Source organism: Papaver somniferum, chromosome 10 (assembly GCF_003573695.1).
Source record: "Papaver somniferum cultivar HN1 chromosome 10, ASM357369v1, whole genome shotgun sequence".
Taxonomy (NCBI): Eukaryota; Viridiplantae; Streptophyta; class Magnoliopsida; order Ranunculales; family Papaveraceae; genus Papaver; species Papaver somniferum.
The window spans coordinates 91,476,996-91,549,084 of NC_039367.1; the positions used below are offsets into that span (position 1 = coordinate 91,476,996).

Consider the following 72,089-nt stretch of genomic DNA (forward strand, 5'->3'; position numbering starts at 1 on the left):
TCGGCTAGATCCTAGGTGCATTTCATCATCATTCTCGCCCTACAACCCAAATGATTGCTACAATGTTACACCACCACAACAACAACAACAACAAACATCTTATATGCTTGCAGGACCGAGATCTTTCCAATCGCCTAATGTTGTTCAACCAGCTTTATCCCCTTGTGGGAATTTATATAATATGTTGGCAAGTGAGGATATCCCAGGTCTATTCCCAGGTCTTTGAGAATTATTGACTCTAAAAGATAACAATGGGAGAGCTAGCAATGAGCGACGTCAGCCAAAGATCTTGTTACCATCTCAGCATCAGTTTCACCTCTCAGCCTATATCGATTGACTTGTATGGTTAAAGCTACAAACTCACTTACTTCTTTCTTAATTGTATGAGAACGATTTTCTATGTCGCATATAGCACGATGACTCGTATTACGGGTGTCACTGCAGAACCTTTCGTGAATAACCGCCCAGAAATTCACCCATGGATAATTTGCCGAAGCAAGCTGACTAAATAAAAACATAGTTTCTGCAAATAGATTCATCTTCTTCTTTAGTATACGGAGCTCTCCGAACTAACAAGGGCCGAGATATTTTCAAGAATTGAAAAATTTGTTGAAGTTGAAGAAATTTTTTAAGCTCAGAGAAGAAGAATAAAGAAGACTAGATGTGTGAATTTGGAGTTGAAATGGAGAGTATTCATAGAACTTAAAATTCTAACCGTTGGATGACAAGGATTTACAGCCCTCCAGATGTAGCCGTTGGCGCTTTTGTGTCAAACGCTGGAGATCTTAATACAGACGATGGCGTGTGAAACACCAACGGGCGGTTTTTCCACAAGCGCCAACGGTTTTGGCTCACACGCCAGCGTTGATGCCAAGATCGCCCGGTCGTACATCACGCGCGCTACATGTTCTATCTCACTCAACAAACCAACAAATTTGTTGGTTGGTTACATCCATTTTTCATGTTTGTTGAGTCCATAGTGGAATCAAAATCAACAAACTTCAAGTTTGTTGAGTCCATAAGAACTGCCCTAAGTGATTTAGTTAGTGAGTTGACTGTTATTTTCGCTCTCCTCGAATTTCTTTTTACTCTCCCTTTTAACAAAAATCTAAAATAATTAATTTTATAATAATGGCTCAGCCTTTATTCAAGTACATATATCTTGTCACACACATTACATCACACAAACAATACAAACTAAAACGTATCACAGGAACATGAACAAATCACAACGAGAACAGTACGTGGTCCATTTATTAACGATAAATTCTAGGGCTGCACAACGGGTAGGGTGGGTAGAATATGGCATATACCCGCCACCCTACCCGTTTACTGGCGGTTAAGAAAAATTTTACCCGCCACCCTATCCGCCAAATAATGGATAGGGTAGGTTACGGTTAAAATACTGGTGGGTAGGGTAGGGTTGGCGGATATGGATAGGGTATGTGCACCCCTAGGTAGGGTGGGTAGGATATGGCCTATATCCTCCACCCTACCCGTTTACTGGTGGTTAAGAAAATCTTTATCCGCCACACTACCCGCCAAATAGTGGATAGGATATGATACGGTTAAAAACTGACGAGTAGGATAGTGTTGGCGGTTATGGGTAGGGTATGTGCACCCCTAATAAATTCACGCACAAAATGCACAAACGGGCTGGGGAAGTTCATTTAGCTAGGTCGATATACCCTAACAAGCGATGAAGATACTCCCCCACGGAAAGGAGCTACACTGGCGTCTATCTCGTGTGAACCGAGCTAGAATTGAACCAGTACACCCAGAGCGGCTGTAGAATCTAGCATGTTCGCTAGTGTAGTCAAAACTAAAGTCACCGTGGTACCTGATATTGTTACACCCACATCTATAGATATCACGATTACCGGTGCAACCAGGCCCGTTCCATGCAGTGAATTACGTGAAAAACCAATTTTTGCAGTTGTTTCGTTTTTTAAAGAGTGATACTTTCACTGCTTGCGTAATTTTTATGAATATAACAAAAAGCAAGAACCATACAAAGTTTTAGACATGCTTACGGTGAAGGAGATTTTGAACTTAATTTTGTTTTATGAAGAAATAATGTTACTTTGTGCACTATTCAGTAGACAAAGAAAGAAGTTGTGGATGAGCAACTAATTCAATCTCTTTAGGGCAATATGAATTGTAATTTTCTGGTCCAACCTTCAATGGGTTCTTCAGGAGGTATAATAATCATGTGGAAAGATGGAGTGCTTTATATGGCTGACTATCTTATAGGTGCTTTCTCCCTCACTATTCGTTTCCGCAATATTTCAGATAATTTTCAGTGGGTTTTTACTTCTGTATATGCTGCTTCTGATTCTGGTTATTATAGACAATGTTGGCAAGAGTTGTCTGATATTAGGATTCTATTTGATGGCCCTTGGGTGTTGGGAGGTGATTTTAACGCAATCTTAGCTCAATCCGAAATGAATAATCCAGGTGGGATCATTGCTAATAGAATATTTTAAAAGTTTTGTAAGCAGACATGAGCTGATTGACTTGCCAATGTCCGGAGGTAAGTTTACATGGACAAATTCTCAGCAACCACCGCTTTTAATAAGATTGGATAGATTTCTTGTTACTGGTGATTGGTATATCAGGTGCCCTGCAATTATGCAGTTGAGGCTAAAGAGACCAGTGTCGGATCATGCTCCCTTATTACTGTGTTGTAATTCTGGTCTCAAATTTAAGGCTCCATTTAGACTAGACAATTACTTATTGCATCATCCACAATTTCTTACTAATTTGCAAGTTTGGTGGCAGAATTTAACTTTTTATGGTAAGCCAAGTTTTGTTTTTGCAAAAAAATTACAAGGTTTAAAATTTTTCATAAAGGCTTGGAGGAAAACATTGGGAGATTTGCAGCTTAAGATAGACCAAATTGAGCAGGTTATTCACTCATGGGATATGCAAGAGGAGAATGGTTCAATTCTATCTAATGCTGATGTGGTGGCTAGGGAAGATGCTAAAGTGACTCATGGTTCTCTAACTCTTAATCTTGCAAGAAAGTGGGGTCAAAGGGCTAAAGAGAATTGGGCCAAAGATGCAGAAAAGAACACAAGGTATCTACATCAACTTTCTTCTTACAAATATTCTTGCAGCAACATAAACTGCCTACTTATAGGTGAGACAATGTGTTATGATAAAGATGCAATCTCAGTGGAAGCCAAGAATTTTTATTCGTCTCTGTTCTCTGAAGATCATGTTATTAGGCCTGGTTTGATGACATTATTATGCCTACAATCTCTGTAGATGATAGTATTGCCTTGGAGAAACCTATTTCGGAGGAGGAAGTTAAAAATGTCATTTGGCATTTTGGCACAAACAAAGCTCCAGGGCCTGATGGGTTCACAATGGAGTTTTTTAAGGCTTATTGGGAGATAATCAAGGAGGATTTGATGAAGGTGATTAAGGAATTTGAAGCAACATCATCCTTAGATTGGAGATTGAACTGCACTTCATTGAAGCTCATTCCTAAAACTAATGGTGTTGTTTCATTACATAATTTTAGGCCAATAAGCCTTGTTGGAGGAGTTTATAAAATCATTTCCAAGCTTTTAGCTGAGAGACTGAAAGTAGTGCTTCCATCTATTATTTCTGACTATCAAGGGGCATTCGTGCATGGCAAACAGATAAACGATGGGATTTTGATTGCTGCAGAGGTAATTGACTCTGGGATAAGGGCTAATAAATCCGGCATTGTGTGCAAGGTGGACTTTGAAAAGGCGTTTGACGATATTAATTGGAACTGTTTAGATATGTTGATGGATAGGTTTGGTTTTGGTTTGGTTTGGAGAAGCTGGATTAGATGGTGCATTTCTTATGCAAGGTTTTCAATTTTGATAAATGGCGAAGCAAAAAGTATGTTTAGAAGTCAAAAAGGAATTAGACAGGGTGACCCAATTTCACCTTTTTTATTCATCATGGTTCTGGAATAGCTATCTTTGATGATAAAAAAGGCAGCTGAAGCGGGACTAATTTCTGGATTTCAGATGGAGGAAAACGGTACAATCATCAATCATTTACAATTTGCGGATGATTTAGTGGTTTTCTTAGATGATTCAGAGGAGCAAGTAGGTAATTTGAAGAATATTTTATTTGTTTTTGATCTTGTTGCTGGTTTGAAGGTGAATTTTCGGAAGAGTGCAATAGTTGGTATTGGGGAGGCTCATAATGGTGATATCTGTGCTAATGCTTTTGAGTGTCAACTAGATGAATTTCCTATTAATTACCTGGGGATACCGCTGGGAAGCAAGTCCAAATGTAGAGAAGTTTGGGATGTGATAATACAGAAATGCCAACAACGCTTGTCCACTTGGAGACGAAGGTATCTTTCAAAAGGTCAGAGACTTATCTTAATAAATAGTGTTTTGGCAAGCTTGACAATATATTATTTATCAATGTTTCAAATTCCTGCTGCTGTTGTTAAAGAACTAGAGAAGATTATACGAAATTTCTTGTGGGGTTCTTCAAATACACAAAAGAAACGGAGTTGGGTTTCATGGTCTAAAGCTGCAGTGCCAAAATCTAGAGGGAGTACTGGTATTAAGAAACTGAAGATTGTCAACAAGGCCTTACATTGCAAGTGGATATGGAGCGGAAAAGAACGCGCTTTGGAGGCGAATAGTTCGTGAAAAGTTTGGAGGTAAACATGAGTCTTTTTATCCTAATTCTTCTAATAAATCTGTGGGTCGAAGTCTTTGGTCTTGAATCTTAAAGGCTAGGAAATTTGTCAAGGATGGGGCTAGTCTGATTGCTTAAAATGGAGGCAGAATTGCTTTCTGGAAAGATAAATGGATCGGTAATATTGTTTTGAAGGAAAGATTTCCAAGAATTTATAAGTTATCAAGATCTAAAGATGTTGTTGTGAATGAAATTATGTCCGAGAATGGACAGTGGAATCTCAATTTCAAAAGAGCTTTAAATGAACAAGAAGTTGGCGATGTGGCCGACACGTTACAGATACTAGGAGATCTTGTTGTTTCTCAAGACAATACGGTGGAGCATACAAGGAAATGGGCTTATGGAACTGATTTTTCAGTCGCTAATTGCTACGATGCACTAGATGTGGATGGATTGCTTATTTTTCCACACAAGCAGGTATGGAATCCAAAGGTACAATTGAAAGTTTCTTTTCTTATATGGACTGTTTTCCATGATGGTGCACCAACTCTTGATAAGCTTCATAGAGCTGGACGTGTACAATCTAGTCAATGCTTATTCTGTTCAACGACACAGGAAACCCAGAATCACTTGTTTTTACACTGCAGCGAAACAAAAAAATTATGGCATTACTTTCTAGACAGTTTCAAGATACAATGGGCATTCTCAGAGACAGTTAAGAGAAATGTTTGGGAGTGGTCTAGAAAGAGGAGCAGAAGTTTCATCCGACAACTTTGGAGTATCTTACCTTTTACGATTTGGTGGAATGTATGAAATGAGCGCAACAGTCGACTATACAGGGGATATGGGAGGAATGTTGATCAGCTTATCATTTCCATTAAATGTACTCTATATAACTGGTCTTTGAATTCAAAGTTATTTGAGGGCTACCTCTGAGCACCTTAATCTCAAATTGGGAGGCGGTTATTGGTAACAATTAGCTAACGACTAACCGAAAGACCAGTCATTTCCATTAAATGTACTCTATATAACTGGTCTTTGAATTCAAAGTTATTTGAGGGCTACCTCTGAGCACCTTAATCTCAAATTGGGAGGCGGTTGTTGGTCAACAATTAGCTAACCCAAAGCTTTTGTAATCTTAGTTTCATCTCTTTCTTTGATGAAGCTCTGTTTTTAATACAATTTGCCATTGCTCTCCAAAAAAAACAAAAAAGAAAACTTAACTACCCCATATTTTGATAATGCATTTTTTTTAACTTCTCGTTGCTAACGACTCGGTCTGACTTTTTAGGCTCGAAATCATAATGAAAGCAATTATAACCCCTGTTGGTCCTAATGAATATGCATGTCACTGATATATATCAGGTCCATGAGAGGATGAGAATGGGTCGATCACATATCTGTGGAAAGGGTCTGATCGACATGCATGAATAGAAACTTCTTTGACTTACTTAACTAGTAAATCACTAAATCAAATATATAACCATGTAAAGTTATGTGTAAGGGATACATGGAACTGCATCCAAAGGCATGTTGTCACATGCCTGTGCTCTTAAGGGGATATCGCGTGATGAGTCTAATATGGCCACACTTAAATATGACAGTCCAACACTGCAAGGGTAACTTAAATATGACCACAAATATTATATATATGTAGTTAGTCGAGCAATTTGGTATGAGTTGCATTGCAAGTCGCCCCCCTGACTGTGCATACAACAAGTCTATATCACTTAATTACAAGTTACAAGACCTATATATTAATTTATGAACTATGATACTAATATATACAAAAATGAAAAAGATTATGTAGAAGATTGTGATTCTGGTTTGCTGTTCAGACCGAAACATGCATAGGCTTTGACATGGTCTTTCCCTTTTCGAGAGCAGGACCTTCTTATGGGAATGCATGAAATATGACCAACTAGCAGGATTTTATTCTTTTTATTTTCATCTTTCAATGGTGTGTGTTTTAGTACGTACAACGATGAGTCTGGATCTCATGGGTCGTTTACTACGAAGTTGATGATGTAACCGGATCACGACGAGAACATACATGTTGAGTGATTTGAGTCCTCACAATTCTCCCGTTAAAGGGTCCAACTAAAATGATTTTAAGATGGTAATTTTTACTTGTTTCTTAATCTTAAATTGGCTTGAAATTTCAGGAAGTTCGTTCTTTTGATGGGACAAATATAGATGGTATGATTGAAATCTTTGTTTTTCTATGGAATAAGATCGATGAAATTTTGCTGGATTCCACCAAAGAGAAGTGATGGTTCCGGTCACTGGCCTCTGTGACGGAAAAAGATTAGACCAAAAATAAATAGAACAAACTCATAATTAAGTTACAAACTAATAATTATAACAATAACCCTGCAGCCTTTATTCAAGTTACATAAATCTTGTCGCACACATTACATCATACAAACAATACAACGTATTAAAGGAACATGAAGAAACCACAACCAGAACAGTACGTGGTCCTTTTATTAACGATAAATTCATGCACAAAATGCACAAACGGGCTGGGGCAGTTCATTTAGCTAGGTCGATATACCTAACAAAAGATGCGGATACTCCCATATGGAAAGGAGGCACACCTGCGACGATCTTGTCTGAATGTAGCTAGAACTCTACCACCACACCCAGAACGGCTGTAGAATCTAGCAGGTTGACCAGTGTAGTCAAAACTAAAGCCACCGTGGTATCTAATGTTATTACACCCACATCCATAAACATCACGAGCACGGGTGCAACCAGGCCCCCTCCACGCAGTGAATGTGCTAGCATTAGCAAAGTCAGTCACGAAGGCCCCAAACACAAGAAATAGAACAAGGAGTGCATACTTGTGTTGAGCTGCCATGGCAAGAAAAAGGAGTGATCGAAAGTTGTTCTTACTAAGAAAGGAGTACTATTGGGGTTGATAGAGATAATATGTAAGCTGTAGTAGATGAAATTTCTCATCCAAGTATGCTCTATATTTATAGGTAAGAAACTTGTACTGTTGGTGAATATTTAATCACCGAGATAGTGACGAGGAAGAAAAAATGTGCACTGAGAAATAGTCGTATGAAGAAAATGGGTACCGAGAATTAGTCGTTTGATTAAACATCAAGAAAAGAGACGAAGTTTGGAGGGAAACAAACAAAATCTACTGCTTGATCATCACATTGTTTACTCTTTGGTCTAGTCTAACAACAAATGAGAGATTATCTCGCATTGTTTTCTCCTCAGTCTAGTCTAACAACAAAACTAACATATCATTTTGTTTATGTGAAAGATAGAAGATTACTTTTTTTTTTCCAGAGGACGAAGAAAATATTGTTGGATATTTTCAACAAACCCGTGAATTGTAGGCATTTAGGCTGTTCCCGGGGTTCGACCTGCCCGATTAGGTCGCTGGGGTCTAGGGGGCAAGGGCCCCCTGCAGAGTGCGAGACAGCGTCTCGTTGAAAATTTTTTGTTCTAGGGTTTCTATTGTCAGTTAGAAAAACTGAACAGAAATCTCGTTTCACCAATGGGCGCATTGAAGGAAGAGACGCGCATGTTCACTCTGAAAAGATGCCTGTAGAGATGAAGAGTCATCTCCAAAGGGTGTGATTTCCTATTTAAATAGGAGACTTATTTTCCATTCAAAAACATCTCAACTCTTTCTGTTTTCTTTCTTACAAGCATCATCAGAAACAAAACCAGTATGTTCTTGGTTGGATCAAGGTCGTACAAGCTTTGAATCCAACACTGTTGTGGGGCTTCAAGTATCCTGACGGCGATATTCATTGACCTGTTTGTACTCGCCAATTCAATTGGGAAAGGGTCGAATAATTGTCGAAAAGAATCTTTCATTAGAGCCTTGAACCCTAATACAACATTCTTTTCTTCGCAGAGCCGGTCCTGAGGGGGTTCAGAGGGTGCGACGCAAAAAAGGAGCTGGAGAGGTTCGAACAAGTAGCCTCCGATATATAAGGTAGTTCAGCAAACCACTAAGCCAAATTGACAAGGTGCATCTACGTTTTGAATCTTTATGATATTATTACCACAAGCACCCGCCCATTGCTAGATCATATATAATTATTTGTATATAACCCATAGTAATATATTTAGAGTTTTCTTCGGGTATTCTTCTTGTAGGTGGACATTAAAAAAAAAAGGTTATCATTCGTATCGGTAAAAAAGAAGTTGACCTTATAAAAGATCCTGCGAAGTTTTTTCGCACATGGCCCTTATAGATTCAGGACCAATTTTGTTTCTTCGCCTCGTTTTAGTGTCAATTTTCCAACTGAACTAGTGCATGCTATTCCAAATTTTTGCCATCATGGTACGATAGGGGAATATCCCTTTCGGTTTCTTTTTTGCAAATTCCACCATGTTAACCAATCCCTTGAAAGTGCGTGTTTATTTTATCTTTTTATCAGTTAGATTTATAGCGCTAACTTCTCATCTTGATTTACTTCTTTATAAGGTGAAGGAGATTTGACCTTAAATCTGTTTTTACTGCCGACCATATCAAAGCCCCAAACGACATATATGTTTTGATAATGGCCCAATTCATTGGTTACGACCTGCTCTTTACTTTTCAAGATGAAAGTCATATTTAGAGCAATAAATTAGAGCAATAAAATAATAGTCCTAATTTGATCATTTAGGTGGGAGCTGATCCTGAGTCAAGAAAAAAATCGTGTACTAATTTGATCATATGCCTTTTTTATATAATCGAATCTTTTCTCCTTTAATAATATAATCCAATGATAAATAAATAAAATTATTTGCTGTCGACCGAAAACGCAAAAATATAATGAGAAAGACTTAAAAAAGTCGTTTTTTATTTTCAAAAATCGAATTGGGCATTTTTCCTTAATGCATCTTCAACCAGAACCCTTTCCCTATATATATTTTGTTGACATTTCTATAATAGAAAAAGGGGGAAAGGATAGTCATGTACCAAGTCCAGTAGTCCACCTGCTTTGGCTATCATCTCACTAGCGTGATGCTACATGATAATGCAATTTATGTTCTGGGCTAATTAATATGCCCTGAATGCCCAACATAAGCTTGAGATGAAGTTTCATCTCATTCAGTATCGTACCTTTGAGCATGTGTCAAATGTAGGTGTTACATTGAAGTCTCAACCAAATCTTGTGTATGATCAATAATTCTTGAACTTCCTTATATCATATAAGAGAATGACCTATTGACAAGAATCATACAACAGATATATCAAGATACATGTTCTGAAACTATCAAGATAATAGTTCTATGACTTGTGCTTCACAAATCCCAAATGAAATCTTCAAAGTCTCACCTTTGTTCATGCGGGACCTTCGGTGTTGGAGGGCAACCTAAACAACCAAATACATATCGTGTGGGGGATTGAGATTCTTTGTTGCATGATGCCTCCAATATATAGTAACCAATCAAGACTATGTTTCTTTAGATGTAAGAAATAAGTTTCCATCGATCAATTGATTTGTACACTGTGAACCTATGTGTACAGATCCATTCAGATTCAACTAGTTTTGCAATAAAGCTGTACAAACCTACTAAAGTACTATATATAAAATCTCAATCCCCTACCAAATACACATCGTGTAGGGGATTGAGATTTTATATATAGTACTTTAGTAGGTTTGTACAACTTTTATTGCAAAACTAGTTGAATCTAAATGGATCTGTACATATAGGTTCACAATGTATGCAGGATGGCTAACTTTCAGTTGTCTTCAATGCATAATTCAAGTAGAATGGATTGGTTTTTTCTCAAAAATGCTAACTGCTGAACACCTCAATCCTCATACTATTACTTTCAAGTATATTGTATGCATCATGTATGTACATCTTACTACACAGTAAGGTTTTGTTAAGTTGTTTTTCCTGTGTTGCAGGGGTTTCTGAGCTTGAATATGCAATTTTGCGTTACCAACAAAGCAGTAAGTTGTTATTTTTAATTTAACATTTGGGACGTCAGTTGGTTTCAAACCTAATTCCTTTTTATAGCTCAATAGTTGTTATATAAGTTACCAATTGCAGCAGACATATGGAGTGTCTTCTTTTATATAAGTTGTTGCAGTATGCTCTCATTATATCGCCTACTGAATGGTTCATCAAATCCTTGGCTTGTAGTCTTTAAGTTATCCCTTTTATTTGTTATCTGATCTCTCTTGTGGTTGCAGGAACATGAAAAAGAATGGAAAACTATTGTCTTCACCCAAACAAAACCTGATGTTACTGCTTGTGGACTTGATGTTTGTTAAGTCGATCTGGTTTGTATTCACAATTTCAAATCTCATTTATGGGTCTTTATGGGTTACATTCTTTCCCACAGCTTTCTTATGCATAGTTGCATAATATCATTGCATGCTTTACTGTCGGCTTCAGTATATAATCCTGAGCCCCTTGCAAATCACCAATCATTTATATTCTTTATCTTGTTTAGTAATATCATCTCTTTATATACATGTTATACATTGCGAGCTTCCTAGCACTTCGGAGATCTTTCTCATAGGTCTGGTAGAACAAGATGTGCTGGAAAGATGGTGATAATGCAGCCATCTTAAATAAATACTCTTATGATGCAGAACCAATAATGCAGTGAAGGAGTGATTTTATTCATACTCACTGCTGACAGGTATCTATTATACTGAAAACATAAAATTAGAACCTGTATATACTAGCTTATATCATCTCTGTAATTCTCTAGAATTTGAACTCATATGTGAACTCATAACTGAACTTGAGAAATATGTTGAAATTTTCTATCTTTTGGTTGTTCATATCATTCTTTAAAAACTTAAGAAATGTCTCCTGAAAGTTATCATCTTCTCATTATTTAGAAGCTGAACTTCATTGGGTATTGGTTGTATGTTATTGGCCTGAATATATTGTTCAAATGGAAGACTTTGTTGTTCATTGTGGCATTCAATGTTCTGTCAGTGGTATTTGGCCTGAATTTAGAAATTGAACTTCATTGGGTATTGATTGTATGTTATAATTGGCCCTAATATATTGTTCAAATGGAAGACTTTGTTGTTCAGTGCGCATTCAATGTGTCTCTCAGTAGTATTTGGCCTGGGTTTGGCCTGAATTTGGCCTGAAAATGTTGCAGGGAACTCTTGAATAGGTCAACAACAAATTGACTTGACTTTTTTTATGTTGCAAAAATTTAGCATCGGCCATCAACTGTTGCTAAATCTAGAAACACAATAATAAAACCGGGTCCGCCTAAGACTAGCCGTTCTAAGTTTTTTTGGTTCTAAATTTCACAACCGTTGTAGAGCAGTTGCGAATTTTCCATTTCGCAACTACTTGAAGTTGTTGCGACAAGAATATAGCAACAAGAGCCAGCTGTTGCTAAACCTGTTCACAATGGTCGAAACCGCTGCAAACTCAAGGAAAAAACAGTTGGCTGAACCGAAAATCGTTGCGAATTTTTTTTGCAACGGCTTAAGAGATGTTGCAAAAAATGCAACGCCACGATTCATAATGGCTAGTTGTTGTTGCAAGTCTCTTTTGCAACTGCGGGTAGTCGTTGCTAATCCTGAAAAATGGTGTAGTGAATGCTGTTAAATTTAAGTTCTTTCCTCAGAGACAACGAGTCTCTTTCTTTAGTTAAAAATTGACTTCCATTGAGGTTCTTTCCATATTTTGAAATATTGAAAAACAAATTAAGCATCAAGTAATTACCATATGTGAAATAGTTCTAAAGATAACTTCAAATGGTTAAAGCTAGGCGTGTTCATACAAAGTTACAAATACCTAAATCAAGATCCCAAAACTTGATTATTATTATTTTTTGAAGCGGCCCAAAACTTGATATACAAATGTTAGCAGAATATGGAAAGAAATAATTATGTTTACCGTGCGGGAAAAATATCAAGCATGGAAACCATAAGCTTGCAAAATGTTTTCCTTGAAACAACTAAGGGAATTTTTTTGGCCCAGCTCCATCTTAGGTTTGCAAGCTCAGAAGGTTAACTTCGCGAACCTAATCAAGAAGAAAACTTTTTCTATTAGGTGCGCGATTATAAATTCTTAAGTTCGGTAACCTAGTGAAGAGAATTATCTAAACTTCTTGAGTTCGCAAACTCAACATTTAGGTTTGCGAACCTACTGAACCAAAACTCCAGGAGATTAGAATCGTCTTAGGTTCGTGAACCTAGTTAGAAAAAAACATTCACGAGAATTTCTCTTACACTAGGTTCGCGAACTCAAATTCTTTTCAACACTCGAAACTTTTCTTAATAGTTTGTAGTTTCAAATTGTGACAAACAAAAGTTGGATATCAAAACTTTACTAGACTTAAGCCAATGACTGCCAGTCCATGACGAGTTCCTTCTTTGTATCATACATTACTAAAATATTTGACTTTCTTATGATAGATAGATATATAGATAGATACAAGGGTATAGATTCTTTATTATAAACCTTTGAAGAAGTTCCTCAAATGATGTCTTCGTGTTATCTTCAATCTCTAGTCTTGAAGGATAACTTGGAAGAACCTCAAAACTCTACTAACTAATCTGATCTAGTCCCAATATGACTTTACTATGAATCAAAAAATAATTTTGGAAATTAGAAAACGTCAACGGACTTGACATACCAACGTGTGCGGGTTCAACGAGCATCCGTTCCAACAATTTTTTCTTTATTTTTAACTTAATTTTAGTATTCAAAAAGTGATTTTAGGATAATTTTTTATAAAGACCTAGCATCCTAATTGAATCAATATGCATATAATAATTAAATAAAATCAAGGACCCTTTTTTTGTTTTGGTACCGAACAAATGTCCAACATATTGCTTTGATACCCAACATTCAAAAAATTAGGTACCTAGACCTGAAGTTGACCGTCAAAGTCTGACTGGTTTTTATTTTTATTTTTCCTAATTCTTAGTAAAATATTAATTCATTTTACGATTTTAATCCAAACAGCTGACGTGTAAGTTGTCTTAGAAAATCTTGCCCTTGCTTTAGTTTAACAAAATCCCATCCAGAAGCCTCTCTCAAGTATTTTCCCGAACACTTTGCAGGAAACATTATTTTTTGAAATATAATTTGACGACCGGTTATTTAATACCACAACATATAAATCAAAGAATTAGTTCTGGATTCACATTGGAAAATTTGCCAAACCCAACTTCTATATTTCAACACAAATAAACACAACCGTCAACAAATTTGCATCGTTAAATACATCGTCTTGTCACTTACAAATCAAACCCATCACTGACATTTGAAACCAAACAATCACTAACATTCAACCACAACAAATTAGGAGAGAATTTTTTTTTTCAAATTACATTGAAGTGGTAAAGTTACTAAAATTGTTTGATAAAAAATACCTAAATTTCAAATGAAATTAAATTTAAAATTGAAAACATGGTAATACACAATCATAGATGGAGAATGAACGAAGAAGTATATCATAATCCTAACAATCCGTTTCATACATAGAAATCTAACGCCAAACCGTCTTAAACAACTTTACCTCCACCATCACCACTGAAATCTACTATATAACCTTATATGCATTGTACATGTGATTTAGGATTTTGACTAGTTAGAAACTTAGAATTGCAGGTACATGTGCTATATTTCTAATTTTTGATGGTGGTTATGGTTTATTGTTGTAATGAGGTGAGGTGAGTGGCTAGTGATGGTGGGAATGGGTTTCCATTTATTGTGAGTGAAGGTTATGAATCCGCAGGAATAGTTGGACTTTCCTTCTGATGTTGACGAAAAAATCAAATGATATTTATTCTTTTTGTTTTGATTTTTTTGGTATTTCCGTTTGATTGCAAATGGACTAGGTTAAGCGTCATGAATTTGATATTCTATCTTTACCTAATACTAAAAGGAAGAAACACAGATAATGTTCAGGGATATTATTGTAAAATTATATATTTTAATTAAAATTTAATAACTGCTAAGTCAAAGTTTGACTCTGACGGTCAACGGCTGGTCCATGTACCAACCTTTAATATTTTAAATGTTGGGTACCAAAGCAATATATTGGACATTAGCTGGAAACCAACCATTAAATATCACTGAGATCAAATATCCAAATCAAAACAAGATAACACAAAAAACAAAAACTGGTAAGAAAAAAATTGAAGAAAAAGATAGATTAGGATTCTTGAGCTTTAGAGAAGTATAACACATGCACTCCATACACCTACTTGAGATGCTAAGATTCACAACCACCCATATGTGAAATGTTAACATTTTCATACATCCCATAAATACCTCAACAAACATTCAATCTATTTTTGCTTATTTGGAGATATTCAAAAGATCATACCTCCTCTAAGGACTAAACCATATTCATTTATAAGACTAATGACTCACTAAATAATATTCAAACTTCTTATATTCAATTCACCTTAAGAAACACTTAAAACGAAAGTCGTTAAAAAATCACAGAGAAACTTACGTTTTTTTTCAAGGTAACTCATTAATGAGGGACAATCTAATTCAACCGTATGATTTTGATTTATGTTCAGATAACTCAATGTTTCGGTTTTACCTATCGAACGATAAATTAATTTATCAGTTCAAAAGAAAATTGATGGTAGAGAAAATTGATGGGTTGGGTAGATTGATTCATTTTTCTCTCTCTATTTTGACCGCTTAAAAATCCAGTCGAAAAAATAAGCAGGGTTGTAAAACGCGAATTCAAGGTTGCAAAAAAGAAAACCCAAAAGCTCTATGAAAGTAAATCATCTTATTTACCAACCTCACATCTTGATGAAATCATACACATCGCCAATTTAATTATACTAGTGTAACCAACTTTATCAACAGAAAAAGGTATACAAATTATACCTTATTTGACATCATGAAAACATCAACAACTTGAAAATCAGCAACCTGTTCCACTTGGTTTTCTCAACAAACAATATATTATGCAAAGAAAGCGGTTTTGCCAAAGATGGTTCACCAACACTTTTTGTTCATAGACGCATTAGTTATCTTGCCAAAAATACTGTAAATTTTATACCAATGACAACAGCGGAAAGATAAGAATCGAACTTTTAGTTTTTTTTCTATTCTCTTTTGAACTCTGGTACCCTCAGCATATCCTAGATTTGATACCAAATGTAGGATGAATATATATAAAGAACGGGGACTGAGGGAGTCTATATACTTTCGATACTATTTACATTCTTAAATAGAGATTGATAAGTTACTTTTTTCTTTCTAACTGAATGGATTCCTTGCTCAAAAACTATTATTAAATTATGGATATTTTGACTTTGGTGCCTATAAAATGGTATATTTTTGCGTTTGGTGCCTAACTTTGTCCAACTTTGAGTTTGGTGTCCAGTCTACCGATTGACTTTGTTTGATCATGTTGACCATCCACTTTACAGTTAAAATTGTAAAATGCAAGGTCCTTCAACTAGTTTTTGTATTCATCTATGTTCAACCATTCTTGACCAACAAATAACCTTTCTGCATTCATCTAGTCGTTTCACATTTTTAACTTTAAAGTGGATGGTCAACACGGTCAAACAAAGTCAACAAGTTGACGGGGCACCAAACTCAAAGTTGGACAAAATTAGGCACCAAACACAAAGGTATACCATTTTATGGGAACCAAAGTTAAAATATCCCTTAAATTATTAGTGTTAGTGTTACAAACTTTTGAACCCACTCAGATATGTGTATGACGAATCAGATCTAGCCGATTAAATGAAAAAAAAATCAGATCAGATCTTGTGTGAGGCATTGAAAAATTTGACACCTAAGAGCAATTCCCATGACAATCAACAAACTTATTGTTTTGTTGAGCCACGTGGATGAACAAAATGTATTTTTCACTATGGGAAACAAGGCAAAATGAACAAATCTGATATTTTAGGGTTCCACTAGTGATATTAATATAAACTAATAAGAGTTGGGTCCCACTAATGATTTTATTTATATAAACTAATAACAATTGGGTCCCACAGAATATTTAACTAATAAAATAAATAATAAAAAATAAAACCTAAATATAATAACCGGGTTTTGGAGAGAGAAAAGTAGGGGGCGTTTTTTCTTCAATCGTCGGCGATCTTCCTTCCAACTCCAGCGATCTTCCTCCCAATGCCAGTGTTTTTCCCACCATCTCTCGACCTTCCCTCAAGCGCGCGCTGGTTTGTTCGACTCAATGTTCAAATCAACAAATATACTGATTTGAACATCCATTTTTCATGTTTGTTCATTCGATAGTGGGAGCAAAATAAACAAACTCTAAATTTGTTCATTCCATAGGAAATGCTCTAACTTTGGCTCAAATCAAAAACCAAATTAGACTCAGATCCTTGGCCAGAATTAGAACAAACAAGTGTTAGAGATAAAAGGGCATTATTAGTCCACTCTTAACCGCACTCATAACAAATAAATGGGCATTATATCCACGTAAAACAGCTGAAACACCCTGGATATGACTAGGAAACATGACTTGTAACTGACCGAATATAGATAAGCACGTCTTGGACTTGGACTTGCCCTTCTTGGTTTTGTAGTCAAACACTCCACTCTCTCTCTTTCTCTCGAGAACCAGGTCCCCGATTCATCAAACAATCCTGTGAAAAACCTTAAATTCTTGTAATTGAAGATGATGATGATAATGCTGATGATTTAAACTCAATCTATTTCATCTAGGTATACTTTTCTGCTATTTCATAGTTAGTTCAGTTCAGTTATATGTGAATGAGGGTTTTCTTAATTGGGGCAAATTTTTTAGGGTTTTTTTCTTCTGAATTTTATCCTGATGTAGATTCAGTTAGTTTAGATTGATTTTAGGACTGGGTTTTGGTTGTTGAAGGGTTATACTCTTGACTTCCAAAATGTGAAGTGACTTCCAAAATGTTATACTCTTGAGTTTCAATTATAGAAAGTTTTTTTTTTTGTTTTGTTTTTTCATATCTGAAATATCTCAAAATGCCCATCCTGGATGGATTGATGTAGTTGATTTTTTGTTTTCTTTTGATAAACCGCTCTAATTCTTTTTCATTGCTAAACAGATTGCTGAGGAAGACCCTTAACATTGGTCCGTATCTAACAACCATTCTCTCTAAACCTCACTGGAAAAAAGTTATACATTCAAAGATTGAAGGGTTTCTATTTGTCATTTTCTCACTCTGGTTGATTTGTTAAGGTACTTTCTTTCTCCCTTTATGTATGGTGCATATGAAATTGTGGGTTCATTTCTGTATTTCATAACTTTGCTTCTTTTATTTGGTTTGCCCGATATTCATGAATGTTTCACATTTTGTAAGTTCGAGGTTAGATTTGGGTTGGGTTTTGTTTTATTTGATTAGGGTTTTGAGTTTGGTGTTATTATGTGGCGAATGGGTTTGTTTTTAAAAATGAGCAAGTACTGTAAATGTTTGACTAGTAGATGTGTATAACGTTGTAATGGTAACAATCTGTTGGTTTATGTCAAGATTAATGATGAATTGTTATTTTTATTTTTTTGACACTGATTGACTTATTTCTCAAACAAGCACAATTGGTGTTTGGGAAGAATGTCTGTGTTAGGTTGATCGACATTGAATCAATGGCTTGACGGTTCACAAATGTGATACATGATTTTGTCTTTGGTTGTCCTTGTTATCCTGATTCTTAGCGAACCTTTTTTCTTTTCTTCCATACTTCTGCTTGATAATAATCTTTCTGGTCTAGGTGTGCTCGGATGGGGATATAGGGTGTGGGTGAAGGACTAGTTTTTTTGGGGTTTTCCTGCTTGTGGTTGCTGTTGAGGAGGGAAAGAGATTTTATTTGTGGTTACAGATTCAATCATGTTCAAGCAGTCGCCTAGTAGGAATCAAAGGTCCAAAGGGGGATTTAAGGTAAAACATGCTCTACAAATAGGTGTGCTGCTTGCTGTTTGTATCTGGTTGCTTTACCAGGTAAAGCACTCTCATGATAAGAAAAAAGCATTTGATGAGAGCAACGCACAAGTTTCAGAAAAGTTGGAGAGTGATCATGAATTGATAAGACTTGGGAGGAAGGATCTCATTCCTCGAGTAGAAGAGGCAGTTATCCTGAATGGGCAGCAGAACGAGGATGAAGGAACTGAAGAGGAGGAAGACGAAACCAAGCATGAGGATGTAGAAGATGATGAAACTAAACATGAAGAGGTTGAAGAAGAAGAAGATACCAAACATGAAGATGTAGAAGAAGATGGGGAAGAAAAAAAACATGACGAAGTTGAAGAAGAAGCTAAAGGAGATAGTGACGATGCAGCAGAAGAACAGGATAGAGAGGTATCCGAAGAGGACACTAAGATTGATGAGGATGAAGAAGAGAAAGAGATAGCTGAGAGAGAAGAGAGAGAGAAGGAAGACCAAATTGCAGATGTGGATCACAGCAGGAATACACAAGAGGCACGAGAACAGGAGACCGCAAACGAGGATCAGATTGACCATCAAGATCATGAAATGAATACCCAAGAAGCACGTGAAGAGCAATATAAGGGGGATGATGCTTCCAGTGCTGTTCGCCGGGACACCCAACTTTTGAACTCGGATACTGAGAATGGAGTTTCAGAGAAATCAAATGAGGAAGAGAATGTAGAAAAGACAGATTCAGGTGAATTAGGATTGCAAAACCAATCTAATAGCACGGAGGTTGTCGATGCAGGTCAAAAAGATAACAACCTAAAGACAGAAGATCTAGAAAACGTGGAAGATAACCGAAGTTTAAATGTAACAAATGGGGAGGAAAAATATTCTGGGATCATGTTATCTGAATCAGTAGAGGATTTGAAATCTAACTCGACTGCAGATGTAGAGTTTATTGATCAACAACAAGTCAACAGTTCAGTACCAATACATGGACGAAACTCGAGCTCATCAACGCAGAATGAAACAGATGTTACCCAGGGTCAAATAGTGGCAGCGATTCCTTCTAGCTCTGGAGACCTCCAGACGACTGTATCAGATCAGACTGAGAATTCTAGCATGGCTAGTGACAAGGTGGAATTGGTTTCAAATTCGACTGACAAGGTGGAATCAGTTTCAAATTCGACTGACAAGGTGGAATCAGATTCAAATTCCACATTCTTAACTACAACTGAGAATGCAAATGCAACTAACCTGGAATCTGCAGATGGACAAACTATGAAGTCCGAAATAACTAGAGAGGATGCTGGTAATTCTGTAACTTCAGTTACAGATGAGAAGAATATCGATGGAGATCAGAAGGACAAGCCTGAGACCACCGCAGGAACCGGGGAGAAAGATATCAATGGGACTCAGAAGGATGGGCCTGGAACCCCTGCAGGAACAGAGGGAACTAGTAATTCTGTGACTTCAGTCACAGATGAGAAGACTATCAATGGAGATCAGAAGGACAAGGCGGAGACCACCACAGGAACAGAGGAGAAGGATATCAATGTAGCTCAGAAGGTCGAGCCTCGGACAACCGCTGGGACAGAGGGAACTAGTAATTCTGCGACTTCAGTAACAGATGAGAAAAGTATCAATGGAGACAATAAGGACGAGCCTGAGACGACCACAGGTACAGAGGGCACTGAGGAGAACTCAACCACGTATGATGATCCCGACTCAGTTGAGATCAAGTCCGCTGATTCAAATGACAATCTGATTCCCGAAGTAAGAGAAGCAGTAACGGACCTGGGTACATTACCAGAGATTGCAACAGAAGGAACAAACAGCGAAGATGCATCAGAGAAATGACAAGTTTCTGGATAAATTTTTTTTACTGTCCTGGCTCATGTTCCACGTACAAGGATGGATACAGCGACTTATATATAGGTTCGGGTTATTTTCTTCTTTAAAGTTTATATAGATTAGTTAGTTTTTTCTTTATTTGGCTGCCTTTGTGTAGGCTAAAACAAAGCAAATCTGTAAGTGTTTTCCTGCTTTGAAATAGTCGTTTTTAAGAGAACATGCTGCCAATTGTAGATGCTTTTGACTACGCTTGTTATGGTAGGGTGAAGAAAGAAATCTTAGCCACCTATTTGTTTGATAAGTCTTGTTGATTTTCTATAAATAAATCGTAGTTACCTTCTGAAATGATTTTCCACCTTAATTTCTTACTCCAAATACAAGCTTTCTATTTTTTTAAACTGTTGGACTGCAATGATCATTACAGTTTTGTACTGCCTGGTCATAGCCATGATATTCTTTCTAGATAATAAACTTCGTGGTTCTAATGTTAACCGAACTAATGAAACATTCAAACAAAATTAAGCCGAAATCCATTTCAGATAATATATATGCCCGGCTTGCTGAGAGCTTGAAATTGTTCATAACTTTTGGTGATAAGACTTGATAAGTTGTATCCAAAGGTTGTTGATAGCTCTTGTAGTGCTAATTTGAACTCAAAGGTGCTAATGGAGATCTTAATGGAGGTAAATGCAAAATTTCCATCAAATTGTTCGCGGGGTGGAGCCAAGGCTTACTTACATCACAGATCCTGTAGAAGGCTCTCACTTATTGGGGCTGCCCTGCCTCCAGTCAACCTCGGCGTCCCAATCCCTATGACGTGGCGGGACGGCTAACATGTCAAAACATTGTCTGGATTACTACTCACTGGTTCGAATCTCGGGTCTACGAGGAGTTCCAAATTATTTCTGAATCAAACCCCGGCCAGACTCGATTGAAACTCCTTGCTCATCTGATCTTTCTCAGGAAACCCAAATTACAGACGGAGGAATTCAAAGAGTTTGGTTATTCACTTGGATGATATCATTTCTTGATTCTCATGTTGTGTGAAGCATTTGTTTGCTGTGGCTGCTCATCCATATTGTATTAACTTCAAGTCTGCAACATATATAATATATCCCGGGTATGATGGGGTTTTTTATTACTGAAGATTCTGATAAGAAGACTGTTTGAGACATTATTTGAGCCAGGTGATTGCCAGTCACTTTATTTTCATTTCAATCAAGTTTGGAACAGAATCAGTTAGTATTCTAACTGTTTGATAAAATGCCTGACAGATACTAAAGAGATTATTATCATTTCGAATATGAATCTTCTTTTGAAAATGTGCTGTCAATATTTCTTGCAATCACTACTGTTTCATTAGTTTTCAACTGCGTCTTATTGTGTTTCCTTTCTCTGGATATACTGTCTTATTTTAAACCATCTCTCATACACATGTTCTAAGGGATAAATGTTAATGTCAAGAGTAATATCTCTCTGCTCTTTTTTGTTGGAAACAAAGAGGAGTATATGTAGCGTGTACACGTGGATCGTCCAATTTCTTTTGATTGTTTAGCAAAGTGAATTCAGTGTTCACTTATATCCCCAAATTTTATTTAGAAACCCTGATAGGGTAACACCTGCGCAACCTTCTTCGATGTCTACCTATTAACTTATTTATTGCTTGCCTTGGTGTACTTTTCCAGTTGATTTCCTACACAAACTTCATCCCTGCTTCTTTCTTCAAACTCAGTCTTTTTGACATGCTTTGGGTTGCTCGCACGCTTTAATATTGTGACTTGCTCCTTTCAGACAACATATCGAGTGTGCTTAATTATGTTATGTCTGGCCTGTTTGCTATATCGAGTTAGGCTTTCTTCCCCGCATTTTCATGTACTCTTCTGACCGGAGTTTCTCCTTTTCCAGGTGTTTTTGTAAAGATGCATAACCTCCAAACATGTGATTTTTTGATTGTTTATAGAGAAGAGAATTCTGGAAAAGATGCAAGTTGTCTCTCTCCAAACCTCTTGCTTTATATAAGATATCCTAGATGAAAAGTAAGTTCTTTGAGAAAGATCCACTTGGTGAATCAAAACAATCTCATATGCACGTTATTTAGTGGTTTTTAGAATTAAAGTACCCATGTTGAACCAAACAACTGCAAACTTAACCACTAACTATGTATATGCTTGGTTCAAGGATAGTAAAGGTTTTTCGTTGGTCAACAATTGTGTACAAGTAACACAAAACCCTTTCTTTCCAGCTCCTGAACAAAACAAGGTCAAAACATTCAGTCATGTTAATAATAGTCAAAACATTTTAGCAACAACTATTCTGTGATCAAAGAAATTCAGTCATGTTAATAATGTAGCTGATGTGGATATTGTTTGGTTTTATGATTTATATCCAATCACACTTTTTAGTTGTGAATTTGTTGTTGTCTTATACAGGGGAGGATCTGATTGAAACAAGGGAAGAGAAAAGAAGAAATAACGAGCGATGGTTTCCTAGCTCACCGTAGCGTGTTGGTTATGGAACCTATGAAGCTAAAACGCTACAAGGTATGTCTTCCATGTGCAATATTTAGAAGTCTATGTGTGTATTGATTTTGTGTCGCCCAGCTATAGTATTACTTTTGAACTCATCTCTTGCGGTCTTAGCTCAGTTGGTAGAGCATATGGCTTTTTGCCATAAGGTCGTGGGTTCGATTTCCACAGACGGAATACAAATTACTTAAGGTTGCATATATTGCTTAGACTTACATCTTACTAACCCCGGTAACATCTAACAATTGCTTAGACTGCACATCTTATTGTTAAGTCAGAACTCTGGACACTTTTGGAGCAGTATCAAGCTTAGTAATGTCAGATGCCAAATATGAAATGCCAGTAACGATAGAATTTGGAATCCATGCAGGAGGGGAAGTTGTAGCTAACTTGTTTAGTCCAGGCACCTGGAAGGTGGAAACACATTACTTGTCCCGTGTTTAGCAAGACTAACCAGTCAAAAAATTTCCATTTCATTACAATAGAGGTGTTTTAATGTCTGTTTCTTCGTTACGAGGAGTGTATGTTCTAGGGAATAATTTGTGTTTACTGATAATTCTGCTACTATTTCATGGTATTAGATCTCAACCAATCTCTGCAGGGCAGCAAAATGTATGAACCTTAGAGTAAGATGTCTAAATTATCATGGCATGAACTATCTGACAGAAATGCTCAAATTAAAATGGTATAGAATGAAACTTAGAGCAAAATGTATGAACAGTTTCTTAAATAAAACCCATAATCCAATAAAAGAGAACCCACTACAGGGGCAATAAAAAAAAAAAACTAAAAGAAACATAAAAGATTGAAAATAAGCACTGACAGTAGAGAATGAGGTCACTAACAGTGCAGCAACGACTCAACTGAAGTAAACAATTCTGCTGCCCATCTTGATGAGACCTGGTGGATATGTTGTTGCTCCTTCATCAACACTCAAAGCTTCAGCAAACCAGGTATGTAATTCTTTAAATGTTTCAAGAGACATGAACTACACAGTCAACTGAGCCTCTTGGAAATAATGCTATCTCATTCAAAACTTTCTTTTTATAATTCGACTTCTTTGAGAAATAAGATGACTGACCCGAAATTGTAATTCTTACCGTCTGTAAGACATTTGCATTCTTCAGAAACAATCTTACCAAATCCTTCTCGGCTTGGTTCCAGAAACACCCGCGAAACTCAATGGACTTGAGATGCCGCAGCAAACAGTGAGGAACCAAATCTAGCGACCACTCGTCAGATGGGTAAGCTTCATAGTCACAAAATCCATCAACAAAGATGAGTGACTCCAGATTTGGTGAGACATGGAGAAACTTGTATAGTGTTTCAACAGTCCAACACGGTAGAATAACCTCATCATGAAATCCACCTCCAAAATGTGAAGCTGCAGTCGTTACTTCCAAATGAATCAAGTTATAAAACGGAGACAAACTCTTTAGGAAGTGATCTTGATATGTAAGAAACTTTAGACCATACTCGGATATTTTTATATATTTCACATGAGAAACACTATGGAACAGCTTGGTTACAGAACAACGAAGTTGATCACCTGTTTCCCCATTACCTGCTGAGCGTTGAATGATAATTTCTGCATCAAGCAATGTTGAGAATCTTTGCGAAACAAAATCCCTTGCAAGCATTGAAGAGTATTTGAATGACTGTAAATTTGGTGCATTGATCTGGATATCGAAATACTTATGCATTGCATTTTGAATGAACAACCGCTTCATATTAGAACCAAAAATACTTAGTTGCTGTATCTTCCAAAAAGACACTCTCAAACTCAACTCTTCAAGAATGGGGGAGCTAGAAAGCAACATATGAATGAATTGCTCATTCTCCAACAAGACGCCGAGTCGAAGGATCTTAAGTTTTGGAAAACTTACTGATTCTGGAAGGTGGAGATTGCAGTCCATATGTAGCTGCAGCAATGTGAGCGACTCACAAGTAAATATGAATGGGTGAAACGTGATGGGAATCGGAGCAATAAGAACAAGCTCTTCGACTTTATGTCTAATTAACACATTAGATATCCATCCTTGAACCCGAGATGCATCAAAGAGACCATCAAAATTGAGGGAGAATTTCTTTATACTGTTGTTGTCTTGATGAAAAGAAAGCACTCGATCCACAAAATCCATGTATGCGTTGATCCTTTTGGGACGACGAGCTTCAGAAACATAACGAGACCCCAAACTGTGAAAGTCGATGACGGGAACAGATGTCCATCGGTACCTCCACTGTTTAGCCAGAACACTTGTAGAAACCATACGTTTGATCGGAAGAGATGATAAAATGTGAGTAATAATTTCTTCAGGTAACTCACTGATCCTATCCGGATTATCATTTTCCCATTCTATTTGCCTTGTTCTTTTTGTTTGGCTTCTCAAGGTCACCATCTTCACGTACAAAATGATAACAACAACCTCCTAAAATAAACATAAACATGAACATAAGATATGCTTATGACTGCAAAGACAAATCATGGAATTTCTAGAATTTGATTTGAACGAATAAAACAAAACAAAAAAATCAATTAAAAGATTACCTCACAATTGATCAGAGACTTGCGTACTGTACTGGAAACTTTTAACTGCTTAGGTTAATCTGTTACCACCATTTATACCATTTCCTCCCACTACTTACCGTTAGGAAAAATCTTAGTGCTCCCGTAATTTTCTCTTTGAATATTTGTGAGTCACAAGAATTTGAAATTCATCGAAGCGCAGCAAATCAATAATAATGTCATATATATTCCATATCGCGTATAATATCTTGCACAAACTTATTTTTGGACGCGACATTATTCTTACCATCTATTCATCTGTTGTCCCATTACTCCACAATCTCTTCAAGTGGGTTGCAATTGTTAGCCAGATAACGCAAAGTGCTAACAACCCAAGGGTCCAAAGAATGGTTCAGCTAAATTTAGCAGCCGATACTGCACCTAAGCCAATGTTTGGTCTTACAGTCTCATTCAGAAAATATATTATCTTCCGCAACAGCTGAAGGAATTCAAAGAGTTTGATTATTTGGTCTCCTTCAGTTAGATGATATCATCATAAATTTGTTTCTGTATTCTCATGTTGTTTGCTCAGCCATTTTGTATTCTCTTTTAAGTCTGCAACATATATACTATATCCATTATTGACTGGGTATGATGGGGTTTTGTATTACTAAAGATTCTGATTACAAGACTGTTTGAATGATTATTTGAGGTGATTTCCAGTTATTAATTTTCATTTTAAATCAAGTTTGTAGCAGATTCAGTTAGTATCCTAAATGTTTGATTAAATGCGTGACAGAGATTAAATGCTTATTAACACCAAAAGCTAATGTCACTCTGAAGGCTGCTGTGCTGCTGACATCTTCAAGAAGTAAGCTTTCGTTTATTTATGCAATCCCATCTTTAGAGGGTTCTTATCAGTTATCGTGATGGGTTAATGTAAAAATTGAATTTGTTAGAAAGCATTGAACTTGGATTATTATGTGTTGTTATAGCTTTAGGAAATGAGATTGCAAACAGTTAAACAACCTTAGGTGAACTATTAAATGAACCCAGCTATTCAGTTAGCCACTTACATGTAAGCGTGTTGGTCATTCTGCAGTCAAGTGTTTCTTTAGATTCTACTTTGCATACTACTTTTTCTGATTTCCAACTTAAGGATGTGTTATTTGTTCCTAAGGTATCACACCATTTACTATCAATTGGTAAGTTCACTAAAGATAATCTGTGTTATCTCCTTAGGGTTATGAAATCAAGGATCTCAAGACTGACAGGGTTCTTGATAGAGATAAGATGCAGAACAATCTGTATCCAATTCATTTGCCTAGCTCTGTGATACACTATACTTTTCATGCTTCTTTTTCATCAGTTGTTGCTTCCTCTTCTTTGTGGCAGAAAAGAAAAGATTAGGGCATCTTTTCTTCTTCCCAAGCTTCGATCCATAGGATAAATTCAATTGTCATCTCCTCCTCCTCGCGATGGATAGTGCCAATCATGTCAGTTAGTTAAGCACAAAAGTTTACCTTTCTCAACTTCAAATAGAACTACTTCTGCACCTGTGCAATTGGTTCTCTGTGATGAATGTGGACATACTTCTACTTTGTCTTCATCTGGCTATAGGTACTACATTCTTTTTACTGATGATCTTAGTAGGTATTATTGGTTGTATCCTATGAAGCTTAAAGCAAACATTTTAAAGCAACATCTAAGAATTTGTTTAGCGGCACAATTAAGATGTTTCAGTCAGATGGTGCTTTTGAGCTAGTTTAAGTGAAATGTAGAGATTCATAGATGAGTGTGGTATAGTCATTCAAGCTCTTGCCCAAATACTCGGCAACAAAATGGCCTAGCTGAGAAGATTCATAGGCATGTGACTGAAGTAGGTAGGTAATACAATTTTTTCTTTTCAAGCATCTTTACCTAAATCCTTCTGGATACAGCATATCTCATTAATAGAACTTCTTCTAAATTACTTGGTTATGAATCAATTTTTGAGATTTGTTTAACAAGCAACCAGATTTTTCCTTTTAAAGCATACGTATGTGCTTGTCACCCAAACTTAGTTCCTTGCAGAAAAGATAAGTTGAGTCCCTAACCAATTTGTGTGTGTTGTTAGGATATAGTCTGTGGCATAAAGGATACAGGTGTCTTGATTTGGCCACCAAGAAGGTCTAGGTCTCTAGAGATGTGGCAGTTGATGAGAATCTTTTTCCTTTTGCAACTACAGTCTTAATTCCTTCATCTACATTACCAATTGATTCAGCTATCATTTCTGTTCCAGAATTCTTTTTACCTACTACTTTAGAATTTCTATTCTAATATGCCAGAAATACCTATTCCTATTCCTCAAGTAGCCAATTTACCTTCGGCTCCAGCCATCTTTCAGCCACTCAATGTACCAATAGCTCCATCTTCTTACTGGTAGTGGCACCACCATTGTCACTAGGTCTAGATATGGTACTAGAAAAGCTAAGATCCTACCTGCAGTTTGTGTTCCTCATTTTACTTCTAGATATCCTATTTCCACTGCCTTCACTTATATTTTTCCCACCTCTGTTGAGCTAAAAACAGATAAAACTGTTTCTAAGGATCCTAAATGGGTAGAGGCTATGTCACGAGAATTTCAGGATGTACAGACCAGTCAGAAATGGATGTTGGTTCCATATTCTTCTTCTGTAAATGTACTTGGATGTAAGTGGGTGTATAAGGAAAAACTTAAAGCTGATAGTTGATAGTTTTAAGGCCAGGTTAGTGGCTAAAGGATTCAATCAGGAGGAAGGTATAGATTTTAGCGAAATGTTCTCCTGTTGTTAAAACTTTGTCTTTTGCTGTGAGTTAACCAAGTCAATTGAATTTGTGCATTCTCCATGACAAGTCATATGGTTTTAGTTTAGAAAAGACCGGGGTTTCTTTAAGGTTCAATTGGTTGTGGTATCAAACTGGCTGCTGTTAATTTTGCTTTATCTGGATTTTCTAATTCAGACTGAGCTGGATGCCTTGACACCAGAAAATTCACTGCTGGGTGTTGTGTATTTTTGGACATTCCTTAGTAGCTTGGAGCTCCAAAAGGTTGCCTAATGTTGCTAAATATTCTTCAGAAGCGTAGTATAAGGCCTTAGCTTTGCTTGCTTCAGAACTTCTATGGATGTCCTACTTATTAGATGAGTTGAACATCAGTTATTCAATTCCTTTTCAGCTGTTCCGTGATAAAATCAGTGCAAAATGTCTGGCTTAAATTCCATTTTTTCATGCAGGTTCCAAACATACTGAGTTGGATTTAGTGACTGCTGGTTATGTTACATCAGCATTGTTCCTTCTCATTTGCAGGTGGTAGATATCTTTACTAAAGGGCTTGCTTCACCGGTTTTCTGTGGTCTTCAGTCCAAGCTTATGCATCCTACTTCCGCTTAGCTTGAGGGGGAGTATTATTAACTGAAGATTTCTCTTCTTTTCTGTTGTTTTAAATCTGTACATTCAATTGTGTGTTTGCTCAGTTTGTTAAGAGTCTGTTGAAGTTTGTTGTAATGGTCATCTGTTCTCTTGTCCTTTCTTTTGGTGACTCCCGTCTCTTATAAAAGCTAAATCGAGTCCAGTATTTTGATATCCAATTTCATGTTGATAAAACTCTCTCAGCAACTTTTCTCACAACTGACCAAGGCAGATCATGAGTAATTATTGTCCTTGTAAGCTTGTGTAGGACTTAATACTAGTATGTCATGCTTTTTGTTATGGTTATCTAGTGGAATGCAAATGCCTACCTTGAACCTGTCACACTTATGGATTTGGGAACAGTTTTTTTGCCGGAAAATCTCAATATTGCGTTATCTTTCTGAGATAGCTAAACGCAGGAATTGATATCAAAGGAGAGATCAGACTACTAAGAAATGCTAGAATCAAAAAAAATTACACTGCACATATAATGAAATTATGGACGCAAAAGACTGCACTGCAAATTCAACATTCAGTGCATCTACATTACACTACATAGATAACAATAATCAAAAGAATAGAACTTCGCAGTCGGCACTAGTCTTCTTCAGCACTTCATCATATCAGTAAATCAAACCTGCATAATAATAATGCAACGGCTTGATCACGGCAGGAAAAGGCGCCAACGCTGTAGTTTCAGTAGTAGTAGTAGTAGTAGTAGTTAGCGCAGGAAGATTAAGCCAGTCCTCTTGATCAAACTTGTTATAATTGAAAAAATCCGTAGACGATAAAAGTGGAAGAGAGGGGAATTCATTCATCATAACCATATCATCTTCATTACAATCCTTTGCCATAAATTTATTCTCCTCCATCAACTCATCTAATTTCTCTGAAATCATACCAAACTTGGGCTCCAAATTCCTTTCAATCTCTTCAACAGATAAATCACTTACTTTTTGATTATCTTCTTTAACATCAACATTGCACAATCTCCTCGTCTTGTTATCATTCACACATTGATCAGAAACAACAACTTCTTCATCAGTATCCCTCTTTCTTTTCCCTGCTTTTGAATCAGGCGATTCTACCTTTTCCTGATTTAATAAATCCATATTTTCTTTCATCAATCTTTAATTTCTACTTCTGAAAAAAGAAAAAAAACTTTCACAGAGTGTTGAAGAAGAACAGGAAAGAATGCGTCGGCTTTAGCTGAGACTTAGCAAGTAGTAACAGAGAACACTTGAGATGACTATTTATAGGCAATAGAAACTTGATTCGCAAGTTTTTACAGCTTCTAAAAATTGCTCCAGTTGCATTGCGTTTTCTGGCCGTTGTAATTTGTCGTCCGATGAACTTGTTTCCAAACAAAGGCAAGCTCTTAACAGGTCGGGGACCATGGTCAACAACGCGTTTGACTTTTGTTTCGGGTTTGCCGTGTCTTGATAAAATACGTGGTTCTCTCGAGACGATTCCGGCTGAATTTGGAAACTGGTATAACATCCGCAATGTTTATTACCGTCGGATAAGTTATTCCACCAAAATGTTTATTACCATCGATTAGCTGAAAAAATTAATTTGCAAATATGGTAGGAACACCAATTATTTTCATGTTGCAGATGTAAATATGCATCAAATGAGTCCAATCAGCGTAATATTATACTCTTAAAAAATCATTTCCAAAGCATGAACGCCCCTTTTCAAGCAGGACTCAATGTACCTCACATTTACGGGTTCACCGGGTCACATTTACCAGGACTCAATGTACGGGTTCACCGGGTCAATAGAAAAGAAATTATTTAGCAAGATATGAACTAAAATAAGTGTATTCGGGGGATCAGGACTCAATGTACCTCACATTTCTCACTCGTTATTTGCCCCTACTATTCTAACTTTTTACATTTTTCGCGACTCAAGCCCTAACCTTTTAAAGCTTCGCGTCTTCTTTCCTACTACATCTCCCTCCGTGTTCCAACCTAACCATTTCTTATTGATCAAATCGAGATTTGCTTAGAGTGCCGCAACAATAATAGAAATCAAAGATTTATTGAGAGTGCAGGCAACAACAATAAAGTGATCAATCAATGTATTATTAGTTAAGATTCTTGGTGCTTTTCGTTACCGAACAGTTAACCAACACAGGCTTATTGGAGCTCTTGAAGTTGAAAAGAGTACTCTCCTAAAAACAAACAGATCACTAATAAATCATTCAAGAAATCAAAGTGTGATTTGATAGTTATTTTCTGATTCAAGACTGGATGTTTGTTTCTATAACTCAAAAAATCAATTTGCACTTTTTTTCCTTTACTGATTCGACCCATTGAAACAGTGTTGGCACGGCTGGATCATGAGCCAACCCGTCCGGGTCACCTGGTTCATACAAAAGAAAACGGTTTTTGGCAAATTTATTGGGCCAGTGATGGACCAGCCGGAAAAGTGACTGGGTCACCGGTTTACTGGGATGATCGGACGGGCCGGGCTGGTTTCTAAACATTGTTTTCAAGTGACTCATAGTCATATCCCATTCAAAGACCTTATCACTCCTTGCATCGATCATTCGTAAAATACTAAAATAGGTAGTTTTAAAATAATTTCATCTTTTCTTTCTGGAATGAAGCCATTGGATTCACCATGTCAGATGGTTTTCCGTCGTATTTTGTTAAAGATGATTGGGCCACTTTGGAAATGATATCATACACATGGTCTAGGGTTTCTTAACCTTTAAATACCTTTGTAAGGACGATGTCAGAGATTAGGTATATAATATCTAGGCATTTATCCGTTAAAATCGGATTACAAAATCTCTAACTTTTGTTTTCTCATAGACAAGTTCATTTGCAAGTTACCTGGATAGAGACTTTTTGCAATTGCTATATACTTCATGGGTTTTTGTTTGTTACCTAAAGGGGTTACACAAGAAATTGAAAAGATTCAAAGATGTCTCTGATGGGGTCACACTACAGATGAAAGGAAACTTTACTTCATCAACCGGAAAAAAGTAGAGGTTAGAAAGGATTGTGGATGTCTTAGTATAAGAAACATGGAGTTGACGAACATTGCTCTTATCTGCAAATTCTGGAAAATAAAGATGCAATGTGGGTTAGACTGCTAAGTGCTAAATATATTCAGGATAACTCATTATAGATCGTGGAAAACCCTCTAAGATGGACGGCTGTATGGAGTATCCTATTAGAGGTTAGACATATTTTAGAAAATAAAGTTTTTTGGCAAGTCTCTAATAGCGATAATATTCATATCTGGGATGATTCATGTTTATATAAAAGTATGGAACATCTCATTAGCAAACCATCGTCTCTTCCCATGAGTATACAAAAGGTGTCTGATTTGATGATACCAAATTCAAGATCTTGGAATCTAACTCAACTAAATCAATTGTTCCCTCCAGAGACAGTTCAATGCATAACTTCCATCTATTGAAGTTTATAAGAAGACTAAAAAGACACCTTGACTTGGTCATGAACCTCTTTAGGTAAAATCTCAACTAAGTTTTGCTATCAACTTTTGATGAAGTCTTCTTCATAATTAAGTGCATTTTCGTGGAAGAAATTCAGGTTTATTTTTAATCTCCTACGGAAGATTCAAATTTTAATATGGAAAGTTATTCACGACCGGATTGCAGTGAAATGAAATATCTAATGTTTCATTCACAATATTGAAATTGCATGCAATTTTTGTTGTCGGGAGGAAGAAACTATTTCCCGTTTACTATTTGATTTTCCTGGAACAAGATTGGATTATTTTTAATAGAGCTCACATGAACTTAATTCATCACTCTCCTGTGGAAAACTTAAATCATATCTTAATAGACTGGATGAAAGATAATTTAGATCACAAGTTTATAATTAGGATATACATTATTTGGATTCTCTGGAAAATGAGAAATGATATGATATTTTTTAGAAAGTTTGGTCCTTAATTAAGTATTCATATCAAGATTATAACATGTGTATGGATGAGGTTTCGGAAGAAAGGAGCATCAATGCTCAAGCTTCTCAAAATCACATTTGGACTCCTCCAGAACCTTATTACATCAAGATCAATGTGGATGTTGCATTTATCCCTAACATTGGAGCAGCAGGAGCAGTCACACAAGATCATAATGTAAGATTTCTGGGATGCGGCTCAATCACATTCGATATTACTTCTTCGTTATTGGAAGACTTCATTGCTTGTAAATTAGGTATGGAATTGGGCAAGAAGTTTCTTAGTGATAAACCATCATTGAAGATGATGCAACTAGCGTCAATGTGACTGTTTTAGGAGATGTAACAGTTATCCCTTGGAGTATCAAATCTGTAATTCTATAAATAAGTGACGCTGCTAGCACTTTTGTTGATGTAAAATTTCAGTTTGTGTCTAGGAGTGCAAACAATTTGGCACATTCTTTGTGTCGATATGCAGTGCATGAAAATGTAAGTAGTTGGCGGAATGCTAATTCTCCATCCCTTTGTATATGTTCAAACCTCATCCTAAATGAGGTAGTTTAATAAATGGGCCTTGTTGAGCCCTTTTCTCCTTCAAAAAAAAATAAATAAATTCACATATATTACCCTGATCTGGAAGACTCATATTTTATAGATCCCAATAAATTTTCGGCATATTTATCTAAGCAATATAATTTTACAAAAGTTATTGCTAACGACTCAACCCCTTCTTAGTAAGCTCATGTTTCTCAATAAATTGTCTTTACCGTTAGGCAACAAATCAGTGGCTATATTATTTTTTTTGAAAACCTCCAAAGTAAAGAAGACTTTATGGGACTAAAGTAATATGTCTTCCTCATTACTTGGAATTTCTTTCATGGCTTTTCATTTTGACACGATCTTGCAATATTATTTTTGGTATAACCATTGCGAAGGGTGATCCAATCATGTTGTACCTATTTTTTCGTTGATAATTATTTTTTTAAGACGAAAGTGGACATTGGTCAGGCTAGTCACTAACTCTCGATTCTCTCTAAGCTCAATAATTTAACCATACCTAATTCGTCAATATCCAGAAATCGCGAGTTTAATCCACCATAAAATTCAAAGAATGTGTTACAGATTTTTATCATATCATACCTTGTTCTTTTTTATTTTATTTGAACAAAAACCGCACAACCAGTTTTGAGACACAAGAGTATTATTGTGAATTGAAGGCCTAAAATACACCTGGTATAATTCAAACTTTTTTTGTTGGTTTCCAATATGTGCTAGATTTTTCTTTATAAGTTATTGTATTAACAATGATGCTAACGTGGGGTACAGGTTTGCTTGGGAGTGTGTCATACCTTTTTAATGAATATTTTGCCTTATATATAATTTGGTATACCTTTAAACAAATTGGTACCCCGATTAGCAGCCATGTAAGTTAGGGTGCTTATACTAAGCCAAGAAATATTATACTAAATATGACATCACCACGATCCACAGTCATTTCAATTACTACGCTAGGTAATTGCAAGTTTTTACGGAAAATACCGGGACATAATAATAATCAATAACGAAAGTAATTACTCAGAAACACTTCACCCATCTAATAGGTTTACATTCAACTTTATTTTACTACTACAAAACTAACAGAATCTTGTTCTAGAGCTAACACTATTGTGACCCTTTGTTTGGCTATGATTAGGGTATTTAGCAAAGTCAATGCATGGTAACAGAAAAAGCAAGCACTATAGTATTTGACTATATAGTCTTAAAAAATTTACATGTGCAACAAATCAGAAATATAAAGGCTGATAGTGCCTAAAAATTTACTTTTTAGATATTGAATATCCTCCCAATATAAATATTGAGTTTTCACTAGCCAATAGTAGCAATCAGAAGTACAAGTATTTTTCTTCACAAAATGTTGACCTTTTTTCTTTTAGAAGTCGTTTTAAAATTTTACACCCAAACTAATTTCTTGCTTTTTGACTTCTAGAAGTAGAAAAACTATTTTTGGATGCTATCTATTACATTTGAGGAGAAATAAGAGACCATAATAATTTTCCTTAGGCCTTGGCTATAATGTGGCCAAAGTCAAAATAAATAGTTCTCCATAGTGCCACTACACCAAATATGGATTTTAGCAACAAAAATGTGCATCGTCTAAGCTGCCATTGGAATTTGCAAAAAAAAAAAAAAAAGGTTGTTGCAAAAAAGAAAAAAAAAAAGTGCAACAACTAGTGGTCATTGAAACTGTAATAACGATGTAAGCTTTTATGGATTGCAACTACACATAATATCACATGTGGGAAAACCCCATGCGGGTTGCAACACCAAAATATTATAAGTTTACATGTGTACTACAAGTGTGAGGTGGAAATAGTAGAGAAACATACATCTTATAAAAATCTTCAGGAACCCTAGAACCTGCCTTTCTAAGTCTGTCTTTTTTTTCGTATTAAGAAAACCGATTATATTAACAAACTAGAACTAACAAAAATGAAAGAGTTTCCTTAAAATGATATCAGGAGGCTGAACAACATATTTACGAGCTACGTCAGATTTCCTAGATAGCTTTGCTAAGGCATCTGCCACCCTATTGAGGTTTTTACATACATATATACTTACAAAATATTTTTTCGAAAGCAAAAAATCCGATTTTACAAGTATTTACACAAGAAAATTTTATCCAGTTTATAATAAAAGCTTCTCTCCATTAACAACTTGCAGTAAAGAGAAATGTTTTGAAGCAAAGATCATATTTTCCAGTTGTCGTTGAGTACCTCGGTCAATATTATTAAAAGGGACTTTGCCTCTGCTTTTATCACTGAAGATACGTTTGTGGTCCAACAAATGGTTGCTGCGAAGTCTCCAGTGGACCTATATGAGACGGTTTGACAACCTGCAAGAGAAGAAATTTTCCAAAATAAGCATCCATAAACATTAGCATACTCTATATTAATAACTAAAAGTGAATGAGTAAAAATATGCATTGTAGAACAGATTGCATATGAAAAAAGGTTTTGGTTCAGATGCTTATGTAGTTGTTGAATTTCGGTTAAAGTGTCTACTTGAAACTTGTTATGATAAATAAATAAATAAATATCATAAATAGAACATTTCTTTAAGTTACCAATAATAGTTTGACATCCATATTTTGAAACCTACCAAAGTATAACAAGTACAGTTTTTGAGTATCAATTTTATTTTGTGTTGGTTTCACTTAGATTTAGTGTATAATCCAGTTTCTAAGGCTTTAAAAACAAGAGACAGTAGAAAAATCCTAACGACATACACCAAACCAAATTGTTATGGAAAATGAGCAGTGATAATACAAAAGATCAAAATATTCATATGTTAAACCACATGGAGGACATATATCATCAGGAATAATGCCTATTCCAAAGAGATAAGATTTTAAAGGCAAGATGTTAGAATGCATTTCCAAATAAATATTTTATACTCGAGAGGATATTCATGTACCAAATTTCGAGTCATTGCTTTTGTTCTTAAGGGTATACAGTACACTGATCAATCAAGAGACTCTTGTAAGGGGACTTGGTGGAAAAATTGCCTGAATTTCTCAGTCACCATCTAATTATATCTTTAACATAGAAGTCAAATCAGGAAAAAAAAATCTATTTGGAGTTGATTGAATAGCTCTGCCGAGGATGATTCTTCCCGTCCATAAGAGTAGGGATTGATCAATTGAGATACTCTAGGGTAACCCAGTAAGTGAACCTTTATTGGTCTTTGTAAATTCTGAGAGTCCATATCCTCCCATCTGTCTTTCCATATGCTTATATCTCACTTGTAGACACCTCCCATATATGATGTTTCCTGACTATTTCGAGTCCTTAACCGAACCCCCTCTCCATATCCAAGTACCATGATTTCTTGGTAATTAATGCAATGGTCGATGTTTAGGGAAGTACTTCGATTTTAGAACCCAAACCTATAAGTCAATAGGATTAGACACAAGTCTTCATGGCATTTTTTCCAACAATCCAAGTTAAACTTTGTGAGATTTTTAAAACCTAGGCCCCATACACATTTGGGAAACATAAACTTTTATATGCTTTAGGATTTAATTATTTCTTATTTGGATGATGTACCCATTAATTTTTTTTTTTTTGGATAATGCCTAATTGCTTGATAGTTGAAACTGTCAAGACAAAACATGTCGTCTGATACATATCAACAAAATTCACAGCAACTTGAATCTTAATTGCTCTTCCCTACTTGGGTAATTGATTTCTCCTTCCATCATCTAGCTTATGCTACATTTAGGTGATTAACAGTTGAAAACTTATAGATTTAGATCTATTAAGAAATAATGGTACTTTTGTATACTTACCAGCAATCTTCATTGGTTTCATTTGCAACTGAAAAAGTGGGGGTACAACAACCTCACCCAATATTTCGCTTAGCAATCTGTATGGACTAACTCTGATATACTTTTAAGAGAATCAACTAGACAGTCAGAATCAATCTTAACAAAAAGTATATTAAAGATTTATATCTCAATTTCTCGATTCAATACTTAAGCAAATAACAATCTGCGAGTCTAATTGAATACAAGAGAAATTACCTTGAACGGTACCAAAGACTAATGCTCAAGGATCAATCAATTTCAATCAACAACCAATGGTTGGATTTACCAATTGATCGATTCAACGCACAACCTGTGATATTTCAATTATATAACAAAATATAATGCGGAAAAGAAATAACACATACACCAGAAGTGTTGTTAACGAGGAAACCTCAAATGCAAAAAAACCCGGGACCTAGTCCAGATTGAACTCACACTGTATTAAGATGCTACAGACACTAGCCTACTACAACTAACTTCGGTCTGGATTGTAGTTGAACCCCAATCAATCTCACACTGATCCAAGGTACAGTTGCACTCCTTACGTCTCTGATCCCAGCAGGATACTACGCACTTGATTCCCTTAGCTGATCTCACTCAAAACTAAGTGTTGCTACGACCCAAAGTCGAAGACTTTAATAAACAAATCTGTATCACACAGAAAAGTCAACAGGAATAGATAAATCTGTCTCCCATATAATACCTACGAGTTTTATTCCGTCCTTTGATAAATCAAGGTGAACAGGAACCAATTGATATACCAGACTTATATTCCCGAAGAACAGCCTAGAAATATCAATCACCTCATAATAATCTTAATCGAGTAGCGAAACAAGATATTGCGGAATCACAAACGATGAGACGAAGATGTTTGTGACTACTTTATCTTGCCTATCAGAGATATAATCTCGAGCCAATTATTCCAATTGCACTCAACACGATAGAAACATCAAGATCAGATCACACAACTACAGAGAAAATAGTTGGGTCTGGCTTCATAATCCCAATGAAGTCTTCAAGTCGTTAACCTACGGGGTCTCAATAGAAACCTAAGGTTAAAGGAGAATCAACTCTAGCTTATACAACTATTATCACACATGAGGTGTGGGGATTAGGTTTCCCAGTTGCTAGAGTTCTCCTTTATATAGTCTCCAAATCAGGGTTTGCAATCTAAGTTACCTTGGTAACAAAGCATTCAATATTCACCGTTAGATGAAAACCTGATTAGATTCAAGCTAATATCTTCCAACCGTTAGATCGAACTTAGCTTGTTACACACAAATGAAATGCACTTTCATTTAGGTTTGTGTAACCGTACCTAAATGTGTACACCTAGTTTTTTCAACAGTAGTTAACCAAATGGTTAGCCATATGAGCACTTTCATATCAACCGTATTCATCTTCACCATAACTAGTTCAAATGACTCAAAAGAACTAGTTAGAGAGTTGTTTAATTGTTTAGATCTCACAGAAGTATATAAGACACAATCGAAGCAAAAACGATTTTGATTCACTCGAATCGATTCATGAACATTATAGCCACGGTTTGCAAATATGCATTCCTTAGTTTATATATGTCTTAGTGCACGAATAAACTGTTTTTAAAAAATAACCCACTCAAGTATGCATACCGGTACGCATACTTAAGTACCCGGTTTGAGTTTGTTTTCAGTTCAAAAACTCCAGCAAAAATTCACGGGATGTGAACTTCCGGCAGTACACGTACGGGTACGTGGAGTTAGCTTCCGGACTTCCTGAACCAGTAAAGTACGCATACTTTAGTTCAAGGAATTTTGGACTTACACAAGTATGAGTTCACATACAATGTTTATATCCATTTAAGGTTATATATTCTAAACTCTCATTTTAATCATTGAAACATTCTTAGAGGATGTTAAATAGAGGTTATTCACACACTATTTTTCATCAAAGCGATTTTCAAGATATTGAAATAATCAACATGACTTACGTCATTTGTAAAGATAAATGGCCAAAGCGAAAGCTTACCAACACATATTTCGAGAAATAGATAAGCGAGACTCGGCTCGAAATAGCAAATGTGTATAATCGAAGTCTATATAGCAATACGAATTTTGTCTCAAGATATGAGATAGAGTAGATATACTTTTGAGTGATAGATAAGTTCAAGTCTCCACATACCTTTTAGTCGATGAAGTTCCACAAGTTTCTTGAGTAGTTCTTCGTCTTTGTACGATGAACGTCGTGGAGTCTAAAGCTCAACTACACTTTCTATCCTAGTTCGAGACTTATCTATAAGTAGACTAGAAATCAAGACTTATAGTTTTGGAAAATAAACTTGACAAACAAGCTTGAGATAGCAACGCTTGCGAGTTCGACCGAGCAGTGCTCTAACAACAACATTTTAGCTATCTCAATTTGCCTTGCCTTTGGCCTTTTTTTAACTAAAAAGTGATACCATTTTTAATATAATTAACAGTTGACTTAAAGCACTGCTAAATCTCGGCAATAATGCTTGAAGAATCTTAATTTCAATATTTTTAGTTTTTAGAATTAGCATCACATCATCTACAAAAAGAAAATGTCTGATAGACGGTCCAGATCTTGTGGTCTTAACCACATGAATTGATTTATGAGACTCAGCTTGTATAAGATGACAAGAAAGAACATACATGCAAACTATAAAAAGACAAGGAGACAAAATATGTCCTTGTATGAGCCCTCTAGTAGGAGTAAGAGAGAGAGACAAGGTGTATCATTTAAGAGAAGATATATAACTAATGGGAGCAGTATTAATCAATGATATATCATGTTATACATCTTCTCAACAAAACCTAGTTAATTGCTAAAATATGTCCTTAACAAAAAACCATACTGAAATGACGAGGGTACCAAGTACACCATAATCTTTTCGATATCAACTTGTGCAAGACACACCTAGTGTAATCTGGTATATAACATAAGTTCGAACCTAGGGAGCTAGGGGGTTTTGGCTTCAGAAATATGGATTTCTTTAACAGTGCTATGATCACCAAGATAGCCTAGAGACTAATATCTGAACCAGACTCATTGTGGTCCTCAACCATGAAAGCAATCATTTCAAAAAAAAACAATTGTGATCAGAATGGACATCAAACCCAGGTATCACTATCAACATAAGTTCCATGAGTTATTCTAACATGAAAAAACATGATAATTCCTCTTCTTGTACTAACTATTCTTTCATTGCCATGTCTTAAAAGAATCAAGGAATGCATCTCTAGAGATGACATAGCTAGAAGAGGAGTTGAACTAGCAGTGAGATGGGCCAAAAAGTTGCATAGAGCAAACATCGATTTCCAAGCAGAAGACGATGCAACACTGAAGGATTTAGAGGATGAATACAAGTCAGAAGTTCAAGGAAGATTCAATCTGGGATACCATCAGTTGAAAGATAGAAATTTTGAAGCAATCTCTTTTTTTATGTGAACTTTAATCGGAAAGGTCCAAACTTAAACCTTTTACTTAATTATCTTTATTCTGTAAGTGGTAATATAATGGTAATAACAATCTACCGACATAGATGGCTCACAAAGATTTATGCATAATTTTGAAGGTAGCTCTGCAGATCTTAATTGTAACCGATGAGTTTCTGACTTTCGGGCAGACTACTCATTTTCTTATTTAAGAAAAAACTAAAATTGTCTTCCAACTTAAAAAAAATAAAAATAAAATAAAATTGTCTTTTAACTTTAAAAAAAAGAAAAGAAAACTAAAATTGCCTTCATCAGATGTTGAAAATAATTTCAATTCCACGCAAAAGGAGCTTACAATACACAATTAGATGACCGGTTGCACGTCCTGAGTTAAGACGCGTAAGAATATTTACCGTGGGACTCTTTACTGTATTAACTCCCAACCGCTCCGCTTCACTATTAACTCTCCAGTCTCCAGTCAACTCCTTGGTCCTTACGCGCTTCTTCTTCTTCTTCTTCTTCTTCTTCTTCTTCTTCTCTCTCAGTCTCACACTCTCACTTCCTCTCCTCGTTCTTTCCAAAGCAAAACCCTCTCTCTTTTATTCTCTCACCACTATTACCATTGGCTTTTGTTTCCCACTTATTTCTCTTCATTTAGACTAAATCCATCTGATTGTTTGAGAATCAGGAAGGTTTCTTTCAACAACAATGGTGATTCTAGGTAATCACGACAAGCCCCTTTCATCATTTTAGTAGGTGATACATTGATCTTCTGATTCAAATACTGTTGCGATTAAACTTTTTTTTTTCTTACTTTTATATTCTTGTTTGTTTTTGGTGATGGCTGCAGCATCTGTTTCTGGAAACCTAATTCTTGATAAACCAGAAAGTATTATCTGAATCCTTCTGGTAAAGTTCAAGGGCCGTTCTCATTGAGTTCGCTCAGAGCGTGGAAGATCAGTGGATATTTTGAACCTGATTTCAGGGTTTGGAAAACACAAGGCATACAAAAGAAGCGGCAATCCCTAGGTAAGAAGAGAAGTGTTCAATCCTTTCAGAATCATATTTGCGCATCTAGTCTATTACTATATATATATATATTGAAGTTCCTTTCTGTTTGTCTCCGGAATCCTTTCAGAATTATTTTGCACATCTAGTTACAAGCATTTTTTTTTTAGTAATGCCGTGAAATGAAACACATCCTAAATCCTTTAAAGGTTCAGTTATCTTTTCAGAAGTATTTCTTGCAATTATTAGAATTGTGGGAATGTGGGGTTTGTAGAGAAACTTGGGTTTTTACAACACATCACTATTATGATACAATGCATTGCAGCAGGAGGTGTGCTTTGATCAGAAAATACTAGCAAACTCAAGCGTACATACATGACTTAGCTAGGGTTTAACTTTGATTTAAAAAAAATCAGGACAGTAATTCCCTGGGATGTTGTTTTGTGTTATCATCATCATCGCCTGTTTTAGATGCATTGCAAGCACGCAATTATTCTGGTTCGTTCAACTTCTGTTCATGTTAAGCGATAAGTTGTTTCAAATTCTCCAACTCTTTGTTCATGCCACTGCGTTGTTCAAGTAATATAGGAATAAGTATGCGGTAAAGTAAATAGCCCCTGCATCAATTCTCATACTGACTTGGTACAAGCTGATTTTTGCCCTCAACAGCCCTTGCATCAACTCTTTGTTTCTGTGCACATTTAGCTATAGATGCTCCGATACAAGCTGATTTTTGCCCTCAGCAGAACCTCTATATTTGCTGTTATTTTCTTGTCCTGAAGTTGAATAAGAAAATGCGCCACTGGTTACCTGATGAATCATGTCGTGCATCTAGCGTTTCTGTTTCGAGTTTTACACCCACACCAGACTCATGTTTTTGTTTTGCCATGGCCACGGGGATTTGGAGTCCAAAGACATTTCCTTAAAATAAATAGATCTTCGCTTAGTCATGTCTTCCTTTAAATACTCTACAAGTATAGTAGAGTACTCACTGTGGGACACTTTACATACCCCCATACCCTATTAGTAAGACGTGTAGAGTATTTACCGCAATACGTGACTGACCTAAGACATATTCAGTTGACCCGCATCCAACCATTCCGTTTTACCGTATTAACTCTCAAATCCTACGCGCGTCTTTTTTTTAAAACACCTTTCTCCTCCTCCTCCCCTCTCTTCTTCCTCCTCATTTCCCAAAGTAAAACCCTCTTCTTCTTTTTCTTCTCTCACCATGGATCATATTACAGCTGCAAGTCCGTAGAAGAAAAAGAAGAAAATAGTTTTGCTTTGGGAAATGTGGAGGAAGAAGAGAGAGGATGAGAAAAGTGTTTGTCTTTGTTTGCGGCTGCTATTTTTCTCAATGCTGCTTATGTTGGCAAACTCAAACAATAACCTGAGTTTTTTTTTTGTTTTTTTTCTCTAGGATTTTTTTGAAAGATTTCTTGTGTTTTTGATGATCTTCTGTTTACTATTTGATGATCTTTGTTTTGGATCAGAATGTGCAGCAGAAATAGATCAATTACTTAGAGATGGAATACCAGCGATAGTTGAGAATGCTAAAGATGATGATACAATTTGACTAAATATTAAAATTCTAAATGTTAATATTGAGTAGCTTTATTACTTAGAGATGGAAAAGCCATTGCCGTTGCTTAATTTGATTTTGGGATCGACCTATTTGCAGACATCATGGCTTTTTCCAAATAGTTTCCTTATTGCTTGTTTCCTTATTTCCTTATTGCTTGTATGTAATGTACATTTTGGCTATTCCCCATTGTTTGTTTCCTTAAATTATTAGCTTTGGTTAGCTCAATTGAATTTGCTGCTAGTGGGGATGTCTCTGCATCTGTTTTATGTTATACTTATTCCTCGTCCTGTTTGTTTTGGGTTTATTAGTTGTGCTGTTTGTACTTAGTGTAGTTTCTTGTTGGTGATTGTCAGGGATGCTTCTAAGTTCTAAGGCTGTTGTTGTTGATGGAGGTAGCTTTGCCTGTCATTTTCTACTGGTATGTTGTGTTGCTATATTTAAATATATAGGAGTTTTTATTTAGAAAACTTGCTAGACTCTTCTGTCGTTCGTCATTGCGTAAGATGATCAAGCTGATCATCCTCAAGTGCAGCAGCTATGTTCTTGAAAGTATAAGTAATCAAAATCTTTTGGAATAATAAAGCTTTTGCAATCATGTTGCACACAGCAAATAGCGGGACATAAATGCGTCATTTGACTATGTTGACAAGGCCTTCAAAAGTGTTAAATTTTTATGCAATCTTATTTTATTTTGGCAGGATAGGAACGGAAAATGAAAAGTTTGCCTTCGAGCTTGTAAGCCTACACCCCATGAAATATGAGCAAATTGCAGACTTGCTTAATGGTATGCAAGATATTCAATTGGGAGACACTAATGGAAGAGGAATATATTACTGGACTCAAACAGGTGAAAATACTATAATTTTTAATTTCAGCATCAACGTTATACAAGCTCTTTTCAATATTAAATGCATAGATTGCATATGCGTGAATTCATTGTTAGCTTTTCGCACTGCTTCCAAGAACCATACAAACTAGCTGCACCTTACTTAATTTCACCCAGGTCGAGTTGCATTTACTTGTTCTTCGTGGCTGTCAAACACCCTGGTTTTACTTTTCATTGTATACCTATCCATATTGCATCGCTTTCATGGTTTCTAAGTAACCACTTCAATTCCTAGTTTTCATGGCTGTCATTCCACTTTCATCATTTTCATCGATCTTTGTGGCAACACACCTGGCTTTCTCAGTAATGATATTATTATTGTCTTGTGAAACGTAGGAAATGCTTATATACTTGTCATTCTTTTGATATCACACACAACTTTTGTATAAGATGTGCGCCAAATTAATTCTAGGAATGCAAAGAGTTTCCTCAAATTTGCTTGATTTCCATGAGCAGGGTTCTCAGATTTATTTGATTTTCTGGTCATGGAAATCCATGGCTAGGCATGAAGCCATATCATCTCTTGTAACAAAAAAATTCGCAAGGGCTGAATAAGTTAGATCAGCATAATCGCTCTTATAATCAAAGCTTAAATACTGGCAAGTTTAAGAGCTATATCGATACATCTATACCTTTTACATGTTTCCACCCGGTATTGTATCCATTCATGAATAGGTGTTAGACAGAAATGGCAGGAAACACGAATTGGCGTACAAACCCAAGATACTCCATGTTCCTCCGGTTGAATATGATGTTTGTAATTTAGTTCTTGTATTATCAAATTCTTCTTTGCTCTTAGATTACTTTATCATGGTTTTCTGTCCGAAATTGAAATCCATATCTGTTTTCACTTGCAGTCAGTATTCAACTCAAACGCCGTCCAATAATCTATAACGTACTGAAAAGGAGTAGGAGATTTCAGAAGTCACTACTCAAATCGTCATGGTGCCTGTCAAGAAGCATGAAATGTCGGGTCGGGGTTCACGTTGCTGAATGAGATTTTATTTTTATTTTTTTGATGGAATGCTGCACTTGGTGTCCCCGAACCGAATTCTTAGGATGTTATTGTCCATTGTACATTTTCTATCTGTGCCTTTTGTGTTGGGAAATGTGAGTGTGGATTTGAACAAAAAAATAAATGATGTTGTATCTTTTGAAAGCAATTGAAACTTGGTAGACAAAATGACATTCAAGGTTGAGCTTTCAAGCTTCCCCTAGAATGCATTTCTCTCACAAGTCAGGATAAGCATTTATACATGATACAAACCAAACAAAAGGAAAATCAGAAACTTTTTTTTTTTTTTTTTTTTTGAAGCAAAGAAAATCAGGAACTGTGTGGTTGTGTAGCTTCTCTATGGCAAGGAGACGAAGATTTCAGAAGTCACTTGCTCATATCATCACGGTGCTTGTCAAGAAGCACGGAATATCTGGGTTCATGTTGGTGACTGAGATTTTATTATCTGATGGAATGCTGAGTGATATTGTTCCCAATACTGTTCATTGTACATATGCCTTCTGAGCGTGGATTTTAACAGATAAATGATGTGAAGCTGTTGGCAGCAATTGAAAAGATACATAAGCAGTTATTATGAATGACAAATTCATTAACTTCAGGTAAATGCTAGCAAAAATGAGACTATGAATACCTAATGAACCCCCTAATCTGCCGTAACAGTACCTCTTAGGCTCTTTATGCTAGACCATCATCCACCTACCGATGTCATAAAACTTGGTAACTTCTAAGAACAGTAATTACAAATCCTCATTATCACCAAACCAACAATCCTATTATGATGAATACCAATGCAACTCTATCCAGCAGGCAGCAACACAAGAGTTGCCTTCCAGTCAGACAGAAAAAGTTGATACAATCATTTGGATGAACCATGAATTCTAGAATCAAAAGAATTACACAGCACATCTGAAATTATCACTGCAAGAGACTTGCATTACAAATTCAACATTAGGAAACTAGCTAGTGCATATGAATAATTACATAGAAGATAGATTACAAAAATGTACTCAGCAGTCAGCAGCACTAAGTACTAGTCTTTTCTTCAGTAGCAGTTGATCATCATATCAGTAAAGCTACTACCTGCGTAATTATTCAACGCCTGGAACTCCAAGTCGATCAAGTCAGGAAAAGGCTCAAACACATTGCCACCATCAGTACCATAATTATCAGTTAGCACAGGAAGATTAACCCAATCCTCTTGATTAATACCATAATCAGTGTCGTTCTCAAAACCAGAATTATAATTGAAAACTTCCATAGATGACGAAGATGGATAATCAATTTTGGGTTCAAGTGGAAGAGAGGGAGATCCATTCCTCATAACCATACCATCTTCATCTTCATTACAACCATTCGCCATAGATTTATTCTCCTCCATCACCTTATCTAATTTCTCTGTAGTAGTATTAGTTAGACCAGGAAGATTAAGCCATTGATTAGTATCATAATCTAAGTCGTTCTCCGAAGCAGAACCATAATTAGAAAAACCCGTAGATGATGAGGGTTCATAATCAAATTTAGGTTCATTCATTAAAACCATATCATCTTCATTACAACTCTTTGCTAATGGAACCCCAGATTTGTTCTTCTCCATCAACTGATTTATTCTCTCTGAAATCATACCAAACATGGGCTCCAAGTTCCTTTCAATCCTTTGAATCTCTTCAATAGATAAATTACTTAACTTCTGATTTACAAAATTAACTTGTTGATTCTCTTCTTTAACATCCATTTTTCTTTTCCCTGCTGTTTTTGGATCATAATTAATGTAATCATTCACAATCTCTTGACATTCATTAGGGTTTTCTGGTAGTATCCTAACCAATCCATCCTTGTTGAACTCAGATTTAAGATACATTAAAGCCCTAACACCACACAAAGTTTTGAATTCATGCAATTTCTTCTCAATACCCTTCGATCTGCTCTTGAAAATCTTCCTTTTCTTACCAATATTGTTGCGAGAAGATGATGATTCTACCTTTTTCTGATTACCCATCCTTTCTTTTCCTTCAGATCAATGTTGAATTAATTTCTATTTCACAGAGTGATGAAGAAGAAGATGAATGAACAAATTAGGTTTTTTTGTTAACTAAGATTCAGCAAGTAGTAGTAGTGAAGCACTAGAGATGACTACTACTTATAGATATAAAAACTTCTCTCCCAAGTATCTACAGCTTCTAAAAATAAATCGAGTCCAGTTGTAATTATTTTCCGAGACGTTGCCGATAACCCCTGTTTCCCAACGCGTCGAGTCTAATGCTGTCAGCAGACATACAAGGTTGGAGATGAAAAGGAGGCTTTATTAGAACCTTTGTTATCTCCCACCAGAAAAATTCTATTCTGACACCGTGGGATTGGCTTACCCGGGTCCAGGCCTGCTCCAATGCGAAGAAAGTTTCTTGCTGGCCCTAAAATTATCTTTCTTCCTCGGTCCCGGGCATTTTCGTCGTTTGCAAGAAATTCATTTCGCATTTTTCAAACGAGGCACAGTCTTATAATCTCATTTTAGATATTACCCTCGTGGAATAGCTTAGTAGTTTAATAAATTGCATGTTTCAAAAAAAAATAAAAATATATTACCATTCTAATTAGTAAAAAGGATAAAATAGTCATTTCACAAGCAAATGCTGTTAAGGCAGCCAGGTTTTTCTTTTCAGGGAATCTCTATTCTGTAACGCCCATATCCAATGGAGCGGGTGCTTCATCAATTTCCTTTGGTTTTACCCAAACCAACTCGAAGAAATGATCATTATTTTTTTTTTCTTTTTCCTTTCTCTGTTTTTTCTTTTTGTTCTTTTCTGTTCTTCACCTGTTAGTGATTTGAAAGATGAAATAGAGTTTTTAAGATCGTGAGGGTTAGGGAAAGATCAAGGAGTGACTGATGGTGGTGGTATTGAGTCGAGTAACGGATTCAAACAAAACACAAAAGGTAAATTAAGGATTAAAATTAGGGTTTCTAATTTATTGAATTTTTTTATGAAATTGTTATGATTTGATAGATTATAGGTTGTGGGCTCGATCTTAATTGTGTTGGAGACGATAATATAGTGCTTAAATTTAGTTTCTTTAGAAAGAAAGTAAATCTCAAGTTAGGGTTTGGTGTTGTTGATTAAATGAAGGAGATGAATCTAGTGGTGGGGATTCGAAAAAGAGTTGAGGATTGCTACCTCGAGATGGTGACTGAGTTGGAGTTACTGATTGGATTTCTCAAGAAGAAAAATAAAGGTTAGAGAAATTGAAAGAGAATTCTGGAATTGGGTGACGGATACGAAGAAACTGTTGATTGAAGTCGAACTGGACTAGCAGGAGAAGGTTGAGTTATTGAGGGTGTTAGAGCATTGCTAGGTCGAACTCACAAGCGTTGATATCTCAAGCTTGTTGTCAAGTTTAGTTTCCAAAACTATATGTCTTGATTTCTAGTCTACTTATAGCTAAGTCTCGGATTATGATAGAAAGTGTAGTTGAGCATTAGACTTCACGACGTTCATCGATTGAAGACGATGAACTACTAAGGGGATCTTGTAGAACTTCATCAACAAAAGGTATCTGAAGACTTGAACTCCCCTATCACTCAAAAGTCTATCTATTTTATCTCCTACTTGAGACAAAAGTCGTATAACTATATAAACTTCGATTATACACATTTGATATTTCGAGATGAGTTTAACTCGCTTACATATTTCTCGAAATATGTATTGGTAAGCTTTCGCTTTAACCAAGTTCATATTATATTCTTGAAGAAAGTCAAAAGATCATGTGAAAATGTCCTTGTAACATCTTACATGATTTGTGTGAGACAGTCATTTGATGTACACTCAGAATGTTTCGTATTGATCATTCGATCACTTAACAACTATTCTCGACTTCTAAGAATGTTTCAATGATTGAAATGGGAGTTTAGAACAAATAACCATGATTGGATATAGCACAGTATGCGTATTTGTATGCTAACTGTTGCAAGTTATTCAAACACATTACCATCATCAGTAGTAGTATCAGTTAGCACAGGAAGATTAACCCAATCCTTTTGATTAATAATACCATAATCAAACTCGTTCTCAAAACCAGAATTATAATTGAAAATTTCCGTAGATGACGAAGACTGATAATCAAAGTTAGGTTCAAGTGGAAGAGGGGGATTCATTCCTCATAACCATATCATCTTCATTACAACCCTTTGACATATATTTATTCTCCTCCATCAACTTACTAAATTTCTCTGTAGTAGTATTTGTTAGACCAGGAAGATTAATCCATTGATTAGTATCATAATCATATTCATTCTCCAAAGCATGACTATAATTAGAAAAATCCGCAGATGATGAGGGTTCATAATCAAATTTAGGTTCATTCATATCATCTTCAGTACAACTCTTTGCTAATGGAACCCCAGATTTGTTCTTTTCCATCAACTGATTTATTCTCTCTGAAATCAAACGAAACATGGGCTCCAAATTCTTTTCAATCCTTTGAATCTATTCGTTATATAAATTACTTAACTTCTGATTTACAAAATTAACTTTTTGACTCTCTTCTTTAACATCCATTTTTCTTTTTCTTGCTGTTTTTGGATAATAATTAAGGTAATCATTCACAATCTCTTGACATTCGTTAGGGTTTTCTGGTAGTATCCTAACCAATCCATCCTTATTGAACTCAGATTTAAGATACATTAAATCCCTAACACCACACAAAGTTTTGAATTCATGTAATTTTTTCTCAATACCCTTCGACCTGCTCTTGAAAATCTTCTTTTTCTTACATTTATCCTTACAATAAGATGATGATGATTCTACATTTTTCCGATTCGAAAAACCCATCTTTTATCTTCATTTTTTACTTCTGAATTTTTTATCTTCTTCACAGAGTGTTGTTGAAGATGAACAGAAGAAAAAAAAAATTTATTTAGCAAGTAGTAGTAGTGAAACACTTGAGATGACTACTTATAAGATATAGAAACTTCACTCCCAAGTTTTTACAGCTTGTAATTAAAATAGTCGTTGTCATTTTTCCAGTACCCCTGTTTCTAAAAACAGACAAATTCTTAAGAGGTCGGAGGAGACCATTGTCAAAACGCATTGATTTTAATTTAGAGCTAACGCGTTGATAGACAGAAGAATTTGATTTGGTTAACTGATCTTAGAGTTTATGGTTCTTTATAACAGTCACCAGCAGAAGTATAAGGTTGAAGACAAAGGAGGCTTTAGAGGAAGCTTTGTTATCAACCGCTGGATAAATTATATTCTACGCCTTCACATTCGCCCACATGGGCCACATATAGGCTCCCCCAAGGCCAACGTTGGAAAATCTTCTAACAAAACTTGACATTGTTATAAACGTGTAATTATGTTAAGAGTATCTTGGATAAATCTCGTTTATTATTGGGTACCGTGTGTCTAGCCCTATAAATAGAGGATTTAATATTTGTCTATCGTACTAATGAATAAGATTTTTCTCTGCTTCTTCTCCTTATTTTATGTCCCCTTCTCTTTTTACAAGACGTTATCATGCATTTTGCTCTACTAACTGATCCACGGGAATATGCATTGCTAAATTGTCTATTCTGAGTTTACCAACACAAGTTTACATCTCGGAAAAATTGTAACACAGTAACCTAACTGGTATTCTACAGGAGGTGGAATGATAATACTTTTGTCTTATTCTTTTACTAGTAATTTTTCTTTTATATTTATCAGTGATGGATTCGTGTAATTATAACTCTACACAGTATACAATGCTTTGTGGATAGATCTTACTTACCTCCATAACACCTTTAACATTATCTTCTATTAATTTTGGGTGTAATTACTATCCACGAATGGATAATAGACATGATCTATATTTATTGGATTTGGGTGATCAATTCTGCAAAATAAAATTGATTTTCCTTTGTTCTCTAATTTTTTTTATTATAGAGAAAGAAAAAGGAAATCCATAGAAAGATGGTTTACAGTCTCTATTCCTTTAATGAAACTGTAATCACCAAAAAAAGTTGTTAGAGCACCGCTCTGTCGAAATCGCAAGCGTTGCTATCTCAAGCTTGTTTGTCAAGTTTAGTTGTCAAAACTATAAGTCTTGATTTCTAGTCTACTTATATCTATGTCTCGGATTAGGATAAAATGTGTAGTTGAGATTTAGACTTCACGGAGTCCATCGGTTGAAGACGAAGAACTACTAAGGGGAGCTTGTGGAACTTCATCAACAAAAGGTATGTGGATACTTGAACTCATATATCACTCAGAAGTCTATTCTATCTCTTATTGAGACAAATTCGTATAGCTATATATACTTTACATTATATACATTTGATATTTCGAGCTGAGTTTAACTCGCTTATATCTTTCTCAAAATATGTGTTGGAAAACTTTTTGCTTTAACCACGTTCATCATTATTCTTGACGAAAGTCAAAATATGATCATGTGAAAATCACCTGGTAACATCTTATATGATTTGTGTGAGACAGTCATTTGATGTAGGCTCAGAATGTTTCGTATTGATCATTCGATCACTTGAAAATTTCTTATAAGCTAATAGTTTGTGTGAGACATCTGCTGTCGTCTTTTAAAAATGTTTCAATGATTGAAATGGGAGTTAAGTGCTAAAACCCATGTCTGGATACATTACGGTTTGTGTACTTAGTGTACGAACTGTTTTGACGGAATTCAGGACCGGAAGTTTGCATACCCGTTCGCAAACTTATTCAACTGTTTAAGTCAGGGTACTTAAATTTGCATACCCGTTCACAAAATGATTTAACTGTTGAAGTTCGGGAACCAAGTTTGCGTACCCGTTCAAAAACGATTTCAACTGAGTTTGGTCCGGAGCTAAAGTTTGCGTACCCATTTGCAAACTGTCGGCTTGTGACCAATGTCCAGAACTTAAGTTTGTGTACCGTTTGCGAACTTAACTGGTTCAAGTTCTTAAATCGGTTAAGTATGATTTCATACTCATGAAAAAAATACATTTATAATTAAGGAATGCAATCTTTGCAAATCGTGGCTAAAATGTTCATGAACTGATTCTTCTGAATCAATTTGATTTTGCTTCAATTGTGTCTTGTATACTTCTATGAGAATATAAACAATTGAACAACTTTATAGGTAACAAAATTAGGTTCATTTTATTATCAATTGATCTAGAAGTGTGAAGATGAACAAGGTTAAGAGAAAAGTGTTCATATGGCTAATTTTTGTTAATTGTTATTGAGCCAACTCAATATACACGTTTAGGTACGGTTACCCATATCTAAATGAAGGTATATTTCATTTGTGTGTAACAAGCTAAGACCATCTAACGGTGGAAAGATATTAGCTTGAATCTTAACACTGTACCTTAATCAGTATATAAGGGAGAACTCTAACAACTAGGAAACCTAATCCCTACACCTCCTGTATAATACTAGTTGCGACTAGAGTCGATTCCCCTTTAACCTAGGTTTTTCCTAAAACCATTATAGGTTAACGAACTAAAGACTTCGTTGGGATTCTGAAGCCAGACCCAACTATTTTCTATGTAGTTGCGTGTTCTGATCTTACTTTGTTTCTATCATATTGAGTACTATCTTCTCTAAGATTTGCTCGAGATTTATCTCTGATAGGTAAGATATAAAAAGTAATCACAAATCTCTTCGTCTCATTCTTTGTGATTCCACAATAACTTGTTCTACTACCACATATTTAAGTTAATGTGAGGTGATTGATTTTTATAGGTTTTTCTTCGAGAATATAAGACCGGATATCAATTAGTTCCCGTTCACCTTGATTTATCAAAAGACGGAACAAAACTTCGTAGGTATTTTCGTGGGAGACAGATTTATCTATTAAAATAGACTTTTTTGTGGGAGACAGATTTGTTTATCAAGTCTTCGACTTTGGATCGTAGCAACTCTTAGTTGTGGGTGAGATCAGCTAAGGGAATCAAGTACATAGCATCCTGCTGGGATCAGAGACGTAGAAGCATAATTGTACCTTGGATCATTGTGAGATTGGTTGGGGTTCAACTACAGTCCAGATCGAAGTTAATTTGGAGTAGACTAGTGTCTGTAGCGGCTTAATACAGTGTTTGTTCAATCTGGACTAGGTCCCGGGGTTTTTCTACATTTGCGGTTTCCTCGTTAACAAAATTCTGGTGTCTGTGTTATTTCTTTTCCGCATTATATTTTGTTATATAATTGAATATCACAGCTTGTGCGTTTTTCAATCAATTAGAATATCCGACCTTTTGGTTGTTGATTTAAATTGATTGACACTTGGATATTGGTCTTTGGTACCATCCAAGTTATCTCTCTAGTATTTGATAAAGACTCGCAGATTTCTATTTGCTTGAGTATATATCAAATCGAGAGATTGAGATATAAACTCTTTGATATACTTTTTATCTAGATTGAGTCTGACTGTCTAGTTGATTCTCTAGAAAGTATATTGGAGTTTGTCCATACAGATTGCTAAGAGAAATATTAGGTGTGGTTGTTGTACCCCCACTTTTTCAGCTATCTAAAGCTTGTTTGTCAAGTTTAGTTGATCAAAACTATAATCTTAATTTATAGTCTACTTATAGCTATGTCTCGGATTAGGATAAAATGTGTAGTTTAGCTTTAGACTTCACGACGTTCATCGATTGAAGACGAAGAACTACTAAGGGGAGCTTGTGGAACTTCATCAACAAAAGGTATGTGGATACTTGAACTCATATATCACTCAGAAGTCTATTCTATCTCTTATTGAGACAAATTCGTATAGCTATATATACTTTACATTATATACATTTGATATTTCGAGCTGAGTTTAACTCGCTTATATCTTTCTCAAAATATGTGTTGGAAAACTTTTTGCTTTAACCACGTTCATCATTATTCTTGACGAAAGTCAAAATATGATCATGTGAAAATCACCTGGTAACATCTTATATGATTTGTGTGAGACAGTCATTTGATGTAGGCTCAGAATGTTTCGTATTGATCATTCGATCACTTGAAAATTTCTTATAAGCTAATAGTTTGTGTGAGACATCTGCTGTCGTCTTTTAAAAATGTTTCAATGATTGAAATGGGAGTTAAGTGCTAAAACCCATGTCTGGATACATTACGGTTTGTGTACTTAGTGTACGAACTGTTTTGACGGAATTCAGGACCGGAAGTTTGCATACCCGTTCGCAAACTTATTCAACTGTTTAAGTCAGGGTACTTAAATTTGCATACCCGTTCACAAAATGATTTAACTGTTGAAGTTCGGGAACCAAGTTTGCGTACCCGTTCGAAAACGATTTCAACTGAGTTTGGTCCGGAGCTAAAGTTTGCGTACCCATTTGCAAACTGTCGGCTTGTGACCAATGTCCAGAACTTAAGTTTGTGTACCGTTTGCGAACTTAACTGGTTCAAGTTCTTAAATCGGTTAAGTATGATTTCATACTCATGAAAAAAATACATTTATAATTAAGGAATGCAATCTTTGCAAATCGTGGCTAAAATGTTCATGAACTGATTCTTCTGAATCAATTTGATTTTGCTTCAATTGTGTCTTGTATACTTCTATGAGAATATAAACAATTGAACAACTTTATAGGTAACAAAATTAGGTTCATTTTATTATCAATTGATCTAGAAGTGTGAAGATGAACAAGGTTAAGAGAAAAGTGTTCATATGGCTAATTTTTGTTAATTGTTATTGAGCCAACTCAATATACACGTTTAGGTACGGTTACCCATATCTAAATGAAGGTATATTTCATTTGTGTGTAACAAGCTAAGACCATCTAACGGTGGAAAGATATTAGCTTGAATCTTAACACTGTACCTTAATCAGTATATAAGGGAGAACTCTAACAACTAGGAAACCTAATCCCTACACCTCCTGTATAATACTAGTTGCGACTAGAGTCGATTCCCCTTTAACCTAGGTTTTTCCTAAAACCATTATAGGTTAACGAACTAAAGACTTCGTTGGGATTCTGAAGCCAGACCCAACTATTTTCTATGTAGTTGCGTGTTCTGATCTTACTTTGTTTCTATCATATTGAGTACTATCTTCTCTAAGATTTGCTCGAGATTTATCTCTGATAGGTAAGATATAAAAAGTAATCACAAATCTCTTCGTCTCATTCTTTGTGATTCCACAATAACTTGTTCTACTACCACATATTTAAGTTAATGTGAGGTGATTGATTTTTATAGGTTTTTCTTCGAGAATATAAGACCGGATATCAATTAGTTCCCGTTCACCTTGATTTATCAAAAGACGGAACAAAACTTCGTAGGTATTTTCGTGGGAGACAGATTTATCTATTAAAATAGACTTTTTTGTGGGAGACAGATTTGTTTATCAAGTCTTCGACTTTGGATCGTAGCAACTCTTAGTTGTGGGTGAGATCAGCTAAGGGAATCAAGTACATAGCATCCTGCTGGGATCAGAGACGTAGAAGCATAATTGTACCTTGGATCATTGTGAGATTGGTTGGGGTTCAACTACAGTCCAGATCGAAGTTAATTTGGAGTAGACTAGTGTCTGTAGCGGCTTAATACAGTGTTTGTTCAATCTGGACTAGGTCCCGGGGTTTTTCTACATTTGCGGTTTCCTCGTTAACAAAATTCTGGTGTCTGTGTTATTTCTTTTCCGCATTATATTTTGTTATATAATTGAATATCACAGCTTGTGCGTTTTTCAATCAATTAGAATATCCGACCTTTTGGTTGTTGATTTAAATTGATTGACACTTGGATATTGGTCTTTGGTACCATCCAAGTTATCTCTCTAGTATTTGATAAAGACTCGCAGATTTCTATTTGCTTGAGTATATATCAAATCGAGAGATTGAGATATAAACTCTTTGATATACTTTTTATCTAGATTGAGTCTGACTGTCTAGTTGATTCTCTAGAAAGTATATTGGAGTTTGTCCATACAGATTGCTAAGAGAAATATTAGGTGTGGTTGTTGTACCCCCACTTTTTCAGCTATCTAAAGCTTGTTTGTCAAGTTTAGTTGATCAAAACTATAATCTTAATTTATAGTCTACTTATAGCTATGTCTCGGATTAGGATAAAATGTGTAGTTTAGCTTTAGACTTCACGACGTTCATCGATTGAAGACGAAGATCTACTAAGGAGAGCTTGGAGGAACTTCATCAACAAAAGGTATGTGGAGACTAAAACTTATCTATCACTCAGAAGTCTATTCTATTTTATCTCCTAATGAGACTAAGTCGAATATCTATATAGACTTTTATATTATACACATTTGATATTTCGAGTTGAGTTTATCTCGCTTATATATTTCTCGAAATATGTGTTGAAAGCTTTTTTTTAACTATGTTCATCATTATTCTTGACGAGTTTAGTTGGAAACAATTTATTTGTTGAAAACTAAATATCGAGTCAAAAGATGATCATGTGAAAATTTCCTTGAAATATCTTATATGATTTGTGTGAGACAATCATTTGATATCGACTAGGAAAAGTTTCGTATTGATCATTCAATCATTTGAAAATTACTTGAAGATAATAGTTTGTGTGAGACAGCTATTGTCGTCTTCTAATGATGTTTCAATGATTAAAATGGAAGTTTAGAACAATTAACCATGTCTGGAACAACACGGTATGCATACCTAGTATGTGAACTGTATTGTTATGATTCAGGTCCGAGAACCTTGTTTGCGTACCTAGTATGCGAACGGTTTTACCTGTAAAGGTATGGGAACCTTGTTTGCTTACCTAGTATGTGAACGGTTCTATCTGAGTTAGGTCCGGGACAGCTGTTTGCATACCTGGTTTGCGAATGGCTGCACAAGGCCAAGGTCCAGAGTTGTTGTTTGCATACCTGGTTTGCGAACACGGTGGTTAAATTCTAAAATCGGTTAAGTATGATTATTGAAAAAAAGGGGGTCTAACAACCACACCCAATATTTTGTTCGGAAATCTGTATGACAAATCCAATACAATTCCAAGAGAATCAACTAGACAGTCAGACTCAATCAGGGAAAAGTATCCAAGAGTTATATCTCAATTTCTCAAATCAATCTGCAATCGAACAAATAGAAATCTGTGAGCCGGATCAATATGAGAAATAACTTGGATGGTACCAAACACCAATATCCAAGCGTCAATCAATTACAATCAACAATCAAAGGTTGGATTTACCAATTGATTGAGTTATGCACAACCTGTGATATTTCAATTATATCGAAAATAGAATGCAGAAAAGAAATAACACATACACCAGAAATTTTGTTAACGAGGAAACCGCAAATGCAGAAAACCCCCGGGACCTAGTCCAGTTTTGAACACCACACTGTGTTAAGCCGCTACAGACTCTAGCCTACTACAAGTTAACTTCGGACTGGAATGTAGTTGAGCCCTAACCAATATCACACTGATTAAGGTACAATGGCGTTCCTTACGCCTATGAATCTCAGCAGAACTCTACGCACTTGATTTCCTTAGCTGATCTCACCCACAACTAAGAGTTTCTACGACCCAAAGTCGAAGACTTTAATAAACAAATATGTATCACACAGAAAAGTCTACGGTAATAGATAAATCCGTCTCCCACGAATATACCTACGAGTTTTGTTCCGTATTTTGATAAATCAAGGTGAACAGGAACCAATTGATAAACCGGACTTATATTCCCGAAGAACAGCCTAGTATTATCAATCACCTCACAATAATCCTAATCGACGCAGCGAAAAAAGATATCGTGGAATCACAAACGATGAGACGAAGTGTTTGTGATTTCTTTTATATCTTGCCTATCGGAAATATCAATCTCAAGCCAATTATTACAATTGTACTCGTACGATAGAAACAACAAAATCAGATCACACAACTACAAGAAAGTAGTATCGATATGGCTTCACAATCCCAATGAAGTCTTTAAGTCGTTAACCTGGTTTAGAAGAAGAAACCAAAGGTTAAAGGAGAATCGACTCTATCTTAGCACAACTAGTATCACACACAAGGTGTGGGAATTAGGTTTCCCAGTTGCTAGAGTTATCCCTTATATAGTCTTTCAAATCGGGGTTTGCAATCAATGTTAGCTTGGTAACAAGGCATTCAATATTCACCGTTAGATGAAAACCTGATTTAGATTCAAGCTAATATCTTTCAACCGTTAGATCGAAAACTAGCTTGTTACACACAAATGAAATGCACGTTTCTAGGCTTGTGTAACCGTACCCAAACTTGTACATTTGTTGGTTCAATAATAGTCAACCAAATGGTTATCCATATGATCACTTTCATATCAACCATATTCTTCTTCACCATAACTAGTTCAAGTGACTCAAATGAACTAGTTAGAGAGTTGTTCAATTGCAAGGAAATCTTATGTAACTACACAAGACACAATCGAAGCAAAAACGATATGATTCACTCGAATCGGTTCATGAACTATATAGCCACGGTTTTCAATTTGCATTCCTTAGTTTATATAAGAATAAGTTCACAAACATCGTTTTTAGATATAACCTACTCAAGTTCGCGGACTGGGTTCGCGGACTTAAGTTCCCTGACGGAGTTCACAAACTCCAGCAGAAATTCTCGGGACAAGAACTTCCGCCAGTTCGCGGACTGAGTTCGCGTACTTGGATCACGCCACCATGCCGGTTCTCTTGATCAACAAAGTTCGCAAACTTCAGTTCAAGGAATAAGGACTTATACATATATGTGTTTCCACAACAATGCTTATATCCTCCAATGGTTATATAATCTAAACTCATTTCAATCATTGGAACATTCTTAGAGGACGTTGATATTCTATAGTTGTTATTCATAAACTATTTTTCGTCAAAGTAAGCAATTTCCAAAGTGATTGAAACTTGTCATGACTTTCGTCACTAGGTAAAGATGAACTTGGTTAAAGCGAAAGCTTACCAACACATATTTCGAGAAATAGATAGGTGAGATAAACTCGGCTCGAAATAGAAAATGTGTATAATCTAAGTATATATAGCAAAAAGACTTTTGTCTCAAGATAGGAGATAAATAGACTTTTGAGTGATAAATAAGTTCAAGTATTCACATAACTTTTATTCGATGAAGATCCACCGGTTCCTTGAGTAGTCCTTCGTCTTGTATGATGATTGCCATGGAGTTCTTGAGCTCAACTACAGTTTTTATCCTAGTCCGAGACCTTAGCTATAGTAGACTAGAAATCAAGACTTATAGTTTTGATCACTAACATTGACAAACATGCTTGAGATAGAAACGCATGCGAGTTCGACCGAGCAATGCTCTAACAATCTCCCTCTTTGTCAATTTTAGTGACAAAACTATCAATACATATGGAATACAAAAAATAAATAAATTAACATTTGTAGCTCCTATTCCATACGCCTAATCTTCAACATTACTTGAAATCTTCGTCACTTCCAAGTACTCTAATGATCCCAAAGGTTTTAAGTTCAGCATCATCGTTATTGAAAATCCATAGCTATAACAACGTGAAAACAAGAGTTCTCAATCATTGTTATACAGTGTCATAGTATCATTACACGATTTCAAAGTTCAATTGTATCACAACTTCAACAACAATACTATGGTGATATGTATCACTCCCCCTTAGTCAATACTCCATCTCACACGGAAACCACTCCCCCTTACATAATGATCCGAAAACCATATGTATTTGTAGTGTGAACTACATATTAATTCTCCCCCTTTTTGTCAATAAAATTGGCAAAGGTACAAGAACGGGATCCTAGTGAAATTTCCGAAAGAAACATTTCTTGACTAAAAGAAAGCAAAAAAATATATCATCTTATTTAGATGAAATCATAAAGACGAAACTAAATGCATTCATCAAGGAGTTTGTAAAGATACAAGATAGCCCATAATATTCCACATCCGCACTCCCCACAAATATTTGGCAATTAAGCACAAGTTCAATTAAGAACTCTCCCGCATTAAATGTCATTCCCGAAAGAACAACAAGAGCGACCTTAATTTCGAAACAAAAGAAGGATTTTATTGGACATAACAAATTACAAGTATGAATTTGAATCCAAAAAATTCAATTAAACTAACCACAAGAGGACCCATGATTAATTTAATCGAAAAATGCTCAAACATAAGTGAACTTATGGAGACTCAAAAATATACAATTAGATTAATCACAAGAGAACCCATAATTAGTCTAATCGAAATACACAATCAAACTAATCACAAAAGTAATCAATTTAATTAGTCATGCTCGACATAAGAAACTTTACTGAGGAACAACTAAATAACCAAACAAGATGATTAATTTAGTTGAATATGCTCGACATAAAGTACCTCACGGAACAACAACATAGATAATCATAAAAATAATCAACTTGGTCGTTCAATGCTCAACATAAGACACTTTACGGAGCCTCGCAGTAATACATAAAATATGGATCAGGGAAGATCAATACTGCGGAATACACAAGGATTCATTCTATTTTCCATCACTATTCGTATAACGACATTCAATAGACATAATCCTTGCAAACAAAAGATTTTAACCTATCTTCCATCAATAAATGACATAATAGGATTAACTTTTGTATTTGTCAAAAGTCTATTCATTCTTTTATCAATACATGCATATCGACATACGAAAGACTTTACTTTTGACAAGGTATGGGACAATCATAGTTCACGGTCGTAAACACACATATCCCATAACAAATTTGCAATATATAAAACCCATAAAGATTAATACTGCAAAAATCATCTTCCAAAAAAATTTAGAGTTTAAACCAATAAATCTAAAAACATGAAGATGAAAACGTTGGACATAGCTATGTGTAATCACAATAATGGCTATTCCAAACTCTAGTTATTATTCTAACAAAAATAAGAAAATAGAAGATTTACTAGGCAAATAAAGAAGAAAATCAAAGTTCGTTGAGAACCTCATATCTTTCAATGAATCCATCAAAGAAGGTATCACTGATTTCCTTTATTCTCTTGACTGTAGACACACCATGTTCATGAGTTAGAACACTAACTTTGCGATCAACAACCCAAGCAAGCTGTCTAGCCTTGGTGCAGTCCATGATGAGCTTCTTTTGATTCTGTATCAGAATATTCTGATTAGCAAGGATTCTGGCCTGTCCATCCAAGAGTTGGTTTATTTGCAGTTGAAGATTTGCAAACTCGACCTTTGAATCGTTCTGAACACGAATCAAATCCTTGACAGAATCATCAATCCAGGAGTTGTGATCCTTTCTTTCAAGCATCTTCTTTAGAACCATCTCTTGAATTGACTCACGTCCTTGGGAGTCTTCCTCCATATCAAGATGCACAATCTTTTGAGATTTTGTAGAGTTCTCCATATAATTTTTGTTAGGGATGAAGAGACACAATATAGAGTAATATATATGTGTATGTAAATAGGAGAAGGAAACTCTTGTTTTTGGAAACCCTAAGAACTCTCAAGAGGAGGACGCGGACGTTTGTGGACCATCAGCACACAAAAACAAAAGAAAAACTCAAACTGAAATAGTATACAACATATTTGAGTGTTTCTCAATTAATGTCCTTGCACCTCTCAAGTTAGAAACAAGGAAAAGAATACCCGGAGTCAGGTGGTAGAGTGGAAATTAATCCCACTATGATCATCGAGAAAGGAGTTGTATATATCATCTGACAGTTTGAACTTCGTGTTCTTCGCCTTTCTTCGGTTGTCTTTCATCCCAGAAGAGCAAGACACTGTGTGTTTATCATATCCGTCAGAAGGCTTTCTCTGAGGACTAAATCTAGGACCTCTTGCAACTGGTTCAAGAGGATCAGAATAGATAGGAATCCATTTTCTAGACTTTGATTTACTACCAACAGCCTTATAAACACAGGGAATGCTTTTATCAGCAACACTGGAATGCATTTGAGCCCTCTGATGATTTCTAGGAAAGAGATCATATTTATAAGGCTTTTGGTTTTCTGTGGATATGAGATTCACTGCAGTAGTCGACGGACTACGTATTCCATTGACAGTGGAAAGAACCAAATTATGAAGTTTAGAAATTTGTTTCCTCCTGGCAAAACAATGGATAATATAGTGATTCTTTTTCCCACAGAATGTACAGGTTCGTGGAGATGAAGCAACAACTGGCACTTGTGACTTCATATCCATATGAGAAGATTGTAAGTTATGTAAACTTTTCTTGACACAATATTTTTTAGGAGAACATTTCGTTCTGTACTGTAACTCACGAGAATTAGTTTATACAGAATAATTTCTCCTTAAGACAGAGCTTTCCTTTTCCAAGGATCTGCACTATTCATGGGCTAGAATAAAAGATTCTTCTAGTTTGTCTTTATCAACTCGAAGTCTGTTTAGATCTGATGAATGAGTCTCGATCAACCGTTTCTCTCTAATTGAGTCTTCCTTAACAATATCTTCAAGAACACTAATCTTTTCACGCTGTTGAGTAGTTTCTTGGAGAAGTTTTTCAATATTCTTAGAGAATGACTCAATGATGTTGTAGAGATCATGCTCTCGATCAAGAGACTTTTCAAATTCATCAATAAGCTGATCATGATCCTGGAAATCAATAATCTCAGCATAGTTTTTTGAGATTCTGGTGAGCTTCATTTCAGCTTTTGCCATAGTTCCTAATGTCTCATCGGAAAGAGATATGTTAACACAATATGGAACAATCTTCTTACCTCGGGATTCAGAAGAATCATCGAAGGAGTAATCCTTTGAGGTATTCCAAAGACATTTGGCATAATTAAAAACTTTAGAAGACATCTTGGTAGGCGTAGAAGAGATTCTGTCCTCAGACTCAGATTGCCACAAACACAGACTTGTAAGGTCTTAAACGTGTTTGCCTGCTCTAATACCAATTTAAAAAGTGGGGGTACAACAACCACACCCAATATTTCGCTTAGAAATATGTATGGACAAACTCCGATATACTTTCTAGAGAATCAACTAGACAGTCAGGCTCCATCTAGATAAAAAAAAATATATCAAAGAGTTTATATCTCAATCTCTCGATTTGATATATACTCAAGCAAATAGAAATCTGCTAGTCTTTATCAAATACTAGAGATCTTACTTGAACGATACCAAAGACCAATGTTCAAGTGTCAATCAATGTAAATCAACAACCAAAAGGTTGGATATTCTAATTGATTGATCTTAACGCACAACCTGTGATATTTCAATTATATAACAAAATATAATGCGGAAAAGAAATAACACAGACACCATAATTTTTTTAACGAGGAAACCGCAAATGCAGAAAAACCTCGGGACCTAGTCCAGATTGAACACACACTGTATTAAGCCGCTAAAGACACTAGCCTACTCCAAATTAACTTCGGTTTGGACTGTAGTTGAACCCCAATCAATCTCACAATGATCAAGGTACAGTTATGCTCCTTACGTCTCTGATCCCAGCAGTATGCTACGTACTTGATTCCCTTAGCTGATCTCACCCACAACTAAGAGTTGCTAAGACCCAAAGTCGAAGACTTTAATAAACAAATATGTCTCAAGCAGAAAAGTCTATAGGATTGAATAAATCTGTCTCCCACAGAAATACCCAAGAGTTTTTTTTCCGTATTTTGATAAATCAAGGTGAACAAGAACCAATTCATAAACCAGACTTATATTCCCGAAGAACAACCTAGTATTATCAATCACCTCACAATAAACTTAATCGACTAGCGAAACAAGTTATTGTGGAATCACAAACGATGAGACAAAGTGTTTGTGATTACTTTTCTATCTTGCCTATCGGAGATATAAAATATCAAGCCAATTATTTCAATTGCACTCAACACGATAGAAACAGCAAGATCAGATCACACAACTACAAAGATAATAGTTGGGTCTGGCTTCACAATCCCAATGAAGTCTTCAAGTCGTTAACCTACAGGGTCTCTAAAAGAAACCTAAGGTTAAAGGAGAATCGAATCTAGTTATGAAACTAGTAACACACAAGAGGTGTGGGGATTAGGTTTCCCAGTTTCTAGAGTTCTCCTTTATATAGTTTTCAAATCAGTGTTTGCAATCTAAGTTACCTTGGTAACAAAGCATTCAATAATCACCGTTAGATGGTTCAACCAAGCTAATATCTTTCAAACGTTAGACCGAACTTATCTTGTCACACACAAATGAAATGTACCCTCATCTTGGTTTATGTAACCGCACCTAAAAGTGTACACCAGGTTGGTTCACAAATAGTTAACCGAGGTTAGCGTCCAGAATCTTCTCCGGAGTCCAAAGCATCAGACCATATGAGTACTCTCATATCAACCTTGTTCATCTTAACCATAAATAGTTCAAATGACTCAAATGAAACTAGTTAAAAAGTTGTTCAATTGTTTAGAAAACAGAATTGAAACCAAATAGGTTTGATTCACTTGAATCAATCATGGACATTATAGCCACGGTTTGCAAAGTGCATTCCTTATGATTTAAATGTTTAAGTCCATGAACTGACCGATTTGACAAAGTAACCGTCTTAAGCATGCATACTTAAGCAACCGGTTTTGAGAGTTTGTAAAGTTTCCAAATTCAGCAGAAATTTTCGGTTCGAAAACTTCCGCCATATGCTTATATCCAAAGATGGTTACATCATCAACTCTTTATTTCAATCATTGAAAAATTCTCCTATAATGACAATAGCCGTTTTCACACACTATTAGCATCAAAGCAATTTTCAAGATATTGAAATAATCATTATCGAAACATTCCAACCCTACATCAAATGATTGTATCACACAAACAATGTAAGATGTTACTCGACAATTTTCTCATGATATAAGATGAACTTGGTCGAAGCGAAAGCTTACCAACACATATTTCGAGAAATATGTATGCGAGGTATACTTAGCTCGAAATCTCAAATGTTTATAGAGAAAACTATATCGTAACACGACTTATGTCTCAATATAGGAGATAGTAGAAATAGACTTTCCAAGTGGTAGATGAGTTCAAGTCTCCACATACCTTTTGTCGAAGAAGTTCCACAAGCTCCCCTTAATAGTTCTTCGTCTTCAAGAGATGAACGTCGAGAGATCTAAGCTCAACTACACTATCTATGTCCTAGTCCGAGACATCTATAAATAGGCTAGAAATCAAGACTTATAGTTTTTATCACTAACATTGACAAACATGCTTGAGATAGCAACACATGCGAGTTCGACCGAGGAATGCTCTAACAATCTCCCCCTTTGTCAATTTTACTGACAAAACTATCAATGCATATGGATTACAAAAAAGATAAAAAAATGTAGCTTCTCATCCACATGCTTGATCTCCTTGGCATATTCAACGCGACTTGAAATCTTCGTCACTTCCAAGTACTCCATGATCCTAAAGGTTGTAAGTTCAGCATCACAGTTGGTGAAGATCCGTAGCTATAACAATGAGAAAAAAATGCTCTCAATCATTGTTATACAATGTCATAGTATTATTACACAACATCAAAGTTTAATTGTATCACAACTTTGAAAACAATACTATGGTGATATGTATCACTCCCCCTTAGTCAATACATATATCAACATGAAAACCACTCCCCCTTACATAATGATCTGCAAACCATATGTATTTGTAGCGTGAACTACACATTAATTCTCCCTCTTTTGTCAAAAAAATTGGCAAAGGTACAAAAATTAGTGGGATCCTAATGAAATTTCCACAGAGATACTTCATGACCAAAAGGTGTATTAACATACCAACAAATTTAGATGCAATCATAAAGTCGAAGCTAAATGCATTCATCAAGGAGTTAATAAAGATACAAGATAACCCCTAAATATTCCACAATCGCACTCCCCACAAAGATTTGACAATTAAGCACAAGTTCAAAATGAACTCTCTCCCATAAAATGTCATCCCCGAAGGCACAACAAAGGCGACCTTACTTTCACAAGAAAAGAAGGATTTCTTTTGGACAAACAAATCACATGAAAAACATGAATTTGAATCCAAAAATATTCAACTGAAATAACCACAAGAGAACCCATGGTTAGTTCAATCGAAAAATACAACCAAATTAATCACAATAAATCCCATGATTAATTTAATTGAAATACACAACCAAATTAACCACAAAATGATCAATTCAATTGGTCATGCTCGACATAAGAGAACTTATAGAGCAACAACTAAAATAACCAAAAGAGAATGATTAATTTAGTTGGTTATGCTCGACATAGGGAACCTTACAGAGCAACAACTAAGTTAATCATAAGAGAATGATCAACTCAGTCGGTTGTGCTCATCATAAGAAACCTTATGGAACAACACAGTATATGCACAAAAATGTGGATCGGAGATCGACCAAATACTGCGGAATAGACAAGGATTCATCCTATTTTCTATCACTATTTTCACAATGACATACAATAGGCTTAATCCTTGTACACAAAAGTTTTATCCTTTCTTCCATCAAAATATGACATAAAAGGCTTTAACTTTTGTAATGCCAAAACTTCATTCTATCTTCCATCAATACATTCATATTGACATAATGGAGATAACTTTTGAACAAGTATTGGACAGTCACAGGTTCACGGACGTAAACAACATATCCCATAACAATTTGCAATATATAAAATCATAAAGATTAAAAATTGCAAAAATCATCTTCCAAAAAACTTAGAATTTAAATAAATAAATCTAAAAACATGAAGATGAAAAATCGTTGGACATAGCTATGTGTACTCACAATAATGGTTATTCCAAACCCTATTTATTTGTACTGTACTCAATATAATTTGGTGATTAAGAGTTGATGAAAGTAAATATGAGTCTCTAATGAACACAACCTCTAACACTATACTGCAGATATTTCTCATTAATTGAAAATACAGAAGGAGGTTCTTACACATTTAAGGGAAGTGAAGACCTAACAACAACGATCAGATAGTAGACACCTGTCACTATCTGATCGGTTAACAATTGACACAAGACAGACCAATGACTAACAGTTATAAGAGCACCCACTCAATTATTAAAGGCAAACGCAGTACTCAAACAACCCATAATACTATGAAATTATTCTTCTAAAATCATAACAAAGAAGATTTACTAGACACTGTAGAGCTTTTTCAGGGCATCTACGGAGAAATCCTTCTCATTATTGAAAAATATATTGATAATGGGATCATTCAATTCCTCTAAATCTTTAGAAATATCAGTTAACTCACTACGTTCTCTTTTCAGTTCATGCAGAGTGTTCTTTGTTAGAGACAACATTTGTTCATAGTGAGAGATATCTCTTATAGAAGAAATGATTCGATATTTTAAATCATTTCTTTTCCCGATGAAATCCTTCACCATAGCCATAAGGGCCTAAAGTTATTATCAGAATGACAAACAGACAATAGGAAGTTAGAGGAGGAACCTGGATCATCATTTGTGTTCTTCGCCTGCCTTTTCTTTGCGGAAGAAATTCCTTCACACATATACACATTAACTGCTTCTATAGTATCTCTTTTCGTGGTACCTCTAGTTATAGGAGCCATGAGATTGTATCTTTAGATAAGAAGGTAAAGAACAGTAATGTTCACAAGTAAATATAAATAGACTCTAGGATAGTAAAACCCTAAAGGACCCTGAAAAAGTCTCCACGGTTCATGATCCATTATTACTTTTTTAACAAAAAGATATTTACTTTCTCAAAATGGAACAGAAAAATCAACAAAAAATTTACAAGACTTGAATCAACCTTGAAGTAATCCTTATTTTTCAAGTCCAAAAATAAGGATACAATCTATTACTATGGTTTAGATAGTAATGGAGTGAACAGAGTGTTCACATCTTGTGTCACCGAATGACGTGTTTGTTGAGTAAATGGACTTACCTCGTTTAGCTCTGATTCTTTTGGATTTCTTCTCGTGGCCAGGCGTTTCTGTCTGTTCCCCTAAGTCAGATTCCTCTTTTGCATGTCATTTTGAAGTTTGGTAATTCTTTTACAGTTTCTCTTGAATCTGCAACACTTACTTTGACATGACTTGAATTTCCACAAAAAGAGCAGAGCAGAGGAGGCTTGCTTTGTGAAGATGACTCCTGTTTATCACAACGCTCAGGATCTTTTGTTCCAGAACCGGTTGAGTTTGTTGTGCATATAGTCTTACTTTTGAACCCTAAACCTTGTGTGTTTCCAAAAGCCTTTTGACCAAATAACATTGCTGAAATTTTGTCTGAGCTTCCTGACAATCTTTGCAAGTCACACTTGAGAGAATTGATCTATTTTTCTTTTAGAAATAAGGTTCTGGTGAATTCATCATTAAGACAGTCAACCTCAAGAGTCTTCACGTGCAGTGATGATTCAAGTTTATTCAACAATTCTTTCAGTTGAATATTCTCTTGATGAATTTCTTCATATTCATTTAGAAATTTTAGGATTTCAGTATCCGACTCGCATTCACTGGAAATTGGGTTACATAGAGCTTCTGCCGAGAAGGCTGAACTTCCATACTCACTTCTACAGTGTGTAAGGAATTGGAATACTGAGATATTTTTTCTTGACTTTGATCATCAGAAGCAATAGAGAGAGAAGATGATCTCTCGGATCTTTTGCTTTTCCTTACCATGTCCTTGATCTTTTGTATAATCAGTAATCTGTTAAAATTAACTTGATTAGGACAACATATGTATCTTCAACCAACTACCCCTCCCTATATATAAAGACATTTTTACAACTTTGACTGGGGGACCAAAAATCATTCATCAATTCCCCAGGCTGTGATGGCTGCACCTCACCACCCTGGCCAACTACGATGTACGACCGTGATGGTTGTACATTCAATTCTGGCTCACAGGCCAGTTCTAATGTCCGTCCATGATGGCTGAATATTTCCTGAGCCAGGTCTCGTGAAGGGTCGTGTTGGCTGTACTTCCGTGTTTGGCCCATAGGCCACTCCAATGTCCAGCCGTAATGGTTGTACATCTCTAAGGATATCTTACTTGGTGCATGGTCCGTATATACACCTTCAACCAATTACCCCTCCCTATATATGTCTTAATGGAATTTCTAGAAGCATAGAAATGGAAGCATATTGACATGCTTGCTTCACCATTCATGTCGTTGCCATGAATTTCTGAATGACCGGCCAAGATGGCTGCTCACTGCCGTTGCCAACTCCGATGTCCAGCCATGTTGGTTGTCCGCTGTCAACCCGATGTCCATCCATGTTGGCTGTCTGTTTCCAACCCGATGTCCAGCCATGTTGGCTGTCCATTTCTAAGGTCAGCCTGCTCTGGCCTGTTGCACCACTGTGGTGCGATATTGGCATAGGCCAATGACCTGCGTATTGCGCCATTTTGACACTACTTTTTTCTAGGCCATCCTCCCAACTGGTCTTATGCATTATTTGATGCAATATTGGCTCTAGGCCAATGTTCCTCTTAACACGCAACGAAGCTTGAGATGAAGCTTCATCTCAGGCCACAACGCATCTTTTAGCATGCGCCATGCTAAAAACACGGGGTGTTACAATACTCACCCCTTTAAAGAATTTCGTCCCCGAAATTCAAAACAAAACTATTGTGGATAATCTCTTCGGTTTGGATTTCCTTAGCAAAAGTCCCATACCAGATGCTCAGAAATCACAGGTTTCTTCGAGTTATCATGAACATCAGTTTAGACCTTCTGAGCAAACGTCCTATACCGCATAATCAGGAATTCAAAAAGTGTCCACAATGTCACCAAGAATCTCAATTGGCCAGTGCCAAAAGGATATCTCAATAAGGTATCCTGAATGTGCATCCCATACTACACACTCAGGAGTCCCTAAAGTTCACCAGGTTGAAAGATGTCATCGAAATGACAAGGTTTTTTTTTTTGTGCGGTACTGTGTGGAACATCTTCCAGTTTTCCACCGTCCCTGACGGTCATCCAGGTTGCCACTCGTAAGTGGGATGCTAGCCGGGCCTGACAACGCACACCGTTGGCCAGTTGCCAACCTGTGTGGATGATCAGTTCCATTGTCTACCCACCGTCCCAGACGGTCTTCCGGATATCGACTCGTATGTGGGGTGCCACTTAGGCCAGTCAAACTCACATCACATATACAAGCTCAACTCGATTCGCATAGTAACTGGCATAGCAGTTACAAACTATTTACGCGCAAAAGTTGGCATACTCTCCAACTTTATTTCCCTTTGAAGGAAAAATACTCGTTTGACGAGTCCATTCCGCACAATCCCTAGTGTTTTCTCAGAACTTGCTCTGATACCAATTATGTCGGACCGGGAAAGGAAATTACTCCCGTGGCGCGTTGCCCCGCAGGCCATAACTTCCCCGATGCGCCATGATGAATCTACGATCCGAGCCTCAAAGATAGGTAAATGCACACTCATTTTCCCTCGCAGGCATGCTTGACGAGCACGATGCGGCAAACTTAGCTTCCACACTGTTCCAACTTGCCCTTATTCCACAAAGGGTTAATCAAGAAAATAAAACCTTTCTTAATACGGCAAAAGCAACCTTTTGAGGTCCTAAACGATGGAATTTGGTTAAATTCTGGTGACTATCTGGATCTATAAATCGACATGACTTGATCTTTGGGTCGTTTCCCATCAAAATGAACCCCTCTTGAGCTAAATTACGACACTCAGGTTTTTATCCTATGTCGAACGCCTTGATAGGTTGTATGAGCATCCAAGGAATGGAATACAACTAGCCTCATCAAGTTTGGCCACAATCATCTCTTGCATCGAGCTACCGAGCCAGATGATATGAGAGGGAAGAATGGCGCAATCATCTCCCAATTAGATGATATGAGCGACAACGTGATGGACCGGAAATGCTGCAACTCATTGCGGCTGCCTACGTACCCTTCCCTACTCTAAAGGGATCAAGCATAGACCGTAGTTCATCTTGAAAGGACAAGCAACTTAAATCAAATTGTTTGCAAAGTCATAGCCAAGCAATAAGGGTAATGGCCTAGTCCGTATAAGTCGTTCCGTCAAAATGCATCCAAGTGTTGAGTACTTGGTCTGCGGCATGGCATAGTGATGCCAATGCTTCACGCTCCATTAGTAAGGTTATGCATATATAAATGAGGCCCAAGCATCATTTATACTCTTCCGTCTAAGCTATGAAGCTTACTTGGTACATGGACCGCATATGTACCTTCAACCAACTACCCCTCCCTATATATGTTTAAAAGACATTTTTACAACTTTGATTGGGGGACAAAAAATCATTCATCAACTCCCCAGGACGTGATGGCTGCACCTCACCACCCTGGCCAACTGCGATGTACGGCCGTGATGGTTGTATATTCAATTCTGGATCACATGCCAGTTCTAATGTCCGACCATGACGGATGAACATTTCCTGAGCCAAGTCCCGTGAAGGGTCGTGATGGTTGTACTTTCGTCTTTGGCCCATACGAAACTCCAATGTACGGCTGTAATGGATGTACATCTCTAAGGCTATCTTACTTGTTGTATGGTCCGTATATGCACCTTCAACCAAGTACCCCTCCCTATATATGTATTAATGGAATTTCTACAAGTATAGAAATGGGAGCATATTGACATGCTTGCTAACATCCATGAATATTTTAATGACCGGCCATGATGGCTGCTCACTGCCGTTGCCAACTCTGATGTCCATCCATGTTGGTTGTCCCCTGCCAACCCGATGTCCATCCATGTTGGCTGTCTATTGCCAACCCAATATCCAGCCATGTTGGGTGTCCATTTCTAAGGCCATCCAGCTCTGGCCTGTTGCACCATTGTGGTGCGATATTGGCCATAGGCCAATGACCTGCGTATTGCGCCATTTTGGCACTACTTTGTTCTAGGCCATCCTCCCAACTGGCCTAATGCATTATTTAATGCAATATTGGCTCTAGGCCAATGTTCCTCTTAACACGCAACGAAGCTTGAGATGAAGCTTCATCTCAGGCCATGGCGCATCTTTTAGCATGCGCCATACTAAAAACACGGGATTCCCTTTAAAGAATTTCGTCCCCGAAATTCAAAACAAAACTATTGTGGACAATCTCTTCGGTTTGGATTTCCTCGGCAAAAGTCCCATACCAGATGCTCAGAAATCACAAGTTTCTTCAAGTTGTCATGAACATCAGTGTGGACCTTCTGAGAAAACTTCCCATACCGCATACTCAGGAAT

General features: G+C 36.1%; 3 protein-coding genes, 1 long non-coding RNA gene and 1 other non-coding gene across 7 annotated transcripts; 4 read left to right on the forward strand and 1 right to left on the reverse strand.

The window, feature by feature from the left end:
• The first annotated feature begins 17,128 nt into the window (after positions 1–17,128).
• LOC113315162 (dentin sialophosphoprotein-like) lies at positions 17,129–20,653 on the forward strand. 2 transcript variants are annotated; one of them, XM_026563464.1, is made up of 3 exons: positions 17,129–17,286; positions 17,649–17,782; positions 18,310–20,653. In XM_026563464.1, the coding sequence occupies exon 3, from the start codon at positions 18,426–18,428 to the stop codon at positions 20,325–20,327; it is 1,902 nt and encodes a 633-aa protein (XP_026419249.1). In that variant the 5' UTR covers positions 17,129–17,286; positions 17,649–17,782; positions 18,310–18,425; the 3' UTR covers positions 20,328–20,653. The 2 variants fall into 2 exon arrangements, with proteins under 2 accessions (XP_026419249.1, XP_026419250.1); XM_026563465.1 differs by having other exon boundaries at positions 18,332–20,653.
• A 2,297-nt stretch (positions 20,654–22,950) lies between these two features.
• TRNAK-UUU lies at positions 22,951–23,023 on the forward strand. The gene has a single exon. It is a non-coding gene; the product is annotated as a tRNA-Lys (tRNA).
• A 965-nt stretch (positions 23,024–23,988) lies between these two features.
• LOC113315930 (putative F-box protein At3g58860) lies at positions 23,989–25,245 on the reverse strand (the record flags this gene model as incomplete). The annotated part of the gene is made up of 1 exon (XM_026564174.1): positions 23,989–25,245. A coding segment is annotated over exon 1 (1,257 nt), but the record flags the coding sequence as incomplete, so codon positions are not given.
• Positions 25,246–25,430: 185 nt separating this feature from the next.
• LOC113315163 lies at positions 25,431–28,989 on the forward strand. Its single transcript, XR_003342789.1, has 3 exons — positions 25,431–26,064; positions 26,152–26,223; positions 28,607–28,989. It is a non-coding gene; the product is annotated as an uncharacterized LOC113315163 (long non-coding RNA).
• Positions 28,990–41,058: 12,069 nt separating this feature from the next.
• Positions 41,059–45,162, forward strand: LOC113319723 (glutamate--cysteine ligase A, chloroplastic-like). Of its 2 annotated transcripts, none has more exons than XR_003345774.1 (5): positions 41,059–41,243; positions 41,373–41,551; positions 43,472–43,536; positions 43,817–43,965; positions 44,862–45,162. XR_003345774.1 is itself a non-coding variant. In XM_026567968.1 (5 exons), exons 3-5 carry the CDS (start codon positions 43,505–43,507, stop codon positions 44,999–45,001), a joined length of 321 nt encoding a protein of 106 aa, XP_026423753.1. In that variant the 5' UTR covers positions 41,238–41,278; positions 41,373–41,551; positions 43,472–43,504; the 3' UTR covers positions 45,002–45,162. The 2 variants fall into 2 exon arrangements, 1 of the variants encoding a protein (XP_026423753.1); XM_026567968.1 differs by having other exon boundaries at positions 41,238–41,278.
• Positions 45,163–72,089: the final 26,927 nt, after the last annotated feature.

Bases quoted from the DNA above. Each gene is read 5' to 3' on its own strand.
- LOC113315162 (XM_026563464.1), top strand. From the start codon at position 18,426: ATGTTCAAGCAGTCGCCTAGTAGGAATCAAAGGTCCAAAGGGGGATTT.
- LOC113319723 (XM_026567968.1), top strand. From the start codon at position 43,505: ATGGAGGTAGCTTTGCCTGTCATTTTCTACTG. The intron at 43,537-43,816 runs GTATGTTGTGTT...TTATTTTGGCAG, and splicing joins TTGCCTGTCATTTTCTACTG to GATAGGAACGGAAAATGAAA. The intron at 43,966-44,861 runs GTGAAAATACTA...TTTCACTTGCAG, and splicing joins ATATTACTGGACTCAAACAG to TCAGTATTCAACTCAAACGC.